Genomic DNA, 72,089 nt, shown 5'->3' on the forward strand with positions numbered 1-72,089 from the left:
TATGGGACAAACTGCCAAGTGATTTCTGGCTTAAGGCGTCTACCACAACATTCGCCTTACCCGAATGGTACTGAATTTTGCAATCATAGTCACTGAGCAGTTCTACCCATCTTCTCTGCCTCAAATTCAGCTCTCTCTGACTTAGGATGTACTGCAGGCTTTTATGATCTGTGAAGATCTCACATTTTACCCCATAAAGGTAATGCCTCCACATCTTGAGTGCAAAGATTACCGCTGCCATCTCTAGGTCATGTGTAGGGTAATTCAACTCGTGCTTCTTCAGTTGCCTAGAAGCATAAGCAATCACCCTTTCATTCTGCATCAGCACACAACCCAGTCCAACACGGGACGCATCACAGAAAACCGTGAAGTCTTCATTACTAGTTAGCAGAGCTAACACTGGTGCTGAAGTCAACCTCTTCTTGAGCTCCTCAAAGCTTTCTTCACACTGGTCGGTCCACACAAACCTCTGGTTCTTCTTAGTCAGTCTGGTCATAGGAGCTGCAATCTTAGAGAAGTCCTGAGCGAACCTCCTGTAGTAACCTGCCAAACCCAAGAAGCTCTTGATCTCTGTCACTGTAGTGGGTCTAGGCCAGTTAGCTACAGCTTCCACTTTCTTGGGGTCTACCTCGATTCCATTTTCTGACACAACATGCCCCAAGAATGAAATACTCCTCAACCAGAACTCACACTTGGAGAACTTGGCATACAAACCGTGTTCCCGCAAGGTCTGCAAAACCAACCTCAGATGATGGGCATGCTCCTCTGCATTCCTGGAGTACACTAAGATATCATCTATGAAGACAATAACAAAGTGATCCAGGTATTGGCTAAACACTCTGTTCATGAGATCCATGAATGCTGCAGGGGCATTGGTTAACCCGAACGGCATCACGAGAAACTCATAGTGCCCATATCTGGTTCTGAACGCCGTCTTTGGCACATCCTCTTCTCTTATCCTCAGCTGATTGTACCCCGATCTCATATCTATTTTGGAGAAACAACCTGCTCCAGCTAGCTGGTCAAATAGATCGTCGATCCTTGGCAACGAGTATTTATTCTTGGTAGTGACCTTGTTCAACTGCCTGTAGTCGATACAAGGTCTGAGGGATCCATCCTTCTTTTTCACAAACAGCACTGGAGCACCCCAAGGTGAGGTACTCGGTCGGATGAAGCCCTTATCTACCAGCTCTTGCAACTGCTCCTTAAGCTCCTTCAATTCTGCTGGTGCCATCCTGTAGGGAGAGATAGAGATCGGTCTGGTTCCAGGCATCAACTCAATTTCGAACTCTATCTCCCTAGCAGGTGGTAAACCTGGCAGTTCGTCTGGAAAAACATCTAACAACTCTCTGACCACGAGCACTGAGGCGGGCTCTCTGACATGACTATCCAGCTCTCTCACATGAGCCAGAAAACCCTGACAACCCCTCCTGAGCAGCCTACGAGCCTGTAGGGCTGATATCAAACCTCTAGGTGTACCCCTCCTATCTCCTCTGAAGACAACCTCTGACCCATCCTGACATCTGAACCTGACTATCTTGTCTCTGCCACTAGCCTGAGTCGCGGCTGGAGCTACTAGCTGAGCCACACTACCAGAAGCTGTCTGTGAGACTGTGCCATAAAAGCTGCTCTAGGACACTCCCGAGCCATGTGTCCCTCCTGCCCACACCTGAAGCAGGTTGTCGTCCCAACCAGACATACACCCTTGTGTGGCTTCCCACAGTTCCTACATATTGCATTATCTGCACCTGAGCTCGAGCCACATCCCAATCCCAGACCTGACTTGATCTTGTTCCAGAACTTGTTCTTCTTTGACTTCTTGGTGGTACTGCTCCACCTCATACTGCCTGAACTCAAAGAAGAAGGGTCTAACCTTCCCCCACCTGGGGTCTTGGAACCAGAAGGTTGTGCCACTGACTGCTTAACTTTCCCCTCGATTATTGCACTAGCCTCCATTCTCCGAGCCATATCCACTATGGCATGGAAACTCTCCCTCTCTGCTGACTGGATCAAGGAGGAATACCTGGAATGGAGCTTCATGATATACCTCCTTGACTTCTTCGGATCTGTGTCCAGATTCTGCCCAGCAAACGGCAACAGCTCCAAGAATCTGTCTGTATACTCATCCACACTCATCTCATCTGACTGCCTCAACTGCTCAAATTCGATCATCTTCAACTCCCTTGAACTGTCAGGGAAAGCCCATCCTGCAAACTCATTTGCAAACTCCTCCCATGATAGGCTGTCCAACCTCGGGTTCACATAGTTTTTAAACCACTCTCGGGCCTTCTTGCATTTCAGTGTGAACCCAGCCATTTGAATGGCTCTACTGTCATCAGCTCCTATCTCATCTGTAATCGTTTTGACCCTCTCAAGATATACAAACGGGTCATCACCGGTTTCATACTGGGGAGCACCCAGCTTCATGTAATCGGTCATCTTGACCTTGCTCCCTCCAGATGAGCTAGGTTTAGGCATTTGGATTTCTGGGACAGTAGGTGCTGCTGGTGGTGGAGGAGGTGCAACATCCCCTGGGGTACGGTTTGCTGTACCTGGATAGAAAGATGGGGGTGGGTACATAGGGTATTGTGGGTATGGTTGGTAAAAAGGTGGGTATGGCATGTGTGAGTGGTAAGGGCTAAAGCTGGGGTAATCCGATGTACCTCCCATCGAATACCCGGGATTCTGAGAAAAGGGAGGGTACTGGGGTGGCTGAACAAATCCCAAGGCCTGAGTGCCTCCTTGGGACTCTCCCATACCCTCCTCCGACATACTCACTCCAAGACTGTCATCCCTCCTCTGATCCACATCCATATCATCCCCCACATCCTCTGACATTCCTCCTTGCACTGCCCCCCTTCTGCTCATATCAAAAGACCTTCTAGGGTCCCTTAATGTTCTCTCCCTGCTAGACCTGCAGGACATTGCCCTAGGCAATGCTGGAGGACGGGCATCCGTGCCCTCGTCCTGGGGTGGTACTCCAGTCAATCGTGCAGATCGACGAGTTCCTCTCATCTTGCTTACTGGAAAACAGTACACATCACATAAACATTAGCATCAAATGGTTCATGTGCAAACACATGAACCCGCATCACATACATCACATACATAGCATATCATTAATGCACATGCATATTATCATGGCATTTCACATCATCATTCAAGACAGGACTCTACATCCTATCCTAGTGGACATGATCTTCCTATTGTGCTTGACCTTCTAGAACATCTATGAGCCCGACACTCTAGGTCCGACCATATGAATCTAGGGCTCTGATACCAATCTGTAACGATTCGGAAAACGGACCGCTACCGGCGCTAGGATCCAGATCGGCTTAAGGCCGCCGGGACCCGTAGCAAGCCAAACATTCATCCTGTATACCTGCTTAATCCCATACATGATCAACAATTACATAAAAATTTAAAACTTTCTTATTTATTCATTCATTCCTTCACCAAGCTTAACCTGTGCATGCACAAATCATAATATAAAACCTCTCACTGGAGTCCCCATCAAACACTCCAATGGGGTATCATAACATACATTAAGCTTGGTTTACATAATCATCATTAAACATTTAAGATCATGTACCGAAAAGGGATTAACAGCATACTATGGTCAAGCACAACTCTAAACTTCCATAAGCATCAATACATTACATTTCTATACTATACTTTTACATTACATCATATTCATGTCCACATCTATCCATTACATAAAACATGACTCTACTCCTGCTGACCTCCTGGTCTACCCTGTACCTGCAAACCTGGGGGTTAAGGGAGAGGGGTGAGCTATAAAGCCCAGTGAGCAGAATAAATAAACATTCAATTTAAATTTCATGCTTTCATGAAATGCAACACATCACAAACAAATCACATCAAGGATGGATTTGTCACCAATAGTCCTCTACATAGTCCAATCGTGCCAGGGGCGTAGAATGGGCCTCACTGGTCTTTCTCTTAACATAACATAACATAGCATAACATTCCATAGTGCCAGGGGCGTAGAATGGGCCTCACTGGCTATCCATACCGTATCATCATCATACCATAACATACGAGGACTAAAGGGTCATTCAAATGTAATACCCGGCTAGACTCCGGTATCGGAATTCCTACCGTCCGGTGGAATTTGGGTGTCGAAAACCTCTAGAAGGGTAAAAGCATGTTTTTATAAAATATTTTCATGTATTTTAATGTTTTAAGTATGATTTTTAAATAAGTTTTTGCATGAAATTTCTTTAAGGAAAAACCCAGGTTCGGCCGCCGAAACTCACTTTCGGCCGCCGAACATGCATGGACTTTGGGAGGCACGTTAGGCCCCCGAAAGTCTAAGTGAGGGAAGTGCAGGTTTGGCCGCCGAACCTTATGTTCGGCCGCCGAACATTGCATGGATGCGGAGGCACATTCGGCCCCCGAACGTGGCCTGGCCAGCCACTATAAAAGGGTCCCCTTGGTCCGCACGGGCGAGCTTTTTCTCTCCCATTGTCGGCCAAGGTGAGTCTCCACCGTTCCTCCCTCGATCTTGAGTGTTTCCTCTAGATCTTTCATGGTTTTAACAAGTTTTCATCTTGCTTTGAAGTTTTTAAGCTTTTGAATCGAGTTTTGAGCAAGTTTTGAGCTTGGAGACCCAAGGAGCTAAATCTCTTCTAACTCCAAGTTAGATCGCCTCTACTCTCGATCTTCAAGAGGTAAGGGTCGATCTTGAACTCTTTTTATGCTTGACACAAGTTTTATGAAGATCTTTGGGGATTAAAGGCATGTTTAGTTCATGTGTAGGTTTATGGGTTTAAGTTGTGATTTTTTGAGCAATGTAGCTTGTTTATGTGTGAATGAAGTGTTGTAGATGGGGTATATGCATGTTTGAGGCCCCTAGGAACTTGTATGTGTGTTTTGGTTGAGAAATATGCATGATTTATGGTTTTGGGAGGCAGGAGGTTCATTTGAACCAAGTTTCTGCCATTTGGCAGAAACCAGGTTCGGCAGCCGAAGGGAGTTTCGGCCGCCGAACCCCTCTTGTGGAGGCAGCTTTCGGCTGCCGAAGGTGCCCCCGAAAAGAGACTTTCGTCTCTGTCTGGCACTTTCGGCCGCCGAAGGTGCCGCCGAACCTAGCTGAGTTTCGTCTCTGTCCAGGACTTTCGGCCGCCGAAGGTGCCGCCGAAGGTGCCCTGTTCAGCCATTTCATGCATATTTTCTGTGATGTTTTCATGATGTTTTAGGGGGTTTTTGGGGGATATATTAGAGTTATGTTTATATATGTTTGGTCCCTCATTGGAGTCCACCTGTGTAGGTTCGGACCCGAGGAACCGAGGACCCCAGCAGTGAGTGAGCTGCTTCAGTGTCTGGTCAGAGCTAACCAGAGGTGAGTGGAAACAAGTTTAATGTTTTAAATCAAGCAATTAAATGTTTTGAGCATGTTTCATGCATCATGATGACATGTAATAGGCTGATTGCATTAGTTCACGAATATGTCGCATTGCATTTTATTTTGTGGTTGTGGGTGAATGCTGTATGATCCAATTAGTCCACGAGACTTTATATATGTTATGACAGGAAGACCAGGACCCCATGCTACGGCCTGGCACGAGACTTTATATATGTTATGACAGGAAGACCAGGACCCCATGCTACGGCCTGGCACGAGGCTTTATATATGATATGACAGGAAGACCAGGACCCCATGCTACGGCCTGGCACGAGGCTTTATATATGATATGACAGGAAGACCAGGACCCCATGCTACGGCCTGGCACGAGACTATGTTGGGACTAATTGATGACAGGTTCACCCTTGATGTGAATTGTCTGTGTTATGATGCATCTCATGAAAGCATGAACTTTAATATAATGTTTTTAGTTTCTGCTCACTGGGCTTTTAGCTCACCCCTCTCCCCTAACCCCCAGGTTTGCAGGTACGGGATTGATAGAGAAGAAAAGAAGAGAAAAGTCATATGTATGTAATAGCTAGAGTATGTGGACATGACAATGATAAGAATGTAATGTAAAGTTTGAACAGTTATGTTTATGTAACTATGTTATTGAGGATAGAGTTGTGCTTGACCATAGTAGATGTTAATCCCTTGGTACGTACATGATCTTATTTTATGATGTATATGTGAACCAACTCAACACAGAATATATATTGCCATTGAGGCTTTGATGACATCCCACAGAGGGATTTATGTTTATGTATATGATGAATACAGTGCATGCACAGGTTGAGTTTGGTGTATGAAGAAAAAGAAAAGTTTTAAATTCTTATGTATGTTTGTTGATCATGTATGGGATTAAACAGGTAAACAGGATGTATGTTAGGCTTGCTACGGGTCCCGGCGGCCTTACGCCGATCTGGATCCTAGCGCCGGTAGCGGTCCGGATTTCCGGGGCGTTACAGAGTGGTATCAGAGCCCTAGGTTCATATGGTCGGACCTAGAGTGTCGGGCTCATAGAAGTTATAGAAGGTCAAGCACAATAGGCAAAAATCATGTCCACTAGGATAGGATGTAGAGTCCTGTCTTGCTATGATTGTATGATATGCCATGATGATATGCTATGTGTGTAATGTAGCTGTGAGGTTCATGTTTGCCGACATGAACCATTTAATGCTAATGTTTATGTGATGTTTACTGTTTCTCAGAAAACAGGATGAGAGGAACCCGTCGATCTGCACGATTGACTGGAATACCACCTCAGGACGAGGGCATTGATGCCCGTCCTTCAACATTGCCTAGGGCAATGTCAAGTAGGTCCAACAGGGACCGAGCAGTGAGAGACCCTAGAAGGTCTTTAGATCTGGGAAGAAGCAGATCAGTCAGAGGAACAGTGCAGGGAGGTATGTCAGAGGATATGGGGGATCAGATGGATGTTGATCAAAGGAGGGATGGCAGTTTGGGCGTCAGTATGTCAGAAGAGGGTATGGGAGAATCCCAAGGAGGCACTCAGGCCTCGGGATTTGTTCAGCCACCTCACTATCCGCCCTACACCCAAAATCCCGGGTATTCGATGGGAGGTACATCGGATTACCCTAGTTTTAACCCCTACCCCACACAGATGCCATACCCACCATACTACCCACCATATCCACAGTACCCAGTGTACCCACCTCCACCATACTATTCAAATCCAGCAAACCCCACTCCGGGGGATGCTGTACCTCCACCACCACCAGCACCTACATGCCCAGATACCCAGATACCTCAGCCTAGCTCATCTGGGGGAAGTAAGGCTAAAATGACAGATTACATGAAGTTGGGTGCTCCCCAGTTTGAGTCAGGTGATGATCCGTTCGTATATTTGGAGAAGGTCAAGATGATCACAGAGGAGATTGGAGCTGATGACAGTAGAGCCATTCAGATGGCTGGTTTCACCTTGAAATGCAAAAAGGCCCGTGAGTGGTTCAAAAACTATGTGAAGCCGAGGGTGGATAGCCTACCGTGGGAGGAGTTCGCTAATGAATTTGCAGGATGGGCTTTCCCTGATAGTTCAAGGGAATTAAAGATGATAGAATTCGAGCAGTTGAGGCAAACCGATGACATGAGTGTAGACGAATATACTGACAGGTTTATGGAGTTGCTGCCATTTGCTGGGCAAGACCTTAGCACAGACCAAAAGAAGTCGAGGAGGTATATCATGAAGCTCCATCCCAGGTATTCCTCCTTGGTACAGTCAGCAGATAGAGAGAGTTTTCACGCCATAGTAGACATGGCTAGGAGAATGGAGGCTAGTGCCATCGTTCAGGGGACAGTCAAACAGACAGTGGCACAAGCTTCTGGTTCTAAAACTCCGGGTGGGGGAAGGTTAGATCCCTCTACCTTGAGTGCAGCAGCTTCAGGCAGTAAGAGATGGGGTAAGCCCAAGGGTAAGAAGAATAAGTTCTGGAACAAGGTCAAGTCTAGTCTGGGATTTGGCAGTGGTTCTAGTTCTGGGGCAGATAATGCAGCTTGTGCGAAGTGTGGTAGGCCACACAGGGGTTTATGCCGGTTTGGGACAACGACCTGCTACAGATGTGGGCAAGAGGGGCATATGTCATGGCAATGTCCTAAAGCAGTTCCTACGGCACAGACACAGCAGACAGCTTCAGGAAGTGTGGCACAGCCAGTAGCTCCAGCTGCTACACAGGCCAGTGGCAGAGGCAGAGGGAGAGGGTCAGCTTCTTCCTCAGCAGGATTCAGAGGTGAAGGTCCATCAGCTCCAGCCAGGATCTTCACCATGACGCAGCAGGAGGCTAACACATCCAACACCGTGGTGTCAGGTAATCTCATCATTGGGTGTTCTGATGTGTATGCATTAATGGACCCGGGTGCATCTCACTCTTTTATTGCACCGAGAGCCGTTCAGAGGTTAGGATTGATGGTCTCTGAGTTAGAGTGTCCCCTATGGGTCAGTGGACCCAAGTGTGACCCGTCAGTTGCAGAGTCAGTCTGCCAGTGTAGTCCAGTTTTTATAGAGGGAAGATGCTTGTCCGCCGACCTTGTGGTTCTAGATTTGACAGACTTTGACGTCATTCTAGGGATGGATTGGCTATCTACCCATGGTGCTACCTTGGACTGCAGGGACAAAGTAGTTAAGTTCAGATGTCAGGATGGGTCAGAGGTCGTCTTCAGAGGAGACAAGAGGGGTACACCTAGAGGTCTAATTTCAGCTCTTCAGGCTCGTAGGTTGCTTAGGAGGGGATGTCAGGGGTTTCTAGCTCATGTGAGGGAGTTGGATAGTCATGTTAGAGAGCCCGCCTCAGTGCCTGTGGTGAGTGAGTTCTTAGATGTTTTCCCAGACGAGCTGCCAGGGTTACCACCTGTTAGGGAGATAGAGTTCGAAATTGAGTTAATGCCTGGTACCAGACCAATCTCTATCCCTCCCTACAGGATGGCACCAGCCGAGATGAAAGAGTTAAAAGAACAGTTGCAGGAACTGGTAGACAAGGGTTTCATCCGACCGAGTACCTCACCTTGGGGTGCTCCAGTACTCTTTGTGAAGAAAAAGGATGGATCCCTCAGGCTTTGTATCGACTACAGGCAGTTGAACAAAGCCACCATCAAGAATAAGTACCCATTGCCAAGGATCGACGATCTATTCGACCAGCTAGCAGGAGCGGGTTGTTTCTCCAAAATAGATCTGAGATCCGGGTACCATCAGTTGAGAATCAGAGAGGAGGACGTGCCAAAGACGGCCTTCAGGACCAGATATGGGCACTATGAGTTCCTTGTAATGCCGTTTGGGTTAACCAACGCCCTTGCAGCATTCATGGACCTCATGAACAGAATATTCAGACCATACCTGGACCACTTCGTTATTGTCTTCATAGATGATATCCTAGTGTATTCCAGGAATGCAGAGGAGCATGCCCATCATCTGAGGATAGTTTTGCAGACCTTGAGGGAACATGGCTTGTATGCCAAGTTCTCCAAGTGTGAGTTCTGGTTAAGGAGCATATCATTCTTGGGGCATATAGTGTCAGAGAATGGAATAGAGGTAGACCCCAAGAAAGTAGAGGCTGTGACTAACTGGCCCAGACCCACCTCAGTGACAGAGATCAGAAGTTTCTTGGGTTTGGCTGGTTATTACAGGAGGTTCGTACAGGACTTCTCCAAGATTGCAGCTCCTCTAACCAGATTGACCAGAAAGAATCAGAGGTTTGAGTGGACCGATCGATGTGAAGAAAGCTTTGAGAAGCTCAAGAAGAGGTTGACTTCAGCACCAGTGTTAGCTCTGCCAACCAGCAATGAGGACTTCACAGTATTCTGTGATGCATCCAGAGTAGGCTTGGGTTGTGTGTTGATGCAGAATGGTAGGGTGATCGCTTATGCTTCTAGACAGCTAAAGAGGCATGAGATGAATTACCCCACACACGATCTGGAGATGGCAGCAGTTATCTTTGCCCTCAAGATGTGGAGGCATTACCTCTATGGGGTAAAATGTGAGATCTTCACAGATCATAAGAGCCTGCAGCACATCTTGAGTCAGAGAGATTTGAACTTGAGGCAGAGGAGATGGGTAGAACTGCTCAGTGACTATGATTGTAAGATACAGTACCATCCGGGTAAGGCTAATGTAGTAGCTGATGCCTTAAGCCGGAAATCACTTGGCAGTCTATCCCACATCACGGCAGAGAGGAGACCGGTGGTGAAGGAATTTTATAAGCTCATTGAGGAGGGTCTACAGATGGAGTTGTCTGGTACAGGTGCTTTGATTGCACAGATGAAAGTAACCCCCGTGTTTCTGGAGCAGGTGGCTCAGAAACAGCACGAGGACCCAGAGTTAGTGAAGATTGCCAGGACTGTTCAGTCAGGCAAAGATAGTGAGTTCAGATTCGATGATAAGGGGATCCTCCGCTATGGGAACAGACTATGTGTACCAGATGACATCGGGCTTAAAAGAGACATTATGAGAGAGGCTCATAATGCAAGATACAGCATTCACCCTGGAGCCACCAAGATGTATCAAGATCTAAAGAAGGTTTATTGGTGGCCAGCTATGAAGAGGGAAGTGGCACAATTCGTGTCAGCCTGCGAAATATGTCAGAGGGTGAAGCTGGAACATCAGAAGCCGGCTGGAATGCTTAACCCGCTACCTATTCCAGAATGGAAGTGGGAGAACATAGCTATGGACTTTGTAGTGGGGTTACCGGCAACATCCAACAGACTAGACTCCATATGGGTGATTGTGGACAGACTCACCAAATCTGCTCACTTCATTCCAGTTAGGAGCAACTACTCTGTGGATAAGTTAGCGCGGGTGTATGTTGAGGAGATTGTCAGACTACATGGGGTCCCGGTATCTATAGTGTCAGATAGAGGGCCCCAGTTTACCTCCAGGTTTTGGCGGAGTCTGCAGAGTGTTATGGGTACTAGGTTGGATTTTAGCACTGCCTTCCATCCACAGACAGACGGACAGTCAGAGAGGACCATCCAGACCATAGAAGATATGCTCAGAATGTGTGTGCTAGATTTTGGCGGTTCTTGGAAGCAATATCTACCTTTGGTGGAGTTTGCCTACAATAACAGCTATCATGCTAGCATAGGGATGGCTCCATATGAAGCTTTGTATGGGAGGAAGTGCAGGTCACCCGTTTGCTGGGAAGAGGTTGGAGAGAGGTCCTTAGCAGGGCCTGAGCTTGTTGAGATCACCAGCAGGGTGGTGCCCATTATCAGAGAAAGGATAAAGACTGCCACCAACAGGCAGAAAAGTTATGCAGACATCCGCAGGAAACAGGTAGAGTTTCAGGAGGGGGATCTAGTATTGCTCAAGGTGTCTCCGATGAAAGGGGTGGTTCGATTTGGTAAAAAGGGTAAGCTAGCTCCGCGGTACATTGGACCCTTTGAAGTCCTGCAAAGGATTGGGAATGTATCGTACAAGCTGGACTTGCCTGCTTCTATGGAGAGAATCCATCCGGTTTTCCATGTTTCCATGTTGAGGAAGTTCGTGTCAGATCCGGGCAAGGTTCTTAGCGAGCCTGATGTGGAGATCCAAGAGGATCTCACTTATGTTGAACAGCCAGTGCGGATTCTTGACACTCAGATCAGAAAGTTGAGGAACAAGGAAATCCCGATGGTGAAAGTCCTTTGGAACCACCACAATTTGGAAGAATGCACTTGGGAGACCCGGGAGTCCATGCTCCAGCAGTACCCCCACCTCTTCTAAGGTTAGTTGAGATGTGTTCCATGTGCTATATGTGTGTATGTTATGTTTGTTTCGCTATGCATGTACTAGTTGAGGAACATTCGGGGACGAATGTTCTTAAGGGGGGGAGAATGTAATACCCGGCTAGACTCCGGTATCGGAATTCCTACCGTCCGGTGGAATTTGGGTGTCGGAAACCTCTAGAAGGGTAAAAGCATGTTTTTATAAAATGTTTTCATGTATTTTAATGTTTTAAGTATGATTTTTAAATAAGTTTTTGCATGAAATTTCTTTAAGGAAAAACCCAGGTTCGGCCGCCGAAACTCACTTTCGGCCGCCGAACATGCATGGACTTTGGGAGGCACGTTAGGCCCCCGAAAGTCTAAGTGAGGGAAGTGCAGGTTCGGCCGCCGAACCTTATGTTCGGCCGCCGAACATTGCATGGATGCGGAGGCACATTCGGCCCCCGAACGTGGCCTGGCCAGCCACTATAAAAGGGTCCCCTTGGTCCGCACGGGCGAGCTTTTTCTCTCCCATTGTCGGCCAAGGTGAGTCTCCACCGTTCCTCCCTCGATCTTGAGTGTTTCCTCTAGATCTTTCATGGTTTTAACAAGTTTTCATCTTGCTTTGAAGTTTTTAAGCTTTTGAATCGAGTTTTGAGCAAGTTTTGAGCTTGGAGACCCAAGGAGCTAAATCTCTTCTAACTCCAAGTTAGATCGCCTCTACTCTCGATCTTCAAGAGGTAAGGGTCGATCTTGAACTCTTTTTATGCTTGACACAAGTTTTATGAAGATCTTTGGGGATTAAAGGCATGTTTAGTTCATGTGTAGGTTTATGGGTTTAAGTTGTGATTTTTTGAGCAATGTAGCTTGTTTATGTGTGAATGAAGTGTTGTAGATGGGGTATATGCATGTTTGAGGCCCCTAGGAACTTGTATGTGTGTTTTGGTTGAGAAATATGCATGATTTATGGTTTTGGGAGGCAGGAGGTTCATTTGAACCAAGTTTCTGCCATTTGGCAGAAACCAGGTTCGGCAGCCGAAGGGAGTTTCGGCCGCCGAACCCCTCTTGTGGAGGCAGCTTTCGGCTGCCGAAGGTGCCCCCGAAAAGAGACTTTCGTCTCTGTCTGGCACTTTCGGCCGCCGAAGGTGCCGCCGAACCTAGCTGAGTTTCGTCTCTGTCCAGGACTTTCGGCCGCCGAAGGTGCCGCCGAAGGTGCCCTGTTCAGCCATTTCATGCATATTTTCTGTGATGTTTTCATGATGTTTTAGGGGGTTTTTGGGGGATATATTAGAGTTATGTTTATATATGTTTGGTCCCTCATTGGAGTCCACCTGTGTAGGTTCGGACCCGAGGAACCGAGGACCCCAGCAGTGAGTGAGCTGCTTCAGTGTCTGGTCAGAGCTAACCAGAGGTGAGTGGAAACAAGTTTAATGTTTTAAATCAAGCAATTAAATGTTTTGAGCATGTTTCATGCATCATGATGACATGTAATAGGCTGATTGCATTAGTTCACGAATATGTCGCATTGCATTTTATTTTGTGGTTGTGGGTGAATGCTGTATGATCCAATTAGTCCACGAGACTTTATATATGTTATGACAGGAAGACCAGGACCCCATGCTACGGCCTGGCACGAGACTTTATATATGTTATGACAGGAAGACCAGGACCCCATGCTACGGCCTGGCACGAGGCTTTATATATGATATGACAGGAAGACCAGGACCCCATGCTACGGCCTGGCACGAGGCTTTATATATGATATGACAGGAAGACCAGGACCCCATGCTACGGCCTGGCACGAGACTATGTTGGGACTAATTGGTGACAGGTTCACCCTTGATGTGAATTGTCTGTGTTATGATGCATCTCATGAAAGCATGAACTTTAATATAATGTTTTTAGTTTCTGCTCACTGGGCTTTTAGCTCACCCCTCTCCCCTAACCCCCAGGTTTGCAGGTACGGGATTGATAGAGAAGAAAAGAAGAGAAAAGTCATATGTATGTAATAGCTAGAGTATGTGGACATGACAATGATAAGAATGTAATGTAAAGTTTGAACAGTTATGTTTATGTAACTATGTTATTGAGGATAGAGTTGTGCTTGACCATAGTAGATGTTAATCCCTTGGTACGTACATGATCTTATTTTATGATGTATATGTGAACCAACTCAACACAGAATATATATTGCCATTGAGGCTTTGATGACATCCCACAGAGGGATTTATGTTTATGTATATGATGAATACAGTGCATGCACAGGTTGAGTTTGGTGTATGAAGAAAAAGAAAAGTTTTAAATTCTTATGTATGTTTGTTGATCATGTATGGGATTAAACAGGTAAACAGGATGTATGTTAGGCTTGCTACGGGTCCCGGCGGCCTTACGCCGATCTGGATCCTAGCGCCGGTAGCGGTCCGGATTTCCGGGGCGTTACAACATCCATCCACATCATCATCAAGTTATGCAATGCAACATATTCGTGAATTCTAGTGCAAACAACCTAGTATATCTCATGGCATACGTGATGCATGTATCATGCTCAAAATTTATTTATTTGCTTTGAAACGTAAAGGGTCATTCAACATCCATCCACATCATCATCAAGTTATGCAATGCAACATATTCGTGAATTCTAGTGCAAACAACCTAGTATATCTCATGGCATACGTGATGCATGTATCATGCTCAAAATTTATTTATTTGCTTTGAAACGTAAAGAGTTATTCCACTCACCTCTGGCTGAAGATCTAATGACTCTGAAGCAGCTATCTCACTGCTGGGGTCCTCGGTTCCTCGGGTCCGAACCTACATAGGTGGACTCAAATGAGGGACCAAACATCCATGAACATGACTTTAAAATACTCCCCAAAAACCCCCTAAAATACCTTAAAACAATCACATAAATCATGCAAAGGAAGGCTGAACAGGGCACTTTCGGCGGCAGGTTCGGCGGCCGAAAGTCCCTCTAGAGCCGAAAGTCATGCACCTTCGGCGGCACTTTTGGCGGCCGAAGGTTCCCTCCAGAGACGAAACTCATGCATGTTCGGCGGCACCTTCGGCGGCCGAAACTCCCTTCCAGAGCCGAAAGTCCACTTTCGGGGGCAGGGTTCGGCAGCCAAAGGCTTGCCTCCACAGGCAGGTTCGGAGGCCGAAAGTTCCTTCGGCTGCCGAACCTGAGTTCTTCTAAAGGGCAGAACTCAGCCTCTTTCATGCACAAATGCCTCCCAATCCATTCCATCATGCATTTACCTAGTCTACAACATGCAAACTCAAGCCAACAAGCACATAGAGGTCTCAAACTAACTTAAACCCCAACCAAAACACATCAAACAACCCACATTGCTCATAAACATAACATAAACCCATAAACTCAACAATAACCTAAATGTAACGACCCGAAAACTGGTACCCCTATGTAACGGTCCGAACCGCCACCGGCGCTAGGATTCAGATCGGCTTAAGGCCGCCGGGACCCGTAGCAAGCCAAACATACCTCCTATCACCTGGTCAAATCCCATACATGATCAAAACTTTAACATAAAAACTGAAACATCTGATGCAAACACCGAGCTTGACCTGTATGCGACATAACTGAAAACATAAAGAACCCCCCTACTAGAGCCCTCATCAAAACTCTAGCTGGGTCAACATAACATACATCAAGCTAGGATTACATCCAAAGAACTAGAACCTAACCTGTGCATGCATCAAACCACAAACATAAGACCTCCACTAGGGTCCTCAAACAAATACTTTAGCGTGGTAAACAACACATGCCACAAGTTTAGTTCAAACACAACTCAACATCTGACATAACATACATCATGTACTAAACAGGGACTAACCAAGTCTTAGGGCCAAGCACAGTACTAATACATAAACAAATCTTTACTTACATTACAATTCATTATCTTACAATACATTATATCAATTTACATTACATGTCCTCACTAACACTATTCTAATACATAAGCACAACCTTAACTCTTGAGACTTCCCGATCGACCTTAGACCTGCAAACCTGGGGTTAGGGGAGAGGGGTGAGCTAAAAAGCCCAGTGAGTAGAAACAAAGAAAACAGTTCATTAATTACATGCATTCATGAAATGCGTCACAGCACAAACATTTCACATAACAGATGGACATGACCACCAAAACTCCCTCTGTCTGTAACATATCATGGTGCCCGACCCTTCGGGCTCCTCAGGACTTCATTATGCCCGGCCCTTCGGGCTCCTCAGGACTTCATTAACATATCATAAATAGGGCTATTGGGGTCGCCTTGGTCCATCCACATCAACAGTAAATAATGTAATGCGTCATATTCGTGTGACTAGTGCAATCAACCTATTACATATAAATATGATGCATGAACATGCTTTAGGCATTTGAATTTCGTAAAGTAAAAGATTAAGTTTAGTTCTACTCACCTCTGGCAGACGCTGAAGTGACTCTGCAACTGCTAACACTGATGGCCTCCTCGGTCCCTCGGGTCCGATCCTACACAGGTGGACTCGAATGAGGTGCCAAACACACTCTAAACAACTCATAAACAACTCCCCAAAAACCCCCTAAAACATCACTTAAACATGCATAGAAAACAACCATGAAAGGGCTGGACAGGGCACTTTTGGCGGCACCTTCGGCGGCCGAAGGTCCCTTCCAGAGACGAAAGTCATGCAGGTTCGGCGGCAGGTTCGGCGGCCGAAGCCTCACTCCATATCCGAAAGTCAAGCACGGCGGCCGAACATCACCTTTGGTGGCCGAAAGTCTGCTCCAGATCCGAAACACAACTTTCGGAGGCAAGGTTAGGCGGCCAAACCATGCATCCACAGGCAGGTTCGGCGGCCGAAACTACCTTTGGCGGCCGAACCTGAGTTCATCCAGAACTCAGCCTCTCATGCATACAAGCCTCCCAAGCCTTCCAAACACCCCAAAACAAGCACCCAACCTCACCAAAACATGCATACACTCTCCCACATGCATAAACTAGCTTAAACCTTCAACATAACATCACATAAACATACATAAACAGGCATAAGCATACATTGGGAATAAAACCCACATAAACCTAAACATGCATATCTACCCATACTCAACCATTAAAACTCCATAAAACTTCATTAAAATACAAGGGAAGCAAGGATCTACACTTACCTCTTGAAGATCGAGGGGTGGTGCGATCCCTAACTCGGAGGTGTGGAGGATCCAAGCTCCAAAAGCCTCCAAGCTCCCAAAACTCCTATGTAAGCTTCAAAACTTCAAAGCAGGGGTAGAACTCATGAAAACTTGAGGAATGGGTAGAGAAAACATGAAAACAACCAAAGGAGGACAAAAACTCACCTGAGCTCGAGAATGGGGAGAAAACTCGCCCATTTCCGATCTGAGGGCTCTTTATAGGTGGCCTGGTCAAAGACCTTCGGCAGCCTAACGTGCCCCCTAAACTCATGCATGTTCGGCGGCCGAACTTGAGGTTCAGCGGCCGAACCTTGGTTAGTTCAAACAAAGCTTTCGGAGGCCAAAAGCGCTCCCAAAACCTTCCTATGTTCGGCGGCCGAACCTGGCAAATGTCTCCTTGGTCTTTTCTTTTCAAAAGCTCAATTCTTTTTCATTTAAAACCATGAAATCAAGTGAAAACATTTTAGAAACACATTTTACCCCTCTAGAAGCCTCTGGCATCTTCAGAATTCCAAATTCCAATGGAGATCCCGCCGGAAGGTAGGGATTCCGATGCCGGAATCTAGCCGGGTATTACATTCTTTCCCCCTTTAAGAACATTCGTCCCCGAATGTTCCACAACAAATGGCATAGCATAAAACATAGCATCAAGCATACATAAAACAAGCAAGCAACAAGCAAGCAAAACCTAAAAACCTCTCTCCTAAAAGAGAGACACAGGTACTGCTGGAGTAAGAACTCCCGGGTTTCCCAGGTACCCTTTTTCCAAAAGAAACACCTTAGCAATACCCAACCTTCTCCTGAACTCCACTGGCTTCCGCTGAGCTTCTCTGATCCTTACTCTTTTCTCTTCATCTTTACTAACTGGCTTCTTCTCACTGCTAACCCAAAACTAACTCTAACTCTCACAGGTAGTGCCCGAATTTCATATCTATCTTGGAAAACAAACAGCTCCTACTAGCTGTCTCAATAGATCATCCATCCTGCATGGGAATACCTGCCCTTGGTTGTGACCTTGGTCAACTGCTCATAGTCGTTACAAAGTCTCAAGGATTCATCCTTCTTTTCCCACCACCACACTGGAACAATCCAGGGTGAGGTACTGGGGCCTAACGTGCCTCCGCATGCATGCCATGTTCGGCGGCCGAACCTGGACTTCCCTCACTCATGCCTTCGGGGGCCTAAAGCACTCCCGAAATACATGCATGTTCGGCGGCCGAACCTGGGTCTTCCTCCAAGGTTATTTTCATACAAAACTCATTTCCTTTCTTGCTTAAAACCATAAAATACATTAAAACATCTTATGAAAACATGGTTTTACCCTTCTAGAGGTTTCCGACATCCGAGATTCCACCGGACGGTAGGAATTCTGATATCGGAGTCTAGCCGGGTATTAACATGCAAGCAGTAAAGGCCAAACAACGTGCCACAAAATTAAAAAGACAAATCATCAACTTCAAATATGAAGAATTGAAGTTTAGCGGGGAGACCTTTGATGCTACATAACAATCCCCCAAGGTAAAACATGAGTTGGCACCACAAGATAGATCCATGTAGTAAGGATCTGACAAGTAAGTAACATGGTCCAGCCCAAGAAAAAGAAGATCCGTGTTCCTTAACTGTTGATTCATCATCAAAGGCTCGCCCTTATCTCAAAAGGGCGAGTTTCGGTACAAAATTACCGTTAAGCAGGGACAGTCCAGTGTGTCCTCGTTACGCCTATAATCGTAGAATTTTTTATCTAATTGGCGATATCCCTTACACCACATTACCATCGATTTATCGGAAAATGTCATGATTATTTCTACCTTCTTATATTATAAAAAGAAAAGAATCAAAGGTAAAGGTCTCTCACACTATTCTTGATTTCTAAATATTATATTCGGTATTTTTTTCAACTTACTAATTTGAGTATCGGAGTGATTGTCATGAACACCCACCATCTCACATTATTTTTCTAGCAGAATTAACCAATCACGGCCTAACTCCATTTCAACCACTGTCATCGATTTAAGTTTAGCAACAACATCACTTATTATTTTTATATTTAATATTATCTAATTATTTTTATAAATTAAATTATTTTTATAATTAAATTATAAATATTTCTTTTACTATTAAATAGTTACTAATAATATTATAAAATAATCATATAATTTAATTAGTTATTAAATATTTTAAATTATATAATTTTAAATAATTTAAACAGAAAACTATTTTGTGATTTGATGTTTTTTTTCAAATAGAGTTTTATAATTTAATTTGTGATAAAAAGAATTATACCATTTCATTCCATTAGTAAACTGCAGATTTTTCTCTCTCCTATTATTAATAAATGTTGACATAATATATTAAAATTAATTTAAAATAATTTTTAAATATAATAAATAATAGTTAATCCATATATTTCTCAATTTAACTATAAAGTTTTGTTTTATAATAAATTTATCCATTTAGTTATAATTAATTTTTATAAATTGATCTCTAAATATTATAATTGGTTACAAATAAGTGGTTATAATTTTTACAAACTAATCTCAATTTTTATTAAATTTAGTATCATATATTTGAGAATAATTTAATAAAATAAAAATTAAATTAAGAATTTTAACACAATATACATCTAAATTTAATATCTTATTTTTTTTTATTTAATTAGGATAAAAAAAAGAAATGATAAACTTTTATATAATTTTTATTTTATTATTTTTTACATATAAAATATTAAAATTTAATAAATAAAGATATTAATATATATTAATATTAATACTATTATTGTTTAAATATTAATATTATTATTCTTATTGTTTTAATATTAGTTATTTACTATTTTAAAATAAACATAAGAATATTATAATTTTATATATAATAATCAAAATTGAAATTGAAATTAAAATTTTAAAAAAAATTAAAACATGAATCGAAATTCAATCAGAATTGTAAATTTAGTTTAAGTTTCTAAATATCAAATATCTACACGTTTGATTCTAATTCTAATTTTTAGCTAAATTCCTATTAGAACGAAACCAAATAGCCCTAAAATCAACGTCTTATCCTTCATCCATCGTGCTAGGGCCGAGCAGTATTCGGTTCAAATCGAAAAAACCAACCGAATCGAACTGATTTAAAAATTTAGTTCGGTTTTTTATACATTTCGGTTCGGTTCGGTTTTTTATTTTAGAAATTTCAATTATTTCGGTTCGGTTTGGTTTTGATCAGAAAAAAACCGAAAAAACCGAACCGAACCGATTAGTGATAATAATATATTTTTTCAATAATATAGAGAAATTAAATCATATTAAGATTAAAATATTTTAATTAAATTTTAAAGTACTAAAAATAAAGTGTAAAAAATAAAAAAAATTATTAAAAATCGAAACTGATCAAATCGAACCGAATCAGACCAGTTCAGTTCGATTCGGTTTCTAATCAAAATCGATTCGATTTTTATAAACACTAAAATTTCAATTTTCGGTTTATTCGGTTTGGTTCGATTTTGAACCGAACCGACCGAATGCTCACCCCTACGTCGTGCTACTGCTATACCAACATGTCATCCTTCGTCCTTCGTTCCTATTAGTTTTTTTTTTTTTTTTCAGATGTCAGTTTATTCAGTCTTTCATTCAGCATTATTTGATTAGAGTTGGTGATTTAAGGATTTGCGCATTTAGAAATTTAGGTTTTCTGCATTTAGAGATACACATAGCTATGTTGTTATATATGAATCTTGGTTTCTCTCTAAATATTAGACCAGATGAGATACAATTCTATACTCATTCAAAATACTCAAGTGGAGAAAATCATAAACTTGTTAGTGAATTCCTATTAACGAAGCATTTTTTCTTAAGAAAAAATTGAAATTAGATATAGCAATTGTGTCATTATTGTTATGCTCATTATTGTTATGTAACCAAACTTTTTCTGCATTATACTTAAGAAATATGCTTTTATGGTAAAAGGGCTTAATGCAATTGATGGATTAAATCCATTCAGGTCTATGTCAATCATCGTGTGTTTAAGAGTTTGGAAATAACTTTGTTGTTGTATTTTAGGAATTAGTAGCTATTTTTATAGCGATTGTTCAAACACTGATTCTTTAATTTAGTCGCTAATTAATTACTATTTTCATTAATCGATTAATTTTTTTCAAATTTTTTTTAAGTGTTTATTGAAGAAATGATTAAAGATTTTTGAAAGCAAAATCAATAAATCGATATGGAAACGTAATGTCAAATTTTAATTAAACTACATTTCAAATTAACTATTTTTTCAAATATTTTGTGACTTTAAAGAATTAAATTTTATAATTACTTTTGCTAGAACATTTATTGAATATCTATTTATATAAGTTAAAATTTTAAGAAATTTACCTTTTAATTTTTTTAAAAAAATAATTATAATTTAACTAAAATTAGTTTTAGTAAAAATATAATTCTAATTCATTAAATTTGAACTAATTAAATTTTTATTTAGCTATACCAATAAAAAAATAATTATCTAATAATTTTTTTTAAAAAAATGAGGGTGGCTATATTAAAAATAATCTCAAATTTATATAAAAAAAATGAAAACTAGCTATAAAATTTCAAATTATTTTGGATAAGAAAGTGTATTTTAGTGTATAAAAAGGGAAGGAGTTAAATATTGTATAATTAGTTAAATTTTATAAAAAAAATTAAAATGGTAGAAAATCTAAGAAAAATGCAAATGTTATTTTTAGAGACCAATGTGTTTTAACATATAAAAATGGATAATGACTTAAGTATTTAAAATTACTTGAATTTTGAAGCAAATGAAATTGAAAATCACAATAAATTTGAAAAATTTTAAATTTTATCTTCATTAACCGATGTGTTTTAATTTATAAAAATGAAAGAATTCAAGTATTTAAAATTAATTGAATTTTAATATCTGAGAAAAATTTTTGATTTTAAAAATTGATGTGTTTTAATTTATAAAATATAAGGATTTAAATATAAAGTTTTTCTATTAAGTAGAGAATGGTGTTTTAAAAAAGAAAATTTTCTTTTAACAGATAATCCACCAACAAAAAATGAAATGATTATACATTTGCGCGGAATGAAAATAAAGAAATATAAATATTCAGTTTTAAAAATATAAATATTAAACTATTAATTGTGCTAAAATTTAGCCATTAAAATATAATTTATTTTAAAAAATTTAAATAAATATTTTTAAAGGAGTATTTTTATTTTAATGAAAAAATGAAGTCTTTTCTGAAATTTAAAATTTTTATTAACAGATATTCATGAATTATTAATAACATTAGTTTCAATATTAAAAAACAAATTATTTTCTATAAAAATAACTTTTTAACAAATATTTTTACAGACAAATGTTTTTTGAGAAAACAAATCAAATATTGATCTCATTAATTAGTGTTTGATTTTAACTTTATTAGGATTTTTTTTTATTTAGATGTAAGTCCAGTTGTATCACTATATTAATTGAAATTAACCTGCTAAATATTTAAATTAAAATGGTGATTTATTTAATATTTAAATTTATATAAATAATAATAATTAAATATAAGTTATTTATATTATTAATAATTTATAAATAAAAAATAAAAATTAATTACATATTTAGTTGTTTTTATTTTTTTTCTTATTGACTTATATTACTTTTTATGATAATAAATTTGATTGAATGCTAAATATAAAAATAATAGTCAATAAGAAACGAAATAATAATAAAACTTTAGTATTAAAATTATACGTAATATATAAAATTTTATCAGGTTTTTTAAACATATGATTTTGACATTTTTTTTTTCAGTAATTGCTAACTTGCCACTTCATTTTGTAATGAAATAATGAAAAAATCAAATAAATAGAACAAATAATATTTGAATTAATTTTAAGAAAAATATTTATATTGGCTAAAAGCATTAAAATAAATTTAATAATAATTTATTTATTTATAATTTTTTGAAATAATTTTTTAAAAAATATTTGGTTTCATATTTTAAAAATCCCAAGTAGAGTCATATGGCATAAGTTGAAGAGGGAAAAGAATCAAGTGACTAGAAAACAAAGAGAAAAACATTATGGAGAAAATATTAACCAATGCAAAAACTTGTTGGCCTATTCAATTTCTCTATCCTTCTCTTCTAAACTAGTCTTTTTTTTTTCCTTGTGTGTGAGAGGATACAAAATTAATTAAACAACAAAATAAAATAGATAAAAGTAGCCTTTTTAATTTTCTCCTACTTCAAACATAATTAATTAATTATTCTTCTTCTTCTTCTCTTCTTTGGCTACTTCCACTGGAATTTGGCCTTCTCACAAATCTCCCCTACAATGTCACAAACAATAAATTTAGATCAAAATAAATTATCTTATAAAAAAATAAATCTATTCAGTTTAATTGGCTTTTTTCGTAAATTTTTTATTTTTTACACCGTATTTTTAATATTTTAAAATTTAATTAAAATATTTTAACTTTAATTATAGTTTAATTTTTCTGTATTATTAAAAATAATATATAATTATCACTAATCAGTTTGATTCAATTTTTTTATTAAAATCAAATCGAATTGAAATAATTAAAATTTTTAAAATTAAAAATCAAACTGAAATAAATAAAAAATCAAACCAAACATTTTAATTAATTCGATTCAATTAATATTTTTGATTCAAACCTAATACCGTAGCCCCTATCTTTTACCATTCTCTATTTAGAATTTAAACCTCTTAATAGATAATACATGAAGAGATAGAAGATAAATTCGAGTTTAGAAGTTCGAAATCAAACGCTATATCTCTATCTAATTAAATTAGACAATTTGGGCGAAATTCCTCATTTCTCCACCACAAATCATCATCTCAAGTCAAAATTAATTGGTATTTTTTTCTTCAAGATAGGGTCATCTATTCTACATATGGTTATCACCTAAACCTAACTTATTTTGATAATTTCAGTTTTAGATAAATGTTCATAGTGTTTTTCTTTCAAAACCTAATTTTAAAAAATAGGAAAAAATTTTCAGAAAATAAGAGCAAGTAAATGCTACCTTCATTCTTGGCCGTTGATCAGCATTGACTTTTCTAACTTGGTATCTGATCTTCTTAGAGAAGAGACGTGTACGCCGCTTTTCTTTGTAGCGTAGTACGCTAGCTTCTCTCAATCCTCCATTTTCTGAAAATAAATCTATCTGCGCCAATCTGGCCTGCCCAAAATTTCCAAAACAATATAATCAAATAAAAAATTTGTTCCACCAATAATTCTAAAATTTAATATTATAACCAAAAAACAAATTCCCTAATTCTCTAGGCAGATCTGATAATTCCCAGTAAAATGCTGGAAAAAAATGTAATAATATATTTGATAATTATGAATTAGATGCTTAAATTAAAATCCATATAAAATTAAATAAATTTATATGCTCTATGTGTATTAGTCTTAATTTTATATTACAATCCTACAGAAAATAATTTTGTATATAAAAAAGAAAAATTCATGGGACCCTCTAAGCCAACAAAAGCTGATCAAGTCAAAGCATTAAGAACAGTTGAATGGTATCTCTCCACACAATATTTTATTATTTTTTTTATTCATATGAAATTGTTTTCCAAAATTTAAAAAAAAAAACTCCTTAATTTTTTTTTAAAGACAATGGCATTTAAAAGAAAAACAAAAATTGAGCAGAGTGTTGCAACACGCGCCATAAGACGGTGTATTGAACGGGATTTTTCTAAGTTCCATTGTTAATAAGATGAGAAACATACAGAGACGTCGTTTCCTTCGGATCCCGAAATATCGTCGGAAAACGGACATCCCCGGTCTGACCAAGCGTCCAAAACGCCGTCGTAGTTTAATTTCAATAACAAACCAGAAATCGGTTGCGGAATTGAATTATTCTCCTCCTTAGTCAATTCCGAATTCTTCAATTCCACAGCCGGTTTCTCCACCTTTTTCTTCTTTTTGTCGCCGGAATTCGAATTCGTCTTCACCTTCGGCTTCGAATCTGAAGTTTTGATGTTATTGCGGTTAAGTCTCGGCGAGATTTGAAGCATATCGACGATTGGAAAATTCCACCAATTTCCGTCATCGCCATTTCGCAATGCTTTTACTCCTTTTCTCATTCCATTTCCAACTCCGAGCTGAAATCTGCCGCCGAAATGAAATCCTAATGGATTCCCAACTTTATTAGACCACTCCTCGGAGTTTTCATTGCTTACTCTGAGATTTCCCATTATACTATCGATTCCCTCCTCGATTTCCTCATCGAGAATCGATTCAGCATCGAAATCTTCCTCGTACCCATCACAGAATTCCATTGAATTCACACTCTGGCAAGACTTATTTTCACAAGAAGTAATGAAATTTGAGACTTTTGACTCATTTACAAAACTGGGTTTCTCATTCTCGATGGGTTGATGGAGAAGAAGATCAGAGTAATTGAAAACTCTAAAAGGCCATAGTAATTCTGAGGAAGACTCGTCAAGAAGAAGAGTGTCCTGATGAGGTTTGGTGAATTTGCGAGGATTATTGGTGAGTTGCTTAGTGGAGAAGATGTTTGGGTAGGCAGTGGACAGAAGAGCAGCTGCTTCATTGTAGGTTTGATTGGGACGTTTTCTGGGAGTTCTTGGTTTTCTTGTGGAAATTGCTAGCGGAGAATTGCTAGATTCAGAGAGAGTAGAAGATGGAGAAGATGTGTGGCAAGTTCTAGTTGAAGTTGATGGTGATTTCACTATTTCCAAATCAAACCCATAGGTTCTACTGCCTCCACTTAAACAAGGAGAAGACATAGTGATTGGAAGGAAAGAAAATGGGAAAATTTTTTTTCCCAATTTGGAGAATTCAAAGAAAACCCAGAATTTGGAGGAGAAATCCCATTTCTGAATTGAATTCAAGTTGAAGATTGCGTTAGAATTAGCAGGCAATTTTCAGACCCAATTCCAAGAAAAGCTGAAAAAACACTTTTTGATGTGAGAATTGTGAAAAATTGGTAGAGTAGTTAAAACCCTAAACCCAAAAAAAGTACAAACAAAGAAAAGCTTCTGTGGCCTAAAAGAAGAAAGGAGAAAAAGCCAAGAGTTAGAGAATATTTTAGAATAAATAAATCTTTAAATATTCAAGAAAAAACCAAACCCAATTGAGAACAAGTATTTCATCAAACAGTTTCTGCTAAAACATAAACATTTCATTCCAAAACCCTAGAAAACAAAAACCCAGGAAAGAAGACCAAAATCAACAATGAAAAAGAAAGTTACCCAATGAGGAAACCAAAGGCTAGGAGTTATCTGGTGTGAGAAATATGACAAAGAGGAGGCTTTTGTGGAGCAGAAGAAGCAAAGAGGGTGATGAGCAGTGAAGCACAGAGGCAGAGTGCAGAGGCAGATAAAAGGAAAAAGATCCGTTGGAGGAGAAGTGTAGATATAGAGAGAGAGGCAGAGTCACAGAGTCTGTGTGTGTGCGTGAGTGTGGAGTGAAGAGAGTTTGAAAGGACTAGACGAGAGAACAGCGGAAGAGACAATGCTTGTTTGCTGTATAGCTCCTGGTGTGGGACCATTCTTCTCTTTGTTTTTCTCTCTTTGCCCCTTTTGCTACTTCAATTATTTGGTTGTCATCATTTCCTTTATTACCCCTCTTCTTTGTGCTTCTTTCTTAATCTCACTCCTTTTGCTTATTTAACAAATTATTTACTAATCTTACATTAATCAAAATTTAATTAATTATATTAGCATATATAAATCATTTAATTAATTTTTAATGTGTAATGCATAGACTTGTTCATGGATCAAATTGAATTAAGCCTAAATTAAGAGGAAATTATGTACTTATGGTCAATATAATGGAGGGCATAATGGTCAATATAATGGAGGGCATAATGGTCAATATAATGGAGGGCATAATGGTCAAAGAAATTTTAAAATCCTAATGATGGGCAAGCATGATGTGCTGGTTGGATTATCTCTCAGTTTTTGTCACCCATACCACCTGCAACTGTAATTTAGATTTCATGGGAAAGGTTTCTTATCTGCTGATGTGGCCGTAGTTGATTGGTTGAGTTGGATTTTTTAGGGCTGACGTGGTTTGTCCTTTCATTCGTTGGAGGGATCATCACGTGTATCTAGGAAAAGGAAGATGGGTGGATCTCTCAATTAGAGCAATGATTTGAACCTTTTTGGTCCCTTTTGCCTTTGTGTGTGGCATCTGGCAATCATACGTTGGGCTTATTACGTTCAATAGATTGTGATTACCATATCAAATTCCTTTTCTAATCTTTTTTTCTTTTTTATCTTTTTTTTTAATTTAATCATTTTCGTTCATTTTTAGAAAATTCAAATACTTATTTGAAAAAAAAAAGATAAAAAAAATTAAAATTTAATTACCAATCTCAGTAAGTCCTATACAGAGAAGTTTTGAAGGGGTGGAAAATATAAAAATTAGAAATATATGGGTTGCTATTATAAATAAGCAATGTCACTTTTGCACCCATAAAATTTCTCTTTGAAAATAAAATAATAAAAAAAAGCTAATTTAATTTATGCGCTTTTTTAGGTTTTCTTTCTGGAAGGATACTCCCTGAAAATATCAACAAAACCTGTGTAGATATTACCTCTTTAATGCCTTTGTAAATATCTGAATTTTGTCTTTTAAGAGCAACTTGGAATTTTTCCTTCCATGCCCTATTTTTAATTAAAAAAATTACTGTTTAATTTTTATAATATAAAAAATTTATTAACTGATTTTTTAATTTTAAAAAATATATTAAAAAATTTTTCATATTTTAAAAAATTTATCAATTAATTTCTCTGTTAATTTTAACAATTAAATATTATAAAAAAAATTAAAAATATTTTTCCATACATTTTCATGTATTTCATTTAAGTGACAATTATTATTTTCTTTTTTTATATTATAGTTAATCTAATTCTATTTAGATTTATCTTATTTTTCACATAATTTTTTTATTAATTATTTATTTTTCTAAATAAAAATTAAATTTATCTTTTAATATTTAAGAAAATTTAATATTTTTATTTTATATTAAAAAAATATAATTGAAAAGTTAATATAAAAAAATTTATTTTCAACTAGAGAGTATTTTACTTTCAGTGATGTTTTAAAACATTTAAAATTATTTATTTTTTCAACTTTGTACTTGCCTATATATTATCCTTATCTCCTTACTACCTTCTTTATTACAATAGTACTTTAGTCAACTAACATTTTTTTTCCAAAATGAAATTATCTAATCATTTCTTTAATTTTGTACAAAAATCTTAACTACCACTTAAAATGGGAGAAATTAAAAAAATTATAATTACAATTGAAAAAAAAATTTTAATTAAGAATGGTCATTCGGTCGATTCAATTTAAAATGGAAGAAATTAAAAAAATTATAATTACAATAAAAAAAATAATTTTAATTAGGAACGAGCATTCAGTAAATAAATTAAAATTTTCGTATTTACAAAAATTAAATTAAATCAATTTTAATCAGAATTAAATCGAATCGAATAGATCTGATTCAGTTCGATTCGATTCGATCCCATCAATTTGAATTTTTAATAATTTTTTATTTTTTATACTTTATTTTTAGCATTTTAAAATTTAACTGAATTATTTTAATTTTAATATGATATAATCTCTCTATATTATTGAAAATAATATATTATTATCACTAATTGATTCAGTTCGATTTTTTTAATTTTTTTCTGATCAAAACCGAATTAAATCGAAATAACTAAAATTTTTGAAATTAAAAATCAAACCGAACCAAAATGAATAAAAAATCAAACTGAATTTTTTTTTATTTGAATTGAATAATACTGTCCTCTAATTCTAACCCTAAATCGATAAACTAAAACAATTAGCTATAATAAAAAAAAAACTTTATATTTTATGTATACATATCTAAAAACAATATTTCTAAAAAAGGAATGTATCCATGCCATATTAAAAATGTAAATATGTAGGAGAAATTTTTTTTTTAAAATAAAGTAAAATGAGAATTTGAAATTTGAAGAATTGGCAGCCATTGGATTTTTTTGGCCACCACATAAGTATTATCCTTAGCTGTTGGATAAAGACAAATTTGACAGTGCCTTATCTGTAACAAGGATGAGTTGGAAATCCCATAGCCTTTAAAATTGGATAACCACTGGTAGAATTAAATAGAAAAAAAAAATAATTTCTTTCTTAATTTTTTTTAAGACTAGAAATTTCAAGAAACATGTGACAATGTTTGGTACAACACTCTCCCAACTATTCATTTGTTATCTTTCTTTTTTATTATCTTCACAATCACATGATACACCATCAAAGAGAATTTGGAACTTTTCATCATATTCTCAATTTCAAAATGAAATTAATTAATTAATTAATATTAAATTTATTTTAACGCGAAACAATTACCTTTAAATTTTATGATAAATTTGAACTGAATACCGATATTCGATAGAGATTTATAATAGAAAATTTATTGTGAACGTTTGATAGAGATCCACAATGCAAAATTTTGAGACGCACTACTTTAACGAAAGCTGCTGATGTATTATAAAATTTAATACGAAAATTCACTCACTTTTTAATTTTTAAAAAATTTCAATAAGATTTTTCAAATTATAACCTATCGTTTCTTTTATATCGTTTTAATCAAATAACATTAATTAAAATTGGAGTATAATCAATTTTTTATTAAACTTATCCTTATACAAGAAAAAGAAATTTTCTTTTTTTTCTTTTCTTGTGTTTGGATGAAAAGACACAAAATAAGAGAAAAAAAAATGATTATATAATTAATTTAAAATTAAATTTCACATATTTTAACTATGAGTTAAAAAAAAAATTTACTATCTGATTTTTTACCTTTTTTTAAAAATAAAGATACGTTAATATTTTTTTAAACTCATTACAATTAATCAATCAAGAGATTTTATTATTTAGACTCTTTTTATTTTATTTATAAAATAATTTATATTTAAAAAATATTTTTAATGAAAAATACCTTTTATGAAAAATAATTTTTTATAAAAAATATTTACAATAAAATAATTTACTTTTTATTATTTAATTATAATTTAAAAAATAATATATTAATAAATTCATATATATTGAGATCTTAATAAGAATCGTAAACCGTGGAAAATAATTTTCTTTAAAAAGTGAAAGTTATTTTCTTTAAAATGAAGAAAATAATTTATTTTTTTAATTAAAAAAATTTTTCATTAACTAAAATTTTTAAGTATTTTAAGTATTTTAAATATTAAAAAATACAGAAAATATTTTTTAAAAATATTTTTATAAAATAAATAGAGCCTTAATTATATTTTATTTTTAAATATTTATATATTTTACGATGTCTATATATACACTTAACTATTTGTAAATTTTGTACGGAAGCTGTGCACGCTTTTTAAAGGTTTCGAACTGAATAAAAAATTATTGAAATTAAAAAATATTGATGTTTTAAAAACCAAAGGATTAAATTAAATTTATTTAGTTATTTAATTTTAATTTTTTTTATCAGAAATCGTATTAAATATTAAAATTATATTAAAAAATCGATATTATATATATATATATATATATATTTATTTATTTATTTATTTATTTAAGTAATTTTATTGATATTATAATTATATTATATAATTTTAGTAATATATTTTATATTTTATATATTTTAAATATGATCTTATTATTTATATTATTAAAATTATAGGATTTTATTTAATGAATTTAAATTTAAAATTTATAAATTATTAAATAATATATAATAAAAAATTATAAATAAGTAAAGTATAAATAAAATAATTATTTAAAAGTTATTTCAAACTTAATAAAAGTTTAATTTTTTATATATAAACTCTCTTTAATTATTTTTATATTTAATAATATCTAATTATTTTTATAAATTAAATTATTCATATAATTTAAATATGACTCTCTCCATTAACTATTAAATATTTAATAAAAATATTATAAAATAATTATATAATATAATTAATTATTAAAAATTTCTAATAATATAATTTAAATGATTTAATTAGTTAATCATAGTTTATTCTATCTAAATAAATTATATACATAATTGGTTCAATTTAATTTTGTTAGTAAATAAAAAATTATTGACTTTTAATTATTGATTTGATTACCTTTAACTTAATAACTAAAGTAATTGAAATAATTAATTTCTATTAATTGTACATTAATCATAATTTATTAATAACATTTTTTAATAATTTTCATAATAATATATATATGTAATTTTTATTTATCTATTAAATATAAATCATATTTATTATTTTATAAAAATAAAAATATTATAAAAATATTTTTTATAATTAAATTTTTATTTAATTTAATTAAAATAATAAGCGAATAAATTAAGTTATGATTTATTAATAATTATAAAAATTTACTTAGCTAAAAAATTAATTCATTTTGATTCAATTGATAATTCTATCACCTAAGTCAGGCTCTCTAAACATCTATCATATTCTTGACATTCTCTAATAATATGTCAATAGGTCCCACCTAGCCATATCTTTTTCCTGTTTTGACACTTCTCATTGGCTAACAACTTTAAGACTCCCTATTAATCATTTGCGGATTGGATTTTTTCTCTTAATCTTATCATAATATATCATACATGTGAATATTTTCCACTTCATGTTTATTTTTATTTTTTAAAAATATTTATTCTTTAAATTTACGTGAAAAATTATTATTTCATCGTTATAATATAAAAAAAATCATTAGCTGATTTTTTAATTTTTAAAAATATATTAAAATATTTTTAATATTTTAAAAAATTTACTAATTAGTCATTCTTTTAATTTTACATTTTAAATATTATAAAAAAATTTAAAATAAAAATTAATTAATAAATTTTTTAAAAATTTAAGAACCAACTAATAAATATTTTAAAACTATAAATACTAAATGAATTAATCGGGAGTGTTAAACGGTCTCGTTTTTAGCCAATAAGAAGTGTCAAAAAAAAAAAAGGAAAAGATATGGTAGAAGTTTAGAGAACCTGACTTGGGAATAGAATTGATCAATTGAATCAAAATGAATTAATTTTTTAGCTAAATAAAATTTTAATTATTAATCAAATTAAAAAAATTAAAATTTTTTTATATAAAATATATAAGTAATATATAAATAAATAAATACTATTATTAGAATTATAAAGGACATTAAAAAGAATATATTATTAAAAAATTATAATTAATAAATTAATTAATATAAATCATCAGTTATGTCAATTACTTCAGTTACTAAGTTAAAAAGATAATCCAACCAAAATTGAAAATTAATCTTTTTTTATTTATTAACAAAACTAAATTGAACTGAATTACACTTTAAACTAACTAAAAGTTTTCTTCATTTAATTTTATAATGATTTTTTTCATAAAATTAATACAATTTAAAATACCAAAATTAAATTAATACATCTTGGTTCAAAGGGCTTAAAAAGACCTAGCAAGGATATTACATATGAAGCCCAAAACAGAATCAGATTGCTACCAAAAGCTCAACAAGTAGAAAGCCACTCAAACAGTAACAGAACTGAGTCAAACGCGAAAAGTAAGAGAACCTGGCTTCACAAAATAGTGGAATGCAGAGGGCACTGCAGGCAGCAGTATGCGTTCTAAATAAAAAAATTGATCGAATCAAATTAATTTAAAAATTTAGTTTAATTTTTTATTTATTTTAGTTCAATTTAATTTTTAATTTAAAAAATTTTAATTATTTCAGTTTGCTTCATTTTTTATTATAAAAAAATTAAAAAAATCGAATCAAACTAATTAATAATAATAGTATATTATTTTTAATAATAAGAGATATTAGATAATTAAAATTAAAATATTTTAATTAAATTTTAAAATATTAAAATAAGGTGCAAAAATGAAAAAAGTTATAAAAAAATTCAAACCAAATAAACCAGTTTGATTTAATTTAGTTTCTTATCAAAATCGATTCGATTTGATTTTTATAAATATCTAATATGAATCTAAACAAAATAATATCAAATATCAATAGTCAAGCACTCGTAAGTAAAACAGCTAGAATTTGGACATTTCACAAGCTTTGACTTGCTGAGCTGGACCATGGACCTTGGACAAGTTCAAAAAGTTTTCAAAAACTTGAAAATTACATGGTTGGAATCCTCAGTTTCTTTATAATCGACAAGAATCTGGTTCAAGAATTTCAAATAACTGATCAACCCCATCTTCTTATCCCTCAAAACTTCATTCTCAGATTCAAGAACAAGAAGAATTTGCCATTTTTCTCTACACTTGTGATAATCATCATTTATTTTTTCCTCTAACTCAGCTTTCTCATTGATCAAGTCCTCTATATTCTTCTGCCTCCTCATTCTTGATCGCCTTGCAGATTCTCGATTCGATATCATCCTTTTCCTCTTCTTCTCATCAATGGTTACATTTGAGCTTTTCTTTAGAAGTTTGAACAACATTTTTTTTTCAGAAAAGAGTTCTTACATTAAATAGTAAACTTTTAGAATTTATAATGAGCATAGAGATATGGCTCATATATATTTGTGTTAAGATTGCTAATGAAAAACAAATTGAGAAATTAAGAATTTAATGAAATGAGAAAAAGGAAATGATAAGAGAGAGGAGATTATCCAAAAAGACTTGATTTTTAATTGAGATATAAGAAAGGATAAGGATTTGAGGGCTCTCCATGTATAGCATGTAAATTTAATTCATATTTTAGAAGAAAAGGATAGTAATCTTCTAATTTGGAAGGGAAAATAAATGTGTGGTTAGGTTGGTTATGCATGTTTATTCATTTCATGTTGTATAATTTTTTAATATATCTGTGTGAATTAATACTCATTTTTACTATATACTTATTGGGAAGTTTAATTTTCGTATTTTTTATATTTTGTATTCAAATTAACTTATATATCTCAATTTTAAACTCAATTATTAATATTTAATTCTATGATATTGATATAACAATCGCTCAAAATAGGTTATAAACTGTCACCACAAGATAACATCATGTGGCAAAAATTTGATAAGTGAGAAACGCGGTTCCACTCGAGAAAAGAAAGATTTGAACACCTTAAACATCCAGGTATATAATCAAGACTCGCTCTTTCCTAGATAAGGCAAGTCTCAGTATAAAATTACCGTTAACAGGCACAGTCTAGCATATTCCAATTACACCTATAATCATGAGATCACCAACCTATTAGCTGGTGATATCCCTTATCAAGCAGCCGGCCACATCATTTCTAAATTATCGGAAAATGTTATATTTATCTCTACTTTCTTACAGTATAAAAGGAGAATAATCACAAAGGTAAAGGTACACTATTTTCTCACACAACTACTCTTGAGTTCTAAACATTATACTCGCATTTCTCTTCAACTTACTAACTTGAGCATCGAAGTGGCTGCCATGGGCACTCACCACCTTACGTTCTCTTTTTTGCAGATTTAGTCAATCACAGCACAGCTCCATTTCGGCCACGTTATCAATTTAGTTTCAGTAACATCATTTGGTTCCGTTTTCAAGAAATACATTGAATTCTCTCTATTCATTTGGATTAAAACCGGTCTCTTATCCTTTCTCTCTTAAAAAGAAATCTCTCCTTTATCTCTTGAAATGGCCGATAACTCACAAGCTGCTACTAAGGTTACTATCGATGAGGAGGCTATCATTTCTTTCATTGTTGGCAGTGGAAAAAACACACCTCCTATGGTCAAGAAGCAGATCCCAACAATTTGAGTATTGAGCAAATACTCTAATACATCCAAAGGTTGTAGGTTATTTTTGACAAACCTCGGGAAGAGACGTCACTCATGGCTCCCAAGGGAAGAGATGAAGTCCCCGTAGATGCCTCAAGGACTAAGACAGGGACAATCCAGACGTAGTGTAACGCCCCGAAAATCCGGACCGCTACCGGCGCTAGGATCCGGGTCGACTTAAGGCCGCCGGGACCCGTAGCAAGCCTGACATATAACCTGTAAACCTGTATAATCTCATACATGATCAACAACATGCATAAAAATTAAAACTTTTCCTCATACATACTGTCATCAACTAACTCAAACTGTGCATACTCTGAACATATACATAACATAGTCCCTCTGTGGGATCTCATCAAGCCTTAAAGGCAAAACAACCTGTGTTGAGTTAGTTTACATAAACATCATAACATAAGATCATGTATATACAAAGGGATTAACAATACATTATGGTCAAGCACAACTCTATCCTCAATAACCTCATTACATAACATTCTGAATATTTTTACATTTCATCATAATACAATTGTCATGTCCACAACTAACTATTACATACATATGACTTTATCTCGTCTTGCCTTCTCTATCTATCCCGTACCTGCAAACCTGGGGGTTAGGGGAGAGGGGTGAGCTAGATGCCCAGTGAGTAGAACTATAAAAGAAAACATTTAAAACATGCTATCATGAAATGCGTCACTGCACAATCAAATCACATCACGGATGGACTGATTCAAAAATCCCTCAACTCCATGCCCGGCCCTATTATGGGCACCACAGGACTTCGTATTGCCCGGCCCTATTATGGGCACCACAAGACTTCGTACTCGGAGTTATTGCCCGGCCCTATTATGGGCACCACAGGTCTTCGTATTGCCCGGCCCTATTATGGGCACCACAGGACTTCGTATATAGAAGGCTAATGAATCATCCTAATGTCCATCCACTATCATCTATCACAACAATACAATGCGGCATAGTCGTGAATTCTAATGCAAACAACCTATAGTATGATCATGATGCATGAAGCATGATAAAAGCATTTCATTTCTTAATTTAAAAGGTTAAGCTTAGTTCCACTCACCTCTGGCTGACTCTGACAAACTCTGTAGCAGCTGGCTCACTGCTGGGGTCCTTGGTTCCTCGGGTCCGAACCTACACAGGTGGACTCCAATGAGGGACCAAACATACATAAACATAACTCTAATATATATTCCCCAAAAACCCCCTAAACGTCCTGAAAACATCACATGAAAATATGCATGAAATGGCTGAACAGGGCACTTTCGGCGGCACCTTCGGCGGCCGAAAGTCCTGGACAGAGACGAAACTCAGGTAGGTTCGGCGGCACCTTCGGCGGCCGAAAGTCCCAGACAGAGACGAAAGTCTCTTTTCGGGGGCAACTTCGGCAGCCGAAAGGCCTGCCTCCCCAGCCATGTTCGGCGGCCGAAAGTGCCTTCGGCTGCCGAACCTGGTTTCTGCCAAAGGGCAGAAACTTGGCTCCTTTGTGCATTTCCGCCTCCAAACTCACCAATCATGCATATATCTCAACCAAAACATGCACACAAGCTCCTAGGGGCCTCAAACAAGCATATACCCCAACTACAACACTTCAAACATACTCAAACATGCCACATTGCTCAAAAATCACATAAAATCTAACATTTGCTTAAAAACTCATACAACCCTATACATGCCATTCTACCCCATAAAATCACTTAAAACTTACTTAAAACACATGAGGAGCTTAAGATCGGCTCTTACCTCTTGAAGATCGAGAGGGAGACGACCTAAACTTGGAGATCCACGAAAATGAGCTCCTGAGTTCCCAAAGCTCCAAAACTTGGTTTAAAAGCTCAAAACCTTCAAAGAAAGCTTAAAACTCAAGAAAAATGGAAGAGATTTGGAGGAAGAGCACAAGAGTTGCAAAGGGAAGGTCGGAAGCTTGCTGTGGCCGAAAATGGGAGAAAGCTCGCCCATTTCGGCTAAGTGCCCCTTTTATAGGTGGCTGGCCAGGCCACGTTTGGGGGCCGAATGTGCCTCCGCATCCATGCAATGTTCGGCGGCCGAACTTGACTTTCGGCGGCCGAACCTGTACTTCCCTAACTCATGCTTTCGGGGGCCTAACGTGCCTCCAAAACGCATGCATGTTCGGCGGCCGAACTTGACTTTCGGCGGCCGAACCTGGGTTTTCCTCCAAATGCTATTTTCATGCAAAAACTCATTTAGTTTCATACTTAAAACCATTAAAACATGAAAACATTTTTATAAAACATGATTCTACCCTTCTAGAGGTCTCCGACATCCGAGATTCCACCGGACGGTAGGAATTCCGATACCGGAGTCTAGCCGGGTATTACATTCTCCCCCCCTTAAGAACATTCGTCCCCGAATGTTCCTCACTAGCACACATAGCAAGGCAAAGAACATAACACACATAGGGATCTAACCTTAAAAGAGATGAGGGTACTGCTGGAGCATAGACTCCCGTGTCTCCCAAGTGCATTCTTCCAAGTTGTGGTGGTTCCAAAGGACTTTCACCATCGGGATTTCCTTGTTTCTTAACTTTCTGATCTGGGTGTCTATGATCCGTACTGGCTGTTCAACATAGGTGAGATCCTCTTGGACCTCCACATCAGGCTCATTAAGAACCTTGCTCGGATCTGACACAAACTTCCTCAACATTGAAACATGGAAAACCGGATGGATTCTTTCCATCGAAGCAGGTAAATCCAGCTTGTACGACACATTCCCAATCTTTTGCAAGATTTCAAAGGGTCCGATGTATCGTGGGGCTAGTTTACCTTTTTTTTCCGAAGCGAACCACTCCCTTCATTGGAGACACCTTGAGCAATACCAGATCCCCCTCCTGAAACTCTAACTGTCTTCTGCGGACGTCTGCATAGCTCTTCTGTCTGCTTGCAGCAGTCTTGATTCTCTCTCTGATTATGGGTACTACCCTGCTGGTGATCTCTACTAGTTCAGGCCCTGCCAAGGCCTTTTCTCCAACTTCCTCCCAGCAAACAGGTGATCTGCACTTCCTTCCGTACAAAGCTTCATATGGAGCCATCCCGATGCTAGCATGATGGCTGTTGTTGTAGGCAAACTCCACCAAAGGTAGATGCTGCCTCCAAGAACCGCCAAAGTCCAGCACACACATTCTTAGCATATCCTCTATGGTCTGGATGGTCCTCAATGACTGTCCGTCTGTCTGTGGATGGAAGGCAGTGCTAAAATCCAACCTGGTACCCATGGCATCCTGCAGACTCCGCCAAAACCTGGAGGTGAACTGGGGCCCTCTATCTGACACTATAGAAACGGGAACCCCATGCAGTCTGACAATCTCGTTGACATACACCTGCGCCAACTTGTCCACAGAGTAGCCACTCCTGACAGGAATGAAGTGAGCAGATTTGGTGAGTCTGTCCACAATCACCCATATGGAGTCCAATCTGTTGGACGTCGCCGGTAACCCCACTACGAAGTCCATAGCTATATTCTCCCATTTCCACTCTGGAATGGGTAGCGGGTTAAGCATTCCAGCCGGCTTCTGATGTTCCAGCTTCACCCTCTGACATATTTCGCAGGCGGACACAAACTGTGCCACTTCTTTCTTCATCGTTGGCCACCAATAAACTTTCTTCAAATCTTGATACATCTTGGTGGCTCCGGGGTGAATGCTGTATCTTGCATTATGAGCCTCTCTCATAATGTCTCCTTTTAGCCCAATGTCATCTGGTACACATAGTCTGCTCCCATAGCGGAGGATCCCCTTACTGTCGAATCTGAACTCGCTATCCTTGCCTGACTGAACAGTCCTGGCAACCTTCACTAACTCCGGGTCCTCATGCTGTTTCTGAGCCACCTGCTCCAGAAACACGGGTGCTACTCTCATCTGGGCCACTAAGGCACCTGTACTAGACAACTCCAACTGTAGACCTTCCTCAATAAGCTTGTAGAACTCCTTCACCACTGGTCTCCTCTCTGCCGCGATGTGGGATAGACTGCCTAGTGACTTCCGGCTTAGGGCGTCTGCCACGACATTCGCCTTACCCGGATGATACTGAATCTTGCAATCATAGTCACTCAGCAGCTCCACCCATCTCCTCTGTCTCAGATTCAGATCCCTCTGACTCAAGATGTACTGCAGGCTCTTATGATCTGTAAAGATCTCACATTTCACCCCATAGAGGTAATGTCTCCACATCTTGAGTGCAAAGATTACTGCTGCCATCTCAAGGTCATGTGTGGGGTAATTCAACTCATGCTTCTTCAGCTGCTTAGAAGCGTAAGCGATCACCCTCTCATTCTGCATCAGTACACAACCCAGTCCCACACGGGACGCATCACAAAAGACTGTAAAGTCCTCATCACTAGATGGCAGAGCTAACACTGGTGCTGAAGTCAACCTCTTCTTAAGCTCTTCGAAACTCTCCTCGCACTGGTCGGTCCACAGAAACTTCTGATTCTTCCTAGTTAGTCTGGTCAGAGGAGCTGCTATCTTTGAGAAGTCCTGAACGAACCTCCTGTAGTAACCTGCCAAACCCAAGAAACTCCTGATCTCCGTCACTGAAGTGGGTCTAGGCCAGTTAGCCACAGTTTCTGTCTTCTTGGGATCTACCTCAATACCATTCTCTGACACTACATGTCCCAAGAACGAAATGCTCCTCAGCCAGAACTCACATTTAGAGAACTTGGCATACAAGCCATGTTCCCTCAAAGTCTGCAAGACCAACCGCAGATGATGGGCATGCTCCTCTGCATTCCTGGAATACACCAAGATATCATCTATGAAGACAATAACGAAGTGATCCAGGTACTGGCTAAACACTCTGTTCATGAGATCCATGAATGCTGCAGGGGCGTTGGTTAACCCGAACGGCATTACAAGGAACTCAAAATGCCCATATCTGGTCCTGAAAGCCGTCTTTGGCACATCCTCATCCCTTATCCTTAGCTGATGGTACCCCGATCTTAGATCTATTTTGGAGAAACAACCCGCTCCGGCTAGCTGGTCGAATAGATCATCGATCCTTGGCAAAGGGTACCTATTCTTGGTAGTGACTTTGTTCAACTGCCTGTAGTCGATACAAAGTCTAAGGGATCCATCCTTCTTCCTCACAAACAAGACTGGAGCACCCCAAGGTGAGGTACTCTGTCGGATGAAACCCTTTTCTACCAGCTCTTGCAATTGCTCTTTCAACTCCTTTAACTCGGCTGGAGCCATCCTGTAGGGAGGGATAGAGATCGGTCTAGTTCCAGGCATCAACTCTATCTCGAACTCTATCTCCCTAGCAGGTGGTAAACCTGGAAGCTCATCAGGAAAGACATCCTGAAACTCTCTGACAACTGGCACCGAGGCCGGCTCCCTGACCTGACTGTCTAGCTCTCTCACATGAGCTAAGTACCCCTGACATCCCTTCCTAAGCAACCTACGAGCCTGAAGAGCTGATATCAGACCTCTAGGTGTGCCCCTCTTGTCTCCTCTGAAGACGACCTCTGACCCGTTCTGATCTCTGAACCTGACTACCTTGTCCCTGCAGTCCAAGGTAGCACCATGGGTAGATAGCCAATCCATCCCTAGAATGACGTCAAAGTCTGTCAAATCTAGAACCACAAGGTCGGCGGAGAGGCATCTTCCCTCAATAAAAACTGGACTGTACTGGCAGACTGACACTGCCACTGACGGGTCACACTTGGGTCCACTGACCCATAGGGGACACTCTAACCCAGAGACTATCAGACCTAACCTCTCAACGGCTCTCGGAGCAATAAATGAATGAGATGCACCCGGGTCCATTAATGCATACACATCAGAACACCCAATGACGAGATTACCTGACACCACGGTGTTGGATGTGTTAGCCTCCTGCTGTGTCATGGTGAAGATCCTGGCTGGAGCTGATGGACCTTCACCTCGGGAACCAGAAGAAGAGGCTACCCCTCTCCCTCTACCTCTGCCACTGCCCTGAGTTGTGGCTGGAACTGCTGGCTGTGCCACACTACCAGAAGCTGTCTGCTGGGGCTGGCCCATAAAAGGCGCTCTAGGACAATCCCGAGCTATGTGTCCCTCCTGTCCACATCTGAAACATGTATTAGTCCCAGCTCGACACACTCCCCTGTGTGGTCTTCCACATCTCTGGCATTCTGTACCATCTGAGCCTGAGCTCGAGCCACCGCCAAATCCCAGACCGGATTTCAACTTGTTCCAAAACTTATTCTTCTTCGGCTTCTTGGTGGTGCTATCCCACCTCTTCTTACCTGAACTCTGAGAAGAGAAACCTGGTCCTCCTCTGCTTGGGGTCTTAACCCCTGAAGACTGGGTCACTGACTGCTTCACCTCAACTATAGCACTTGCCTCCATTCTTCGAGCCATATCCACCACAGTGTGGAAACTTTCTCTCTCAGCTGACTGAACCAACGAGGAGTACCTGGAATGCAGTTTCATAACATATTTCTTGGCTTTCTTCGTATCTGAATCTAGAGCTTGCCCTGAAAAAGGCAATAGCTCCAAGAATTTATCCGTGAACTCCTCTACACTCATGTGCTCTGACTGCCTCAGTTGCTCAAACTCAATCATTTTCAGTTCTCTAGAACTGTCTGGAAAAGCCCATCCAGCGAACTCATTCGCAAATTCCTCCCATGTCATACCGTCTAGTCTCGGGTCCACATAACACTTGAACCATTCCCGTGCCTTCTTGCACTTCAAAGTGAACCCTGCCATCTGAATGGCCCTGCTGTCACTTGCCCCTAGCTCATCAGTTATTGTCTTCACCACTCTCAGATATTCAAAGGGGTCATCCCCTGACTTGTACTTGGGAGCATCTAGCTTGAGGTAATCTGTCATCTTTACCTTGCTCCCATCGACTGAGCTAGGTCTAGGAGGTTGAGTAACTGGGGCTGCTGGTTCTGTAGGTGGTGGAGGTGGAGGTGCAGCATTCCCCGAGGTGGGGTTTGCCGGGTTTGGATAGAAGGGTGAGGGTGGATAAGCTGGGTACTGTGTGTAGGGTGGGTAGAAAGGTGGATAAGGCATGTAGGTAGGGTAGGGGTGAAAGCTGGAGTAATCCGATGTGCCTCCCATCGGATACCCTGAACCCTGTGGGAAGGGTGGATAATGGGGTGGAAAACCATACCCCGAGGCCTGAACGCCTCCCTGAGACTCCCCTGTCCCTTCTTCCTGCATGCTCACATCCAGGTTCCCATCCCTCCTCTGATCCTCTTCCATAACCTCCCTCACATCTGAAGAACTTCCACCTCTATCAGTCCCCCTTCTGCTAGCATCAAAAGACCTTCTAGGGTCCCTTGACACCCTCTCTCTGTTGGCTCTACAAGACATTGCCCTAGGCAATGTAGGAGGACGGGCGCTCGTGCCCTCATCCTCAGGTGGCACTCCAGTCAATCGCGCAGATCGACGAGTTCCTCTCATCCTATTCTCTGAAAAACAGCTCATAACAAGCAAACATTAGCATCATATGGTTCATGTGGGCACACATGAACCCTCATCGCATACATCACATAGCATATCATATCATCAATGCACATGCATAAAGTCATGGCATTTCACATCATCATACAAGACAGGACTCAACATCCTATCCTAGTGGACATGACCTTCCTATTGTGCTTGACCTTCTATAACATCTATGAGCCCGACACTCTAGGTCCGACCATATGAACCTAGGGCTCTGATACCATTCTGTAACGCCCCGAAAATCCGGACCGCTACCGGCGCTAGGATCCGGGTCGACTTAAGGCCGCCAGGACCCGTAGCAAGCCTGACATATAACCTGTAAACCTGTATAATCCCATACATGATCTACAACATGCATAAAAATTAAAACTTTTCCTCATACATACTGTCATCAACTAACTCAAACTGTGCATACTCTGAACATATACATAACATAGTCCCTCTGTGGGATCTCATCAAGCCTTAAAGGCAAAACAACCTGTGTTGAGTTAGTTTACATAAACATCATAACATAAGATCATGTATATACAAAGGGATTAACAATACATTATGGTCAAGCACAACTCTATCCTCAATAACCTCATTACATAACATTCTGAATATTTTTACATTTCATCATAATACAATTGTCATGTCCACAACTAACTATTACATACATATGACTTTATCTCGTCTTGCCTTCTCTATCTATCCCGTACCTGCAAACCTGGGGGTTAGGGGAGAGGGGTGAGCTAGATGCCCAGTGAGTAGAACTATAAAAGAAAACATTTAAAACATGCTATCATGAAATGCGTCACTGCACAATCAAATCACATCACGGATGGACTGATTCAAAAATCCCTCAACTCCATGCCCGGCCCTATTATGGGCACCACAGGACTTCGTATTGCCCGGCCCTATTATGGGCACCACAAGACTTCGTACTCGGAGTTATTGCCCGGCCCTATTATGGGCACCACAGGTCTTCGTATTGCCCGGCCCTATTATGGGCACCACAGGACTTCGTATATAGAAGGCTAATGAATCATCCTAATGTCCATCCACTATCATCTATCACAACAATACAATGCGGCATAGTCGTGAATTCTAATGCAAACAACCTATAGTATGATCATGATGCATGAAGCATGATAAAAGCATTTCATTTCTTAATTTAAAAGGTTAAGCTTAGTTCCACTCACCTCTGGCTGACTCTGACAAACTCTGTAGCAGCTGGCTCACTGCTGGGGTCCTTGGTTCCTCGGGTCCGAACCTACACAGGTGGACTCCAATGAGGGACCAAACATACATAAACATAACTCTAATATATATTCCCCAAAAACCCCCTAAACGTCCTGAAAACATCACATGAAAATATGCATGAAATGGCTGAACAGGGCACTTTCGGCGGCACCTTCGGCGGCCGAAAGTCCTGGACAGAGACGAAACTCAGGTAGGTTCGGCGGCACCTTCGGCGGCCGAAAGTCCCAGACAGAGACGAAAGTCTCTTTTCGGGGGCAACTTCGGCAGCCGAAAGGCCTGCCTCCCCAGCCATGTTCGGCGGCCGAAAGTGCCTTCGGCTGCCGAACCTGGTTTCTGCCAAAGGGCAGAAACTTGGCTCCTTTGTGCATTTCCGCCTCCAAACTCACCAATCATGCATATATCTCAACCAAAACATGCACACAAGCTCCTAGGGGCCTCAAACAAGCATATACCCCAACTACAACACTTCAAACATACTCAAACATGCCACATTGCTCAAAAATCACATAAAATCTAACATTTGCTTAAAAACTCATACAACCCTATACATGCCATTCTACCCCATAAAATCACTTAAAACTTACTTAAAACACATGAGGAGCTTAAGATCGGCTCTTACCTCTTGAAGATCGAGAGGGAGACGACCTAAACTTGGAGATCCACGAAAATGAGCTCCTGAGTTCCCAAAGCTCCAAAACTTGGTTTAAAAGCTCAAAACCTTCAAAGAAAGCTTAAAACTCAAGAAAAATGGAAGAGATTTGGAGGAAGAGCACAAGAGTTGCAAAGGGAAGGTCGGAAGCTTGCTGTGGCCGAAAATGGGAGAAAGCTCGCCCATTTCGGCTAAGTGCCCCTTTTATAGGTGGCTGGCCAGGCCACGTTTGGGGGCCGAATGTGCCTCCGCATCCATGCAATGTTCGGCGGCCGAACTTGACTTTCGGCGGCCGAACCTGTACTTCCCTAACTCATGCTTTCGGGGGCCTAACGTGCCTCCAAAACGCATGCATGTTCGGCGGCCGAACTTGACTTTCGGCGGCCGAACCTGGGTTTTCCTCCAAATGCTATTTTCATGCAAAAACTCATTTAGTTTCATACTTAAAACCATTAAAACTTGAAAACATTTTTATAAAACATGATTCTACCCTTCTAGAGGTCTCTGACATCCGAGATTCCACCGGACGGTAGGAATTCCGATACCGGAGTCTAGCCGGGTATTACACGTAGTCCAAAACGAAGGATAAGTCCGAAAAATAGGAACTATTCAATAATGTTTTGAAGGACGCTAATTGGAAACTAAAAGCGGGTGCAGGCTACTCAAAGATACCGGGAAGGACAGAAAGAGGATCAAAGGATGAGCCAAAAGCAAGACCAAAAGCTAGAGAAGCAAGGATGTGAGGAGACCACAAGAGTTACCAAGTCTCCCGAGGAAGGAATGGCCGAAGTAAGTATAAGAATTATACTCTACTGAATGACTCACGGACACATATTTTAGTGTGGATAAAAAAAAATGATAAAAAAGTTAAATGGCTTCCTAAACTCAACTCTAAGAAAGTTGGAAGGCGAGATAAGATCAACTACTGTCATTTTCATAAAGACTACAGAAACACAATGGAGGAGTGTCGGCAGTTGAAAGACGAGATCGATAGGCTAATAAGAAATGGCACACTTTGGAAGTTCATCAGAAAGAGCAGAAAAGGTTGATCAGTCCAAATTTAGACCATTTTATCATGATGTTATTAATGTTAATTTACACTTTTTCTGCCTAATTTTGTGATTTTGATCTTATTTTGCAGAAAATGGTGCAAAGAGGTAATTTGGTGAAAATGCTCTTAAAACTGCCTAAAATAGGATAAAGGAGAACAAGCATGCTTGCATAAGCTAAGTTACAGCTGAAGAGGAGATAAATAAGGAAAGTACATTCAGTAAAATAATTTGAAATTCAAATTTCAAATCTTCAAGAAACCTCTTCCTTATTGAGGAAGCCAAATCTCAAGAAGATGCTCTTGTCTCCTAAGGATTCAAAATTCAAAATTCAGCATTCAAAAGAAGGCTCCACCTCATCAAGGAGATTTAGGGCATCACATTCAGCCTATAAATACATCTCCAAAGCAAGCCGCACACCCTTGGTTCTTCTCCCCCACATTCGGCCGCCCGCCTCTCCAAAGCCAAGCCACCGCCGGTTCCATCTTCTTCACCTCTTTCTTTTATTTTTTGGTTTTGTTTCAGCCATGAGTGGCTGAAACCCTTTTTTTCTAGTTGAAAATTAGCTGAAACTTTGGTTGTTTTATGGATTGGGAGATCTGAACATACATTGTTTATCTTTTATTTTTCAATATTTATGCAATTTCATGCATAATTCCATTGTTGCTTTGTGGTTTAGATCAATAGGGCCAATTGATTCTTGATTGCAAGGAAATAACTTGTTAGTTTGGATAGTTTTAATTCCGTAATTGCTTGAATTATTGAAACACAAGTAACTCTTGGTGTAAAAACTAAGGAAATTGCATGATCTAGCAATATCACCATGCGTTTGGGTAGCTAGAATTAGGTCTCTCTATTTCTTAATGCAATTGACAGTTGTTAGATGTCAAATGCCCAAGGACGTTCCTTGGCAACTTGTTGATTAGTAATTAATTAGAGGACGTTCCCTAATTGATTTATGCTTAAGGAGGGATATGATGGTGAGAAGCATCTTCCATCTCCATAACTAATTTATTGAATCAAACAAAGGAACCTAAGTATCAATGATCAATCCCAAAAACTGAAGTAGATCCAATTCTTCAACTAGACCCTTTCTCATTATTGAATTTCTTTACTTTAATTATTTGCTTTACTTCATTGCTTTTAGTATTAGTTTAATTCATCAATCTCAAAACCCCCCTTTTATTTTACTTTCAGTTTATTTACTTAGTCTTGATAAGGAAAATAGATAAGTATCAATTCTCTGTGGATTCGATCCTTTTGCCACTATCTACAGTTGTAAAATTGTTGATAACCAAAAAGGTTAATTTTGACCGGCTTCGACAACCGCACAGTCAGTCACAGATGTTCAGCTCCTGGATCAAACTTTGAATTTTAAAACTGGTCGAGTCAGACGATTGAGTCTTTATTTTATCCTTAAAAAAATGTTTGTGATTTATGGAAATATTATAAAACTAGGATGCATTTTTCAAAGCTTTTTTTTTTATAGGAAAATTTTAAACGTTGGATGGATGAAGGCATGAGATAAGGGGCACAAGGCCATCCGGACATTAGTCTCACATAGCAAGGCATCTCATGCCAGGTTAAGGCAGAAATCCGCCAAGCCATTTAGGCATTAGCCCCAACAAAAGATCACAAGGCCATCCGAGCGTCGGTCTCGCATAGCAAGGCATCTCATACTAAGCCATAAGGCAACTTTAGTTAGGCCATAATCTGGGTGTTGGTCCGCAAAAACAAACATTCATAAAAGGCCGCAAGGTCATCTGGATATAGGTTCCGCATAACAAGGCATCTCATGTTAGGCCATAAGGTAGTCGCCAAGCCATATTTTGAGTGTTGGTCTGCAGAAATAAATATTCATAAAAAGCCATAAGGCCATCCGGGTATAGGTCCCACATAACAAGACATTTCATGCCAGGCCATAAAATAGCCACCAGGCCATATACCGGTTGTTGGTATGTGGAAACAAATATTCATAAAAGGCCACAAGGCTATCCAGGCATGGGTCCTACATAACAGGGCCATAAGGCCATCCGGGCGTTGGTCCTACACAACAAGCTCATAAGGCTATCCGGGTATGGGTCCCGCATAATTAAGGCAACTCATATGCCAGGCCACAAGGTGGAATCCATTAGGCCAGAAGACCGAGTGTTAGTCCCACTAGAGAAGGCCAAAAGTTGAAAATCCGCCAAGCCAAAAGACCGGGTGTTAGTCCCACAGGACAAGACCATAAGTCGAAAATCCGTCAACTAGAAGACCGAGTGCTAGTCCCACTAAACAAGGCCATAATTCAGGAACTCGTTAGGCAAGAAGACGGGGTGTTAGCCCCACCTCACAAGGTGTTTCTAAAGTATTTCAAGATGGGCCTCAAGGTGGGAATATGTCAGGTTAGAAGACTTGCGTGTTAGTCCTATTTCATGAGAAGTTTCTAAGGAATTTAGTACCAAGTCACAAGGTGGGTTCCGCAAACCATAATATGGATGTTAATTCCCCTGTAAAAAGTTCTAAGGCATTGGACACGCAAGGCCATAGTGTGAGTATAAGCTAGGCTGACAGAATGAGCATTGGTCCCACTAAATCAAGGCATTCATGCTAGGTCAAAAGTTGAAAGGCGAATATCAGCCAGACTCGGCAATAGGGTGATAGCCCCATATAAAGATTTCTTCAAAGCTATTTCATGTCGAAGGGCGGATAATTTCCAGGCCAGAAGCCTAGGTAAGCAGCATTTTCTCTTGTATGTGGAGTCGAGGCTCTCATTCCTATGGAAATCCAAGTAAGCAGCTTCAGGATACAACACCCAGAGATTTCAGGTAATCCCGAAGAAATGCAATTCAACTTGGATCAAGCCGAGTCCTTATGAGAAAAGGCCGCAATCAGAATGGCGGTTTACAGAAATAAAATATTCAGAAATGTTCAATAGTAAGATCAGACAGCGTACTTTTAATATGTGGGACCTAGTCCTTAAAAGAACAAATATAACAAGCGGTAGTGCTGGGTTTAGTAAGTTGGGCGAGAACTGAAAAGGACCATTTAGGGTCTCGAAGGTCATTCGCCCAGTATCTTATAAGTTGGCCAAGTTAGATGGTTGAGTTATTCTCCATTCCTGAAATATTTGTAATTTGAGAAAATTTTATCAATAACAAGTTAATGAGGTATTTTTTTTTCATGTGTTGTATTCTTCAAGTGACAAGGAACAATAGAATTGCCTTCCTAAAAAAAATTAAGAAGACAAGAAGAGACCACAAGGCGGTATCCACCTGACTAGGTCACAAGGCGGGTTCGGCTAGACTATAATCTGGGCGTTGGTTCCACCAATTAAGGCTATAAGGCGGGTTCCTTTAGACTAAGTCACAAGGCGGGTTCCGCTAAACCGCAATCCAGACATTTGTTCTACCAATCAAGGCCATAAGGTGAGTTCTGTCAAACCACAATTCGAGCATCGATAATCAAGGCCACAAGGTGGGTTTTGCCAGGCTAGGTTACAAGGTGAGTTCCGCTAGACTATAATCCAAGCATCAATCCCACTAATTAAGGCCACAAGGCGAGTTTCAGCAGGCCATGTCACAAAGTGGATTTTGCTAGACCACAATTCAAGCTTCAGTCCCACCAATCAAGGCCACAAGACGGGTTCTGTCAGGTTAAGTCATAAGGAAAATTTTGCCAGACCACAATCTAGGTGTCGATCCCACCAATCAAGGCCACAAGGTGAGTTCTGCCAGGCCAGGTCACAAGGCAGGATCATAATTCGGGCGCCTGTCTTACCAATCAAGGCAACAAGACAGGTTTCGCCAAGGCAGGTCGTAAGGTGGATTCTACTAGACCATAGTCCAGGCATCGGTCCCACCAATTAAGGCCATAAAGCAGGTTCCGCCAGACTAGGTCACAAGGTGGGTTCTGCCAGATCCCAATTTGGGTGTCGATCCCACCAATCAAGGCCACAAGGCAGGCTTCGCTAGGCTAGGTCACAAGGCGAGTATAAGCTAAGCTAGAAGTTCAGGCGCTGATCCTACTAATCAAGTCATCCATACTAGGTCACAAGGCGAGTTTCACCAGACCACAATCTGAGTGTTAGTCTCGCAAGACAAAACATCTTATGCTAGACTATTAGGCTAGCAACTGACGGACTGGGTGTCATCCCTTAAAAGACGAAGGTGTCAATCAAAGGTTAAAACCAATGAGGCAAGTCTTATGGCCCAGTCTCAAGATGCACAACTGGTGTAAATCCCGTATTAAAAAATTTCTCTAAGATATTTCATGATCAGAAGGCAGGAGTCCGCTAGGACAAAGGTCTAGGTATTGATCCTATTTTGCAAAAATCCTCCAAATTATTTTATGACCGCTAACTGAATATTAGGCCTGCTAAGTGAACCTGTCTTAGCCCCCTTTTTGGGCAAAAAAGGGTGATCACTAGGTTTTTGGGTTGATTGGGTGGTAACCCCTTAAGCCAATTGTTAAAAGATAGTTCACATCGTTAGTGTTGATAATTGAATGAGGGTACGAGACAAATATAGAACATACAAACACCTAGTAAAAGTAATGATGAAGATAGACAAGATATATATTCATTTCAAAAAGATTACAAGGGAAGAAGAAGGTCTTCAATTTCCTCCTCCCGAGCTTCTATTACATCAATATTTTCTATATCTATTACATTATTAGCAAAGACCTGATCGGTGGAGTTTTCCTCAACTTGTCCCTCGCTCTCTTGTTCATTTTTCGGAAAGATATCGTCTATCCAAGTAAAGTCTTATGAAGAGAACTGTTTCTCCGGCTGCCCTCTTGGTCTGGTATTCTAAATCGATATTGCACAATCCAACCCCCCTCCAAGAGTCTCGACACTGGAAGCTTTATATCGGCTCACACCATGGCTAGTACAAAGCCCCCTCATAAGTTTAATATAGCTAGGCTGATTGCAATCTTCGGTCAATACATAGAGCTGGACCAATGCTTTTGGGTCATAATCGCACTTTTATGAAAATTCATCTTCTGCTGCTTTTCATAGACTATTATGGTATCTTCCACATGGATCTGATTATCCACAGAAGTGTAAATGAAATTATCAAAAGACGAAATTGGACTTCCATCAGTAGAAGAAGAAGAAGAAAAAAAATACACCCCTATTCATTTACATAAAAAAAAAGTAAGCAGAAAACATCCTTAAATAAGAGAGAAAATGGAGAAATGAAGCGGTCAGAATTTTTACAGATATCAATTGTTAAAAAAAGAAAGAGGAAAGATTTTTAATAATAATAGAGCCAACAAACTTTGATAGCAGCTCGAAAAATAAGATAATAATCATTTATGAATAAAAACAGACAAAACGACGGAAGTCTAAAATCTTCTCCTATCTAATTTATTAAAAGCGAAACTGTGATTTTTCTTAGGGGTGATCAGAATCCGGTTCAAATCGAAAAAATCGACCGAACCGAATCGATTTGAAAATTTGGTTCGGTTTTTTATACATTTCAGTTCGGTTCGGTTTTAAATTTCAGAAATTTTGGTTATTTCGGTTCGGTTCGGTTTTGATCAGAAAAAAACCGAAAAAACCGAACCGAACCGATTAGGGTAATAATATGTTTTTTTAATAATATAGAGAAATTAAATTATATTAAAATTAAAATATTTTAATTAAATTTTAAAATACTAAACATAAAGTGTAAAAAATTAAAAAAATATTAAAAATCGAAACCGATCAAACCGAATCAAATTGAACCGAATCAGACCGGTTTGACTCGATTCGATTTCTGACCAAAATCGATTCAGTTCGGTTTTCATAAAAACTAAAATTTCAATTTTCAGTTTATTCGGTTCGGTTCGATTTTAAACCGAACCGACCGAATGCGCACCCCTAATTTTTCTCGATTAGCAGGACTAAAAAAAAAAAAAAAAGACAGTATTTATTTTAAAAAAGTAATAGCTAAAGAATCAAAATAGTGTGCACACAACACGTGGAAGTGGATCCCATTCCGAAACCTTCTTCTGTCAGTGTGGACGTCTTCTGTCTACGGATTAACGGAGAAACGGAGAAACGGAGAAACGAAGCAACCTAAAAACTGCACTTCATCTAATTTTTAACCTTCCAACAAAAAGTAACGTCCACAAAATCTCCTTTTCCCCATTTCTTAACCCTAACTTCTCTATCTATTCCTCGGCCATGGCCACCACCGCTGAACCAGAGACTACGGCCAACGGCTCCCAGAATCCATCAGAGTACGACACACAAACCATCGCCATCACCACTACTACAACAACAATAGCAGAAGCACCAGAAGCAGACACTGCGGAACCCGACCGATTAACCCAAAACCCTGAGCTCGATTCTAGTTCTTCTGCACCGCAACCTTCCACTGCTACTTCCACTACCACCGTGAAGTGGCCGGGTTGGCCTGGGGATTGTGTTTTCAGGTTGATTGTGCCGGTGCTTAAAGTGGGCAGCATTATTGGGCGTAAGGGTGACCTTATTAAGAAGATGTGCGATGAAACTCGAGCTCGCATTCGCGTGCTTGATGCGCCCGTTGGCACTCCTGACCGAGTAGTATGTTGCTTAATGTTTTAGTTGTTTTCTTCTTTGTTTTTCTCTGTTGTTGCTTTGTGTTCTTTTGGGTTTATGGTTTTCTATAGTAAGTGCAGAACGTACTATGTGAATTTCGTCCCCTTTCTTTTTTTTTTCCTCATTCTTTTTCGAGGGTTATCTCATTGAACTAGTTGCTTGGAAAAAGAAAATGTTTGCTTCTGTTGATATTTGGGTTCCTTTTTTTTGGGGGTGGGGGGTGGGGCTAGGGTTTCCATTCTATTCATATTAGAAACGCATGTTTTGATACATTGTTTTGTCAAGAAGATAATGAAACTCTGAAGATAAAGAAGCAAGGCTCATAATTCTTGATGCAACAAAAAAAAAAAAAAAGAATGGGAGCTCACTTTTTCAACCATGTTTCTTATGTACAATAAACTGATAGAAGATGGGGTTCGTGATTCAATTGAATGCGTTACTTTTGATAGAATTAGACAAGAGAACCGAAGTTTCTCTCACTGTCCTATGTTTTGAATTTTGTTTTCTCTGAATGTCAGTCCTTTATTCCTTCAAATAGTTTTTCCAGCATGCTTTAATTAGATTTTGTGTATAACTGTACCATTATAGGATTTTCCCAACAAGTCTTTTTTATTGGATTTTCAGGTGTTGATATCTGGAAAGGAAGAGCCAGAGGCACCTCTATCCCCTGCAATGGATGCTGCGATAAGAATCTTTAAACGTGTTACTGGATTTCCTGAGAGTGATGCTAAAGCATCTGGAGCTGCTGGTATTGCTTTTTGTTCAATTCGGTTGTTGGTGGCATCCACACAGGCTATTAATTTGATTGGAAAGCAGGGCTCATTAATCAAGTCAATACAAGAGAGCACTGGTGCATCTGTGCGGATATTGTCAGAAGGTATGCTTTAGGTATTCTTTTGTGCACCATGAAACCATTTTAATGTTGCCTTGACCAATTACTTAAAACCTGCTTCGCCAATAAATCCCAATGCTTGCCAATTTTCTTTGCATTGTGTTTTCTTCTCTCTCTCTCTCTCTCTCTCTCACACACACACACACACACACACACACACACACACACACTCAGTTTGTCACCTGTGAATGTGCTAGTAAGAGATTGGTATGCTATGTAACTTGATGCAATTAGTTTCCAAAGATGGTTATTTTCTTTTTTTGGCTTGCCTGATTGCTTTTGTATTTAACATTATTTTTTCTCATCTCTGAATAAAGCAATGGGTACTGTTTTCTTTGTATTGCCAGATGAAGTGCCATTTTACGTTGCTGCAGATGAGAGGATTGTAGATCTGCAGGGAGAAGCCTTGAAGGTCCTTAAGGCTTTGGAAGCAATAGTGGGTCACTTGAGGAAGTTTTTGGTTGATCATAGTGTTCTTCCTCTTTTTGAAAAGAATGTAAGTCTAATTGTTATCGGTGAATGATAAATTATGATTCTTGTTAAGTGTGCTAATTGCTGTTGTTGTTTCTGTTTATAGTACAATGCATTAATCTCACAGGAACGCCAAGCAGAGATGTGGAGCGACAAGTCCTTGCTGCATGCTAATGCTCAAGGTGGGAGTGACACTGATTATCCTCTCTCAGCAAAGAGGGAGTCTTTGTTCTTTGAAGTAGAAACTCCATTTGAGTCGCAGATCCCACCCTCCAGAATTTCACTCTATGGACAAGATCCTGCAGTTACGTCAATACGATCTTCTGTACTCAATCGTGCTAGTGGTCCTGTAGTCACTCAGGTTTGTAGTTATACTTTGGAAGGACACATTTTAAAGTCCTTGAACTTCTCTTGTTTTGTGTATGAGCTTCCAAACTTCAATTTTCTTCTATTGAGACCTTTAACAAATTGATTAGATACATTGAGGGCTTATATAATGAGTGTCAAGTGTGTGAACTGCACTCTTTCAAAAGAGAATTAGATATTAAAACAACATATTTTAAGGGAAATAACAATATAAAAAAATTATACAGTAAGAATAACTTACAAAAATAAAGTTAGAAATAAAATCATAATAAAACTTGGAAAAATATACACGTAAATTGCTGGATTAATGTGCAAGTTGTTGTATAAAATAATCGATTTTTCTACTTTTGTTTTTTCTTTTTTCAACAACCACATGATATTTTCCTCCAAATTCCAGATTTCCAGAAGTTAAAACCTGAAACCAACTCTAGATAATGCCTTGACTTTCTCTAGAACCTCGTAGTCTTTCCTGTTCTTAATTGCTTGTGGTTTGTTATTCTGTTCTTAATTTTTGTGATATATACATTACACAATATTAACATTGGTGAAAGTAGTATGTTGAATCTAATTTGTTGAACTTGTAATAATTTTAGGATGGGTTTAGTTGTATCCTAGAGTTTGAATTAAGATAAGCCAAAATCCTTAAACACAACAATATGATGGGCTTTCAGATGTGGCCTTGCAACTCAGGTGGCAGAACCCAGGGGAATTGGCAAATCTAGTAACTGTGGTTGAGAAGATAATTGAGTATTTTTCTTTGATCCATTTAAATTTGTATTAAGTTTTTACCTCTTAAAGTATTGTAGTATGACTTATAACAAAAGCAACAACAATAAAAACAAATAGAAACTAAGCCTTACACCCAAACTTGGCTATATGACTTATTTAACATAAAGAATAGAACTTCAAGATTCCATGCTTTTTTATGATTTAATTGATTCTCTACTCTATTTTAGTTTGTTTCACAGTTACCTAAATTTTGGTACTCTTGAGTCGTGGTACTGGTACGTGGTACACGGTACGCCAATTAATGAAATATAGGATACTCAGTGGTAGGTTTAATTAATTCAACTAGTGGAATGTGTAGTTGGTGCACCAATTTAATTAGGGACCTGTAAATTATGTTATGCAATATAATATAATGCTTACATAATTAAATATATTACTAATAGTTGATAATATTTATATTTTCTAAAAATATTTTAAAGTTTAACTAATAAAATAATAATTTATATTTCCAACTTAACATTATCATCTATTCCACTAATATTTAAATCTATTATCTGAATCTCACTTAAAATGTTTTAAAATGTATTTTCTTTTCACTTTTCCTTTGTTGTAGCCATTCCATCTTTTTATTTCTTGTTAGAACCTCTATTTTGGTAACTCAAATAGTGTTCCCCAATGATTTGGGATGCAAAAGTATTGCATTTCACTACGAAGTAATGGAATTGCAGTTCGCAAGACAGTTGAGAGAATCTGGTAACTGTGGTTTGTTTATACGTGTGTATGTGTATTTTAATAACGGAGTTAAACTTAAGAAAGAAAGGGGTGCCTGTATTTTGATAACTAAATTAAGAAAGGGTGGAGGTGTAAAGTTTTAGTTATCTCTTTTAAAATTTTAAATTCTAAATTGATTTTTTGTTGTAGTTTAAATGCTGAATGGCATTTGTAGGAACAAATGGTCATGCAATTTAGAAGAATAAATGTGGAAATATAAACTAATGGAGTCCAAGCAGTGTTATCAAGGCGAGAGGCGGGTGATGCATTCTTGAAAAAGGCGACAAAGCCAAAATATTTTTATATATTTTAAATATACATATATATGCATATATATACACATACACACATCAATAAATATTCATATTCACAGGAAAAAACATATTCAAATGGAAAAAAAAAACATATCAAATCCTTATCACCCATTTAATCTAACTAAACAAATTAATTGGAGATAAGTTAAACTCCAACAATAAATTAAAATTGATTAAATTAAATAAAAGCAATAAAGCAACACCAATTAAATTAAAACAACAATCAATCAATAATGTATCGCCCATTAATCAAACAATAAATCAATGATACAATTATACAAAATACATAGTCATACATGTGCAAAAGCCATCTAAATGAATAAAATAACAAAAGATAATTTCTGAAATTTGAAAATTAACATCCATTTAAAGTGAACAAGGAAGCAAGCTATGAATTCTAAAATTATTCAATTATAAGCAATAAAACAGTATGAACATGTAAAGTAATAAATTAAAATTGCAGAAAAAAAAACTGTTGGCTGGTGTGGTGCAGTGTCAAGGAGAAGAGGAGAGAAAAGGAGGAGGAAGGGAAAAGGAATAAAAGGTACTGGACTACTGTTATAGCAGGCTGGGGTGGGGCCTGCCTGCACAGGTCCAGTAGGGAGAGCAGGGAGGAGGAGAAAGAAGAAGAAGAAGAGGAGGGACATACCTGGTTTCTGGTATTAGGAGCGAGAAAGAGTTGGAAATTTGTGTTTTGGCTGCTGTGAGAGTGTTATATGCTGTTTGAAAGAGATGGAGAGAGGCTGGGGTTTCTATTTTTTAAAGCATTTTAAACAAAAGATTAACCTTGCTTCAGTGAGGCGTTGCCTCTGGCATTTCATTGGTCTGAGGTGACGACTCTGTGCAAGGCACCTCGCCTCTGTCAGGCGAGGCGAGGGGGTGGCTTCTCGCCTCGCCTTGCACCCCTTTCCACCTTTAACAACACTGAGTCCAAGTAGCAGCATCTGTTGTATGTACTTGTTATATTTGTTTATTTAACTCATGTTCATAATATTATGAATTTAATTCTGTTGGTCCAACAAAGAGAATGAGAAAATGTTTTCTGTATTTTATCTTGGAAGGATACATACATACATACATACATACATACATACATACATATATATATATATATATATATATATATATATATATATATATATATATAGCCTTGCACCCCTTTCCACCTTTAACAACACTGAGTCCAAGTAGCAGCATCTGTTGTATGTACTTGTTATATTTGTTTATTTAACTCATGTTCATAATATTATGAATTTAATTCTGTTGGTCCAACAAAGAGAATGAGAAAATGTTTTCTGTATTTTATCTTGGAAGGATAGATACATACATACATACATATATATACATACATACATACATATATATATATATATATATATAAGGTTACATGGACGGATACATACATATATATATGTATGAAGGTTACATGGCTCTTTTATGGAAATAAACTACAATTTTGACAAATTATCTTCCTACAATTAATCCCATGGTTATGATAATTAATCCTATGATTATGCTGCCTATTCATGGTAATACAATCACTTATTTGCAGGCCGTGTACTAACAGTTAGTTAGGTTTTTGCAATAGTTTTTTTGTTTAATTGTTAACTTACGTTAAATTATGATTTTAAACTTTATTAGTTAGGTTTTTGCAATAGCTTTTTTCCTTCTTTTAAACATGTGGGTTCTTGAAGATTGTCTCAAAATATGTCTAAAAGCTATATTACTTGGACTCGAGTACGGGTGTCATAAATGGATGCATATCCTATGTCTGACTTGTCAGTTTTCTAAATAGATAATACGGGATATGGATCCAAATTTAGATACGGATACTTAGATACATATGTTTATAAAATAAACTAGAATAAGAAAAATATAAAGTTTTATCCCAATAATTATAATCTAAATAGATGATCAAATACAACTAAATACATTATTCAAAATACAACCAAATAAATATTTAATCTTAATACATGCTTTTTATCTTGAGAAAAAGAGTGTTCTATTAAGTATGCATGAATATGTCGCTGAAGTGTTCAAGTGCATCACATATTCCATGTCGTATCTCATAAAGTGTCGTGTTGATATAGGTATGGCATGGAAAAATGAGACGGAGTATTAGAGTCTAAAATGGTTGATGTATTTAATAGTTAATTCTATGCTTCCGGTAATCGGTGCCTAATAGCCGAGGGATTTATAAGGTGATTATGTTCTTCATAGCTCAGAATCAACTATTTATTTCTTGCTTTTTTCTGTTTTCAAAATAAAACCGTTTTTGTTGCTCTCTTATGTGACTTTTCTTTGCATTTTCAGTTGTAGATTAAATCAATAAGGATAATTTACACTTTAGTCCCCCGAGTGTTAGTGTAATTAACGGATCGGTCCTTGTATTTTTAAAATTAGTCTATTCAAATTAGAAGTCTTTTCATTCATTTCTTGCCATTAAAAGTGTAAAAATGTCTATATTGCTTTTTTTAAAGGTAAATTACTCTTTAATCCCTAAGTTTTAACATAATTAATAGATCAATCCCTATATTTTCAGAATTGAACACTTAAATTTCACTATAATCAATCCATCCAAATTCCAGTCCTTCCATCCATTTTTTGTCATTAAAAGCATAGAAATGTCGATATTGCCCCTCTTTAAATTAGAAATGTTAAGAAGTTAGGGTTCCATCTAATTTTTTTCATTTATTAAAATTTAAACACTCTAATCCTTCATTTTTCATTTGGAAAAACACCCAAATCCCTAGTAATTTTTGTCTACATTATTATATTCAACTAATTTTTAACACTTTATCGATTTTTATTCATTAAAATACTTCAGTATTTAATAACTTCAAAACTTTCAAAATTGAGTTTTCCATTCAATTTTCAAGAAAGGTTTACAACTTCAGCCATTTGTAAGTGATACCAAGTAACATTAAGTAAATTGTAGACTTTTACAAAAAGTAATTTAGGAAGAAAATTGTATAATCAGAAGTTTGGCCACCCACTAACTTTGAACTGACGCCTATAATGGATGAAATGATTGATTTTGGAAGGACTGAATATAGAGGGATTTTAAGAATTTGATTTTAAAAATACAGGGACCAATTTGTTAATTATCTAAAGTGTAATTATCGAAAATGAAATGTTTCACCCACATTGACAACGGTTTAAGTGTTCATATGGGTATTTTAGGCATTTGAAATGTTTATTCTCCCGTTGACTAATAGAATTAACAGATGAAAGGATCTCTAATTTGGACGGACTAATTACAGAGGGATTGAAGTGTTTGATTTTGAACATAGAAGGACCAATCCGTTAGTTACCCTAAAACTTAGGGACTGAAGTGTAATGTACTCAATCAATAATGGGTTGGTTTTGTTCTGATTGGTTTTTATTTTTTGACTTTTGACGGTAATGTTTTTATTGCATTGGTAGGGTGTTATTTTCCCTCTTAATTCTTCTACTGGTTGCTTTCTTGATGTGATTGTTTGGTTATCTTTTTGAGCCTTAGCTTGTTGCAAGTTCAACCAGTGCAGATTATAGTGGTGAAACCTCTGCTTGTACTTGCATTTGAGGTAGTAGTATGGAAAAGATGTAGCATGACTCCTTCATTTAGAGGTCCCATGACTGTGAAATGAGAACTTTATATAGTGTGTTAGACGTAGGAGTGAAACTCAGGTTCCTAGTTTCCGAGAATGTATATGATAATATTGAAACCTCTGCTCTAGCTACTTTTGATTGGATACATACTTGGTTGTCAAAAACGAGATTTGAGTTCGAGAATCAAAATCTTCATTTTATGAATCGAGAATTGAATCAAATTGTAAGATATGATTAAAATTCTAAAAATTAATTAAAAATAATAAATGTTCTAAAAATAAGTAAAAAATATCTTATAATGGCATGTTTTGATAAATGTACAATTATCATTTATATAATTAGAAATATGCTTAATAATAGAATAACTTGTGTTTTCTATGTTATAAAGTTATGTATTTTGGAATTGTAAACAATAGTGTCATTATACATATGTTGAAACTTTCATTTAAAATTTGATCAAATAATTAAATAGTAAAAAAAGATAGTAGATTTGAATATTATTAATATAAATTATCATAACGTAAATTAACTAAAAAGAAAAAAGCAAAATAAAGAAGAGGGAGAGGGAAAAGAATGGATGGTGGAAAAAAATAGTTAAAAAATGTTTTATTTACACTCTTCGTGGCAAAAATGAATAAGATCTTAAATTTAAAAATATAAGTTTTGAGAAACCCTTTATAAATAATCGAGTGAATTAAGTGAAGATTCGATTGATTCACATTAATTGACTTGATTTACGATTGATTCTTTCAATTTACTAATAGTTCAGGTGCATTGGCAATTTTCCTTATATATTTGAATTGCTAGGATGTAAAATCGAATCGATTGTAGGATTGGAATCAAGAATTGTAAAATTTAGGTACATTTAAGATTCGCCTTAAATATTCGAATTGATTTGTTGGAAAATAGATTTGAATAGAGAATCATAAGATTATGATAAAGTGGATACATATTTACCATATATAAAATTTTTTCATTAATTTCATTTAAACTTGATTATACCAATTCACAATTTGATCAGTATAAACAACATTTAAGAGCTTATTGCATGTTTCCTCATATACCTCGTGATCTTAAACAGCTTGCCACTATTGATCTGGCCAACAACCATAGTTTACTAGTGTTCCTATGTCATTGATTTCTTCGTATGCTCCAATGTCTCCTTGCACACGGATTCTCTTAATTTTATTCCATTATCTGTCTCTCATTTCTTTCTTTCTTCTTGGTTGTTTTGCGCTTCTCGTATGTCCTCAAGCCTGGGGTTTAGTTTAACATAGCCAAGTTTTGCTATTACTAAAGTTCAAACTGAAAGAACTTATTGAACTAAAAACCAAATTAAATATCTTTTTGGTTATTGAATAATTTATTTCAATTAGCCTTATTTTTTAAAAAGATTCAATAACATATTTGAAGGATTTATGTGTTACCCTATGGCTTAGTGGTTGAGTGGATGTTTGTCTCCCACGGCACAATGGGAATGATCCCACATTGAGACCTTAGCAAATTATAAGATTATATAATACATAGTTGAAACTACTAAATAACTTGAATTAATTATTTTAAGTCAAGTGAAAAATAGGTCTAAAAGTTATTTAATCTAGTTTTAGTTGGACTGACACAATTGGTATCATAGCCACTTTGAATCAAAAAATTGTGTGGAGTTAGTGGGTCTGCGAAGAAAGGGCTATATGCGGAACCAGCTGGAACTATTTGAGGCACAAACAAACTACAATATTAAAGAGACTGATTTTAACTTAGCAATTGTACTTGATTTGGTGTAGCAAAATTGTGCAAAATTTAGTGGAAGAGAATTGTCACACCCAACACATTGGGAATGATTGCACATTGGGAACTTAGCAAATTGTATGGTTCTATATAATAGTTAACTCAAAAGTAGTTAATAACTTGGATTAACCATTTCGGGCCAAACGGAAAATAAGTTCAAAAATTATTTAGGCCAGTTTAGCCGGCCTGTTAAACGTTAGATCCCTTGAAGAACCTAGGATCATAACCCCTTGCATGAACTTTTTGTTGTTGGTTGTATGCGTGTTTTTTTTTTCTTTCTAAAAAACCTTACTATTGTAGTTAATCTTGATTATTCATTTTAAGAGATCTTAACCCTTCAAGTTATGATATATATTCATAACCTTCAATCTCTCAAAAGCTATTCGCTCATCCTCTTCTCAATTCTTTTCCTCATTGTTTTTGCCTGTGTCATCTCTCCATTGAAGACTGAAAACTCAATATCATTGCCGCCTCTTGATTGGTCTCTTTGCCTACTTCCTCTTTGCTCGGAGTCATTCTATTCCCTGCAGACAACCAATGTTATCAAGGCAAGAGGTGACACTAAAGCAACAGGGGTCTCCTACCGCCTTAAGCATGAGGCGAGTCAACACCTTTTTGAGGTGAGGCGCCAACATATATATGTGAGTGTGTATGCATGTATGTATATATATGTAGATACATGTATTCATATATGTATAAATATTGTATTAATTCCTTCTTAATTAATTAACATAATCATTAAGATATATATTCCTAATTAGTCAGCTGAATTTTAGGCATACTTATATGTAAATATGTAATTGTTTCCAGTATTGGAATATACTTGAATATTGGAAGTCAACTATGTAGATATTATATTATTCATTTACCAATTAGTTAAGATATATATTATCCCTATAATTATGCTAGCCAATTGGGAATATATCCGTAATTAGTTAGCATAATTATAAGAATATACATCTATAATTTAACCTAATTATAGGATATAAATCTCTAATTAATTAGCATAGTTATACTTTAATTAGTACCTAAAATTTATTTCTTCAAACAGCTCCTTTAGAAGGAATATGGATTAGGGTTTGGTCTTTAAAAAGAAAGGGAAAAAAAAAAAGCAATGCACGTTATTTTCAAGAGGCAACGCCTCGCCTCATGCCTTAAGCCAAGCGAGGAAAGGCACTCGCCTCACCTCACCTGGTGCCTTTAATAATACTGCAGACAACAAGCCCATTTCACCTCCTTCCTCTCTTCATTTCTTCATATCCCTCTCCTTCCTCCCTTGTAATATTCTGAACAAAGCCTCATGCTTTGGCAAAAAGACTCGTTTTGTGAGCGCATATCGCTCGTCAGTGTAACTTGCTTCGGCAAGTTGAGATCCATCACCAGTGCATCTTCAGATCCCTTAGCAGTGTATCTTCTCGACTTCATGGCTTTCAACTATTGAAGACTCATTCTGTAATTTTTTTTATCTAGCTTATATGAAGCTCTGGATGCATTTTGTATTTTAATTTGATATGGTGATTTGTATTTCATTTTGAATGCTTGCTTGAAACGAAATTATTTGCGATTGAATGTGTTTGCAATCGTTGATTCTAATTTTGGAATTCATTAATTTGCAATTGAATGGAATGCTGGAGTTATGATTTGGAGTTTGTTTCAAGTGTTCTATTGTTATAGAAGGAAAATAATTATTCTGGAACATGGTTTTAAATAACGGGAACGGCCGTTATGTAACGGGTTTTGAGGGGGTCGTTACCCGTTACCCCATTATACAACTGTTTTCCCTGATTTGCAGCTCTAACTGTCGTTACCGACCGTGAAGTAACGGTAACGGTTGTTACCGGTAATTAAAATTCTTTTAGATCCTTCCTCTTCTGCTCTCTATTATCATTTTCATTAGTTTCTACACTTTTCAGTAGCTTCAAAGGTTATATTTTTTAAGTTTTTTCTTCCCTTTCTCTTTCCATTTTCTTTGCATATTTCTCATATAAGATTAGATCCATCATGAGCTATTGTATTTCCAAGCTTATTTCTTCTAAAAAGTTAGTTAAATTTTATGTATTTTAATTATTAGTTTTTTTTTCTTTTTCTTTTAAAAAAAATAATTATGGATTAAAGTGTTAGCTTTGAGTTAAAATTATACTTTGAGCTATTAGTTTACTCGATCTATAAAGAGTATATTGGTTTTTCTTATTTTAAATCATATGAAATTTAACTTAAGTTAAATAATTTATATTTCATGTATTTATATTTATTATGCATTTGTATATATTATTTTGAATTAAATCTAATCAATATCATTTCATTTATGAACTTTGCTAGGTATAGGGCATTACTTATGTTACATCCATTATAGACCTGTTTCCGTTACTCGCGACCGCGATTTAAAACCATGTTTTGGAAAGTGGAACAAGTGTTGCACCAAGAACTGATTTGCAAAACCAAATCGAACCGATTATTTTGGTACAATTTGATTCTTATTTTACTAAAATTGTTTTTGATTTGCTTTTGTATTTTAAGAACTCATTTTTCGCTTTTCAGTTATTTAATTTATAAATTATAACGGTAGCTCTTTGATTATTTACTTTATAATGTGCTTGTCCTTTAAATCTTTGTTTGTTTGTTATTTATGGATGGTAACTTAGAAGCAGGTTTATATAATTACAGGTACCTTACTAATAGAAAACAATAGTTGGTTAATGAATAATTATTGACAGGTTTATATATTTGTGCAAATTTTCTAGCACAATTTTGTAATGCATAATCCACACAAGACATCCAATATTTTGACAGTCTTTTATCCAGGAGGTTTCCCCTATCATTTCATTCTTTTTCCTTTTCTTTTCTATCTAAGAAAGTGCAACAAATTCTAAGAATTAGTTGTAAGATATGAGCTCTTTTCTCCTTTTATGGTCAATATTAGTGGAACATAGAGGAAGAATTTTATGTGATTTTGATATCTAATTTGAATAGAACTTTGTTAGGTAGTTTATTTGTTTTTGTGGCAACGGGAAATGGTCTTGATATTTCATGGGTTCTTTTGATTGATATAACGGTAGGCAATTTGGTGGTTCTAAAACAGCTATTGCCCCTTGCTCTTTTTTGTACACTTAACGAGTATTTACTTTTGGCTGTGCACATGTTGCGTGTGCTTGACCTTCTCTAATATGTGATTTTGTCACAGCCTGAGACTAGGGTTTCTGCTGAAAACAGGAAGAGAATTTTTTTTTTGTAGGGGGGGGGGGTGGGAGAGCGAGAGTTTTGACTTTTCCATAACTGTTCTAACGAACTTTTTAACTACTGAATTCTGATGCATTTCCCTTCAGAACTAACCGATTCTTTCCCTCCAAAACTGCCATTGACTTTCCATAATAGCTCTTACAACTTCTCTACCTACCAATACATTTGGATCCAAAACTAACCAATTCTTTTCTCTGCAAAACTAATCAGCCTGATCATTCTCAGTTCCTGTCTTATTTTTCCACTTATTCCTTCTTTATTGGTAGAATTTTGCAAATCCGTTTTCTTTGAAAAGGACAATTTTTTCAACCAGATACAATTGCTGATTGTCATACCATGTTAGATCCATTTCTTTACTTCTGTTTCACTTTCTACTATATTTCTCATCCTAATTTCTGGGGGTGCCTCACATTAACAGGTAACACAAACTATGCAAGTACCAATTTCTTATGCTGAGGAAATCATTGGGATTGGAGGCAATAATATTGCATATATCCGTCGCACTAGTGGAGCCATAATAACTGTGCAAGAAAGCAGGGGATATCCTGATGAAATAACTGTGGAGATCAGAGGCACATCATCACAGGTTCAGATGGCTCAACAACTGATTCAGGTATGACATTCTCAAGTTGCAAAGGTCCAGCAAAGAGTGGTTTAAAAATGAAGTGTGTGCATGTGATGGATTGAGAGTTTGAGATATAATCTGCTCTTCTTTTAACCATTTATTTTCTTTGAGAAATTTGTTTAATGATTGTATCAATAGATTTACATGCAACAGTGCAGTATGAAATAATTTGTTTTACAAGGTTTGGATATCTGATTTCTGGGACATGTATGATGCATTTTGTTTGCCTGTGCAGGAATTTTTAAGCAATCACAGAGAACCGGTCTCGAGCAGCTATAGCATGTATGAGCCAGGACTGAGGTCTGTGTACTCTCAGATGGACAGCACACGATATTCTTCATCTTCGTTGTCTGGACAATCGTATGGCGGATATGGATCTTCTGGTCTAGGAGGCTATAGTAGCTTTAGACTCTGAATGGGCAACCTGCATCATGGCTGTGTTTTTTAGAACAATTCTATTATATTTGATGATTTTTTATTGAAAAAAAAAAAGAGAAAAATCCTAGTAATTCAGTGTATGTAAAGTTGTTGAAAAGTAGGCGAGTTGAACTTGGCTAATCTGTTTATATCTCAGATGTTCTTCAATAGCTGAGCTTTGGAAAAAATGGTGCAAGAAAATGGGAGGATATTCCTTTGCATGTTGCTTTTCATTCTTTTCTTCTAAAGATGGAAGAAATTGGATCCCATGTATGGCTTTATAGCAAGTGGTTAAAGGCTCAAGGCGCCAATGGGGTCTTAAGATATACGTGCAAGGAGACAAATTTAATAAAAATTAAAGGGAAGCTAATATTCAGTGTCCGTGTATAGAAAAATTTAAGTGATTTTATAGTTTTTTAATTTTAAAAAATATATTAAAATATTTTTGATATTTTAAAAAATTTTAATTAATTTTTGATTTTATTGTTAAATATTTTATTATTTAATTTATATAATTTTATTGATTTTTTATTTTTAAAGAATTTATTAATTAATTTTTTCATGTTTGAAGTATTTTAATTTTTTTTATAATATTTAACTATTAAAATTAATAAAGTGATTATTTAACAGAGATTAAAATTGATAAAACGATTATATTTTATTAAAATTGATGAACCGTTTTATTATATCATAAAAATTAATTAATAATTTTTTTAAAATTTAAGTTATTTTTATATCTATGTTGAGATGTGGCTAAAATTTTATTAATTAGATAATTTTTTTTGTTTGCAAAAAAAATGTTAAATATTTTATTATAAAATTAAAAAATCAAATAATAAATTATTTCATATTACAAGACCAATTAGGATATTTTCTTAAATATATTTTAATATATTATTTAAAATTAAGAAATTAATTGAATAACTAATTAATTAGTCAGATGAAATAATGATTTTCCTGAAATTAAATAAGTCTGAAATTAAATAAGTTTTAGGTCTGTGGATTGGTTAGCAGGCTGTGCTCAGAGGTCTCCGTTTGGCTTGCATTACCTTAAGGATCCCGTTGGGTCTTTCTACTCTCTTGGCTTGTAGTTGCAACACCTCATTCTCTTAATTGCAACACTTCTATTTTCTCTATGGAATTTCTCTTTTTCTTTCTCAAAATGCTCTTTTTTGTTTGACAAGTGAAAAGAGTAAGGTTTTGAGTAAGTTCAAATTGTTTTCTCTACTTTCTGAATTCCTCATTCTCATTTTTTATTTAAGAGAAACAACAAAAAACACAAGATAGACTCGTATTTTTCAACTCTATCCCTTATTTCGACTTTAAACGTGCGCTCCACCCTTGTTTTTATAAGAAGACTTAATTTTTCAAATTAATCTCTAGAGCAATAAGAAAGTAGTCTCAATGTAATATAAATACATCATATTTATATTACACGGGTTACCTCATATTCTTTTTTTATTTCTTTTAAGAATATTTTAAAATTCTCTAAATCTCTTTTGAATGTAGTTCCTTCATAATTTGATTGATTTTAATCTATAAAAATAATAAAATTAAAGAAAAATTTCAAATAAAATCATAAAATGAAAATTTCACAATTAAACATAAAATATCTAATAAATAAAAGAAAATTAATAAAATTAAATAAAAGTAATTATAAAAATATATAAATAATTAATGTAAATTATCACTACATTACATTTTTTTTACTGTTTATATCATGTTTAATATACATCGATTTTTAATAAGATTCAAATAAGGTAATTTCCACGCCTTTTACATTTTATTTGATATTAAGTATTTTACATTTTGGAACTTTGCAATAATTTGTCAACGTGAAATTTAAAATTTTCAATGCAAATGTGGAAAATTGCAACAGTTAACAACTACCTTTCTATTCATTTTAATAAATAAAAAATTACATATTTTAAAAATAATAAATAAGCCTTATGTTCAACAATAACACAAATAAATGCTAAATTCTTTGACTATAAATCAAAGGATAGTGGTAATAAAAAATAATAAGTTAAGAGCAACATTGATCCACAACTATAAGTTTAGAGACTTGCAAAAACACTAAATTAAATGACTAGTTTTAAAAACCATTTCCTCATCCTAGAACCAATCCCTTATCCGTATCAATCCTTTAACATAAATAATGATTCAACGTACGCACCATCAAAAGAGAGAGGTGAAAATGAAAGAAATCTTCTAATTATATTGAGGTGAGGAGAAATCGATTGATATCAAGCGATAAAATGAGAAAATATAGAAAGAGAATATTTTTTGTCGACTAGTAACATGTAGAAGAAAGTTGTTAAACAAGAGCTTTTTTTTTGCCATTTCATCTTATCCACGGCAACTACAAGATGTAATTTGGGATTTGCTAATATGAACTTTAAAAGCGAGTTTTTTAATACAAATTAGAGATTAAAATTGCACTGCTATAACCCTATAAGTTTAAGGACGATAAGTGAAATTCAGCCAATGACTTCAAGCATCAGAGAATCAATTGAAGCAAACACAAGTCGTCTTTCAAGTTCAACTCATTCTAAGAGAAGTACAAAAATTAAAAGAGAATAGCACTCAAAGCTAGTTGATCAAAATGAACAATTAAAATCAACAATAAAAAGGCATGTTGATTCGCAAAGAAGAGAATAGAAAAGAGTATAAGAAGATAGTGAGAAGAAAGAGGAGGAATAAACTAACTTGTTATTTCAGCAAGAGTATATAATCAAGCTGGTCTTCCTTTTTTCACTTTCTAATTTTTCTTCCTTCTCTTCATGTTGTCTAGTACCTTTTATACAGTGCTGGACCTAGATAGGCATGCCTAGTATGAATGCTCATTGCTCATAGGCTGCCTTGTATCACCTCAGGGACATCACTCACTTGAAGCTTAGTAGGCGTTGTCAGTTACACTCTTCTTCTTAGGCACGCCTTTTCATAACATTGGTATATATTGTTTTAACTTTTCAACATTCGTTTAATACTTATACTAAAATTTTTTAATTTCTTTCAACTATAAGATGCTAATAACAAAAAAACTTCCTAGTAAACTTAGGGTGTGGAGTTAGATGACATGGGATGAGAATTTATTTATTTTTATTTGTTGGTTTCATTAGTTGATTTAAAATAAATTAATTCAGTTTAGTATTTTAATATGATTTCAATATAATATCAAATTTAAATATCTCATTTGAAATGAAATTATTATCCTTTAAAAAAATTAATCGCTTAGTGTTTGCTAACCTTATAAAATAAAAAATATATCGTACAATTAACAAATATATGATTTCTTGCAATTTCCTACAATGAATGCTACTTTGATCACTTTAGTTCCTAAGATGTGAAATGTTTTTTTTTTCTTAGTTTTGTCCCATTAATATTTGTTTGGTGGCATATAAAATTATTATGAGAGTAATTGTTCTTAGATTTGGTAAAACAAACTTAGATTAGTTTTATCGTGAGAGGTATATTTCTAAATATGTTATTTTGTTGCTAGCAAGGTGCAATGAAGGATGAGTTATTCAATAACAAGAGATATATTAGTTAGTTTGTCCCTCTTAAGAGATGCTTAAAATTGAATTCTGATAATGCTTGTAATACCCGGCTAGACTCCGGTATCGGAATTCCTACCGTCCGGTAGAATCTCGGGTGTCGGAGACCTCTAGAAGGGTAAAAATCATGTTTTTATAAAATGTTTTAATGTGTTTTATGTTTTTAATCAAGAAAGAAATGAGTTTTTTGCATGAAAATAGCCTTGGAGGAAAACTCAGGTTCGGCCGCCGAACATGCATGCCTTCGGGAGCACTTTTAGGCCCCCGAAAGCATAAGTGAGGGAAGTCCAGGTTCGGCCGCCGAACCTCATGTTCGGCCGCTGAACATGGCATGCATGCGGAGGCACGTTCGGCTCCCGAATGTGGCCTGGCCAGCCACCTATAAAGGGGTCCCTTAGCCGAAAACGGGCGAGCTTTTCCCCATTTTCGGCCAAGGTGAGCTCTCCGCCACCCCTCACCGATCTTGAGTTTCTTTCTTCAAATCTTTCACGATTTTCACTAGTTTTCACCTTGTTTTGAAGATTTTTGAGCAAAATAACAAGTTTTGAGCTTGGAGACCCAAGGAGCTAAATCTCTCCCAACTCCAAGTTAGATCGCCTCTACTTTCGATCTTCAAGAGGTAAGAGTCGATCTCTAGCTTATGTTGTGTTTTAAGCAAGTTTTATACAAGTTTATGGAGTAGAAATGCATGTTTAGGTTGTTTTGAGTTTATGGGTTTAATGTGTGTTCTTGAGCAATGTGGTTATGTTGATGTGTTGTGGTTGGGGTTTAGGCTAGTTTGAGATCCCTATAAACTTGTATGCTTGATTGTGTATGTTTGGGAGTGTTGTAGAATAGGTTTATGCATGTTTGAAAGGTTTGGGAGGCGTTTGTGCATGTTGGAGCTGAGTTTCTGCCACTTTGGAGAAACTCAGGTTCGGCCGCCGAAGGAACTTTCGGCCGCTGAACCCACTTGTGGAGGCAGCCTTCGGCTGCCGAAGCTTGCCCCCGAAAGAGGACTTTCGTCTCTGGAGGGCAGTTTCGGCCGCCGAAAGTGCCGTTGAACATGCATGAGTTTCGTCTCTGTCTGGGAGATTCGGCAGCCGAAGGTGCCACCGAACCTGCCTGACTTTCGGCTCTGGAGGGACTTTCGGCCGCCGAACCTGCCGCTGAAAGTGCCCTGTCCAGCCCTCCTTTGCATGTTTTCTATGATTGTTTCATGATGGTCTAGGGGGTTTTTGGGGAGTAGTTTAGAGTTATGTTCATGTATGTTTGGTCCCTCATTTGAGTCCACCTGTGTAGCTTCGGACCCGAGGAACCGAGGACCCCAGCAGTGAGTCAGCTGCTCTAGTGTCTGGTCAGAGCTATCCAGAGGTGAGTGGAATAACTCATTACGTTTTTAAAGCAAATATTGTACATTTTAGCATGATTCACGCATCATTAATGCCATGAGATATACTAGGTTGTTTGCATTAGAATTCATGAATATGTTGCATTGCATACTCTATTGTTGTTGATGTGGATGAACGTTGGATGATCCATAGCCCTCGATCTATGATGTGACGATGTGATATGTATGGTATGGAATGTAAGACTAGTGGGACCCATTCTACGTTCGCTGGCACTATGTAAGAGAAAGACCAGGACCCATTCTACGTTCTGGCACATTGGAATGTTATGTTATGCTATGTAAGGGAAAGACCAGGACCCATTCTACGTTCTGGCACTATTGGATATGTAGAGGGCTACTGGTGACAAGTTCATCCTTGATGTGATATGTTTGTGATGTGATGCATTCCATGAAAGCATGAAATGTTAATATAATATTTTTATTATTCTGCTCACTGGGCTCTAGTAGCTCACCCCTCTCCCTAATCCCCCAGGTTTGCAGGTACAGGATAGACCAGGAGGTCAGCAAGAGTATTGGAGTCCTGTCTATGTAATAGATAGTGTGGACATGATAAATGAATATGATGTTATGTAAAAGTACAGTATAGACATGTAATGTAATGAGGCCTATGGATGATAGAGGTGTGCTTGACCATAGAATATTGTTATCCCTTTTAATACATGATCTTAGATGTTTTATGATGTTCATGTAAACCAGCTCAACATATGTTATATTGCCCATTGGGGCATTGATGAGATCCCACAGAGGCGGCAATGTTTATGATTATGACTATGTATAGTGCATGTACAGGTTGAGTTTGGTAAAAGAATGAAAGGATAAATGTATGAAAGCTAAAGTTTTAAAAATTTTTATGTATGGTGATGATCATGTATGGGATTAAACAGGTTTACAGGTTGTATGTCAGGCTTGCTACGGGTCCCGACGGCCTTAAACCGACCTAGATCCTAGCGCCGGTAGCGGTCCGATTTTCGGGTCGTTACAATGCTCTTATGGAAGATGCAATTGATGCGCTTTCTAGTGGCTTATTGAGAAATAATCAATGTTTTTAGTGCAAGAGTTACATTATGAACATTAGAAAATGTTTCATCATATATGTCTTGTACAAATGTTTAATGTTTAAAACTTGCTTGAAACAGTGGGGCCAATGCATTCAAATGGGTTGTACAATTGGTTAGTGTGGTTTTCAATTAAACATTTTGAAGAACCGAATAGCATATTTTATAAATCGAACTAAACCAAAATAAAACTAAATCAAATTAAGCTAAAAAAATAATTTAGTCCAATTAATTGGTTCTCAAACTCTCCTAGTCTATAATTTCATGGCCAAATCAATTGATTAGTTCTCAAACTTTCCTAGTTTATAATTCTATAGCCAAATTAATCAATTGGTTCTCAATCTCTCTTAGTATATAATTCCATAGCCAAATCAATCAATTGGTTCTCAAACTCTCATAGTCTATAATTCCATAGCCAAACTCCCTTATATATCCTACACAAAACTTTTTCCTAATTCTTAGTTCATCGATGCGAACTCACAAATAAATTACTCTCTATTGTCATGATAAAATAAGTAAAAAATCATCAAACAAGCCTAAAAGGAAGCAATAATGATAACGAGAACTCCAACAATTCTTACAAATTTAAGATTTTACTTACCATGGTTTAGGGTATTAAAGGAATTGGCCTACTATATCCTTGCTTGTTATCTGACCTAAAATTTTCTTTTTTATATATCTTACTAGTAGTTAATACATAAAATGCATGAAACAATAATTTTATATATAAAGAAGAAGAAAGAAGCAGTTAAGGGAGTAGTGTATAATGTGCCAAAATAGAGGCTCATGTAGTTTTCTCTACTGTCTTTATAGGAAAGACAAGTTCACTTATTTGGATGTTTAACCATTTCATTTAGCAGTGGCAATGGTTCCAATTTTGTCTATCATTTTCATTCTTCATTAACATAAAGTATACAAGGGTAGCTAGTTTATAAATTGCCTTCATTCTTTTTTGCTTTCCATTCGACAACTTCATGTATTTAAAAGTAACTAAATTGCCTAATGTATAATCACATTAGAAAATTAATTTCTACATTATATCATAGGTCACCTAATGTTGCTAAGATGATTGATGAGAAAACAAGAATATAGTTTGAATTAATGCTAATAATTTATCAGCTTGCAAATATAATAATTCTAAATATTTCTTTCTAATTAATAATATCCATCACTTCTTACTGAGATTCAATAAGAACAAAAGGAGCGCAACTCTAAAGACAGTTGAACATGCCTCTAAATAATTCTCCAAAAAATATAATATTTTCCCACAATGCTAAATAGAATCTGTGACTTCTAATATTTATTTGTTGATTCTCGGTTAAATTATTTCAAATTTAAGAAAAAGAATCATTGAGCTCCATTT

The 72,089-nt window shown here is 36.8% G+C and overlaps 3 protein-coding genes across 5 annotated transcripts; 1 reads left to right on the forward strand and 2 right to left on the reverse strand.

Moving 5' to 3' along the window:
* Positions 1-22,885: 22,885 nt before the first annotated feature.
* LOC110617789 (protein CHLOROPLAST IMPORT APPARATUS 2) lies at positions 22,886-26,291 on the reverse strand. Of its 2 annotated transcripts, XM_021760785.2 has the most exons (4): positions 26,043-26,289; positions 24,555-25,836; positions 23,840-23,995; positions 22,886-23,121 (listed from the first exon to the last, which is right to left on the reverse strand). In XM_021760785.2, exons 2-4 carry the CDS (start codon positions 25,575-25,577, stop codon positions 23,056-23,058), a joined length of 1,245 nt encoding a protein of 414 aa, XP_021616477.1. In that variant the 5' UTR covers positions 25,578-25,836; positions 26,043-26,289; the 3' UTR covers positions 22,886-23,055. The 2 variants fall into 2 exon arrangements, 1 of the variants encoding a protein (XP_021616477.1); XR_006351073.1 differs by having other exon boundaries at positions 23,840-23,990; positions 24,555-26,291.
* A 6,558-nt stretch (positions 26,292-32,849) lies between these two features.
* LOC110617358 (basic leucine zipper 1) lies at positions 32,850-33,262 on the reverse strand. The gene is made up of 2 exons (XM_021760093.1): positions 32,942-33,262; positions 32,850-32,900 (listed from the first exon to the last, which is right to left on the reverse strand). The coding sequence occupies exons 1-2, from the start codon at positions 33,260-33,262 to the stop codon at positions 32,850-32,852; spliced, it is 372 nt and encodes a 123-aa protein (XP_021615785.1).
* A 17,733-nt stretch (positions 33,263-50,995) lies between these two features.
* Positions 50,996-64,945, forward strand: LOC110617663 (RNA-binding KH domain-containing protein PEPPER). 2 transcript variants are annotated; one of them, XM_021760607.2, is made up of 7 exons: positions 50,996-51,511; positions 52,151-52,403; positions 52,766-52,914; positions 52,996-53,250; positions 60,892-61,065; positions 64,101-64,295; positions 64,543-64,945. In XM_021760607.2, the coding sequence occupies exons 1-7, from the start codon at positions 51,131-51,133 to the stop codon at positions 64,720-64,722; spliced, it is 1,587 nt and encodes a 528-aa protein (XP_021616299.1). In that variant the 5' UTR covers positions 50,996-51,130; the 3' UTR covers positions 64,723-64,945. The 2 variants fall into 2 exon arrangements, with proteins under 2 accessions (XP_021616299.1, XP_021616300.1); XM_021760608.2 differs by lacking the exon at positions 60,892-61,065 and having other exon boundaries at positions 51,002-51,511.
* The last annotated feature ends 7,144 nt before the right edge of the window (positions 64,946-72,089 follow it).

Source organism: Manihot esculenta, chromosome 6 (genome assembly GCF_001659605.2).
Source record: "Manihot esculenta cultivar AM560-2 chromosome 6, M.esculenta_v8, whole genome shotgun sequence".
NCBI classification, from domain to species: Eukaryota; Viridiplantae; Streptophyta; class Magnoliopsida; order Malpighiales; family Euphorbiaceae; genus Manihot; species Manihot esculenta.

Bases quoted from the DNA above. Each gene is read 5' to 3' on its own strand.
- LOC110617789 (XM_021760785.2), bottom strand. From the start codon at position 25,577: ATGTCTTCTCCTTGTTTAAGTGGAGGCAGTAGAACCTATGGGTTTGAT. The intron at 23,996-24,554 runs GTATGTTTCTCA...AATTTTGGGCAG, and splicing joins CCGAAGGAAACGACGTCTCT to GCCAGATTGGCGCAGATAGA. The intron at 23,122-23,839 runs GTAGCATTTACT...GTGACATTGTAG, and splicing joins ATCAACGGCCAAGAATGAAG to GGGAGATTTGTGAGAAGGCC.
- LOC110617358 (XM_021760093.1), bottom strand. From the start codon at position 33,262: ATGTTGTTCAAACTTCTAAAGAAAAGCTCAAATGTAACCATTGATGAG. The intron at 32,901-32,941 runs GTAATTTTCAAG...AACTTGTCCAAG, and splicing joins AAACTGAGGATTCCAACCAT to GTCCATGGTCCAGCTCAGCA.
- LOC110617663 (XM_021760607.2), top strand. From the start codon at position 51,131: ATGGCCACCACCGCTGAACCAGAGACTACGGCCAACGGCTCCCAGAAT. The intron at 52,915-52,995 runs GTAAGTCTAATT...TTCTGTTTATAG, and splicing joins TTCCTCTTTTTGAAAAGAAT to TACAATGCATTAATCTCACA. The intron at 61,066-64,100 runs GTGAGGCGCCAA...TCACATTAACAG, and splicing joins CGAGTCAACACCTTTTTGAG to GTAACACAAACTATGCAAGT.